We start from the raw sequence: 72,089 nt of genomic DNA on the forward strand, positions 1-72,089 counted from the left end.
GGGCGTAGTGCGGATCTGGCTGTGTCCACTAACCCACGGCAGGCGGGCAGGCAGGGCGAGGTGTAGATATGGCTGTGTCCACTGACCCACGGCAGACGGGCAGGCAGGGCGCAGTGCGGATCTGGCTGTGTCCACTCACCCACGGCAGGCGGTCAGGCAGGGCGCAGTGTGGATCTGGCCTTGTCCACTCACCCATGGCAGGCGGTCAGGCAGGGCGTAGTGCGGATCTCGCTGTGTCCACTCACCCACGGCAGACGGGCAGGCAGGGCGCAGTGCGGATCCGGCTGTGTCCACTCACCCACGGGAGATGGGCAGAGACGGTGCTGTGTGGATCTGGCTATGTCCACTGACCCACGGCAGAAGGGCAGGCAAGGCGCAGTACGGATCTGGCTGTGTCCACTCACCCACGGCAGGTGGTCAGGCAGGGTGCAGTGCGGATCTGGCTGTGTCCACTCTCCCACGGGAGACGGGCAGGCAGGGCACAGTGCGGATCTGGCTGTGTCCACTCACCCAGGGGAGACGGGCAGGCAGGGCGCAGTGCGGATCTGGCTGTGTCCACTCACCCACGGGAGACGGGCAGGCAGGGCGCAGTGCGATTTTGGCTGTGTCCACTCACCCACGGGAGACGGGCAGGCAGGGCGCAGTGCCTATCTGGCTGTGTCCACTCGCCCACGGGAGACGGGCAGGCAGGGCGCAGTGCGGATATGGCTGTGTCCACTCGCCCACGGGAGTCGGGAAGGCAGGGCGCAGTGCGGATCTGGCTGTGTCCACTCACCCACGGCAGGCGGTCAGGCAGGGCGCAGTGCGGATTTGGCTGTGTCCACTCAGCCACGGCTGACGATCAGGCAGGGCGCAGTGCGGATCTGGCTGTGTCCACTCACCCACGGCAGGCGGAGAGGCAGGGCGCAGTGTGGATCCGGCTGTGTCCACGCACCCACAGCAGGCGGTCAGCCAGGGCGCAGTGCGGATCTGGCTGTGTCCACTCACCCACGGGAGATGGGCAGGGACGGTGCTGTGTGGATCCGGCTATGTCCACTGACCCACGGCAGACGGGCAGGCAGGGCCCAGTACGGAGCTGGCTGAGTCCACTCACCCACGGCAGGCGGTCAGGCAGGGTGCAGTGATGATCTGGCTGTGTCCACTCACCTACGGGAGAAGGGCAGGCAGGGCGCAGTGCGGATCTGGCTGTGTCCACTCACCCACGGGAGACGGGCAGGCAGGGCGCAGTGCGGATATGGCTGTGTCCACTCGCCCACAGGAGACGGGCAGGCAGGGCTCATTGCGGATCTGGCTGTGTCCACTCGCCCACGAGAGACGGGCAAGCAGGGCGCAGTGCGGATCCGGCTGTGTCCACTCACCCACGGGAGATGGGCAGAGACAGTGCTGTGTGGAATTGGCTATGTCCACTGACACACGGCAGACGGGAAGGCAGGGCGCAGTACGGATCTGGCAGTGTCCACTCACCCACGGCAGACGGGCAGGCAGGGCGCAGTACGGATCTGGCTGTGTCCACTCACCCACGGCAGGCGGTCAGGCAGGGTGCAGTGCGGATCTGGCTGTGTCCACTCACCCACGGGAGATGGGCAGTCAGGGCGCAGTGCAGATCTGGCTGTGTCCACTCTCCCACGGGAGACGGGCAGGCAGGGCGCAGTGCGGATTTGGCTGTGTCCCCTCACCCACGGGAGACGGGCAGGCAGGGCGCAGTGCGGATCTGGCCGTGTCCACTCACCCACGGGAGACCGGCAGGCAGGGCGCAGTGCGGATTTGGCTGTGTCCACTCACCCACGGGAGACGGGCAGGCAGGGCGCAGTGCGGATCCGGCTGTGTCCACTCACCAACGGGAGATGGGCAGAGACGGTGCTGTGTGGATCTGGCTATGTCCACTGACCCACGGCAGACGGGCAGGCAGGGCGCAGTACAGATCTGGCTGTGTCCACTCACCCACGGCAGATGGTCAGGCAGGGCGCAGTGCGGATCTGGCTGTGTCCACTCACCCACGGCAGACGGGCAGGCAGGGCGCGGTGCGGATCTGGCTGTGTCCACTCGCCCTCGGGAGACGGGCAGGCAGGGCGCAGTGCGGATCTGGCTGTGTCAACTCGCCCACGGGAGACGGGCAGGCACGGCGCAGTGCGGATCTGGCTGTGTCCACTCGCACACGGCAGGCGGTCAGGCAGGGCGCAGTGCGGATCTGGCTGTGTCCACTCACCCACGGGAGACGGGCAGAGACGGTGCTGTGTGGATCTGGCTATGTCCACTGACCCACGGCAGGCGGATAGGCAGGGCGCAGTGCGGATATGGCTGTGTCCACTCACCCACGGCAGACTGTCAGGCAGGGGGCAGTGCGGATCTGGCTGTGTCCACTCACCCACGGGAGACGGGCAGGCAGGGCGCAGTGCGGATCGGGCTGTGTCCACTCACCCACCGGAGACGGGCAGGCAAGACGCAGTGCGGATCTGGTTGTGTCCACTCACCCACGGGAGACGGGCAGGCAGGGCGCAGTGCCGATCTGGCTGTGTCCACTCACCCACGGCAGGCGGTCAGGCAGGGCGCAGTGCGGATCTGGCTGTGTCCACTCACCCACGGGAGATGGGCAGAGACGGTGCTGTGTGGATCTGGCTATGTCCACTGACCCACGGCAGACGGGCAGGCAGGGCGCAGTACGGATCTGGCTGTGTCCACTCACCCATGGCAGGCGGTCAGGCAGGGCACAGTGCGGATCTGGCCGTGTCCACTCACCCAAGGCAGGCGGTCAGGCAGGGCGTAGTGCGGATCTGGCTGTGTCCACTCATCCACGGCAGGCGGTCAGGCCGGGCGCAGTGCGGATCTGGCTGTGTCCACGCACCCACTGCAGGCGGTCAGCCAGGGCGCAGTGCGTATCTGGCTGTGTCCACTCACCCACGGCAGGCGGTCAGGCAGGGCCAGTACGGATATGGCTGTGTCCACTCACCCACGGCAGACGGTCAGGCAGGGCGCTGTGCGGATCTGGCTGTGTCCACACACCCACGGGAGACGGGCAGGCAGGGCGCAGTGCGGATCCGGCTGTGTCCACTCACCCACGGGAGATGGGCAGAGACGGTGCTGTGTGGATCTGGCTATGTCCACTGACCCACGGCAGACGGGCAGGCAGGGCGCAGTACGGATCTGGCTGTGTCCACTCACCCACGGCAGGCGGTCAGGCAGGGCGCAGTGCGGATCTGGCCATGTCCACTCACCCACGGCAGGCGGTCAGTCAGGGCGTAGTGCGGATCTGGCTGTGTCCACTCACCCACGGCATACGGGCAGGCAAGGCGCAGTGCGGATCTTGTGTGTGCACTCACCCACGGGAGACGGGCAGAGACGGTGCTGTGTGGATCTGGCTATGTCCACTGACCCACGGCAGACGGGCGGGCAGTGCGCAGTACGGATCTGGCTGTGTCCACTCACCCACGGCAGGCGGTCAGGCAGTGTGCAGTGCGGATCTGGCTGTGTCCACTCGCCCACGGGAGACGGGCAGGCAGGGCGCAGTGCGGATCTGGCTGTGTCCACTCACCCACGGGAGACGGGAAGGCAGGGCGCAGTGCGGATCTGCCTGTGTCCACTCACCCACGGGAGACGGGCAGAGACGGTGCAGTGTGGATATGGCTATGTCCACTGACCCACGGCAGACGGGCGGGCAGGGTGCAGTACGGATCTGGCTGTGTCCACTCACCCACGGCAGGCGGTCAGGGAGGACGCAGTGCGGATATGGCTGTGTCCACTCACCCACGGCAGACGGTCAGGCAGGGGGCAGTGCGGATCTGGCTGTGTCCACTCACCCACGGGAGACGGGCAGAGACGGTGCTTTGTGGATCTGGCTATGTCCACTGACCCACGGCAGGCGGTCAGGCAGGGCGCAGTGCGGATCTGGCTGTGTCCACTCACCCACGGCAGACTGTCAGGCAGGGTGCAGTGCGGATCTGGCTGTGTCCACTCACCCACGGGAGACGGGCAGGCAGGGCGCAGTGCGGATCTGGCTGAGCCACTCACCCACGGGAGACGGGCAGGCAAGGCACAGTGCGGATCTGGCTGTGTCCACTCACCCACGGGAGATGGGCAGGCAGGGCGCAGTGTGGATCTGGCTGTGTCCACTCGCCCACGGGAGACGGGCAGGCAGGGTGCAGTGCGGATCCGGCTGTGTCCACTCACCCACGGGTGATGGGCAGAGACGGTGCTGTGTGGATCTGGCTATGTCCACTGACCCACGGCAGACGGGCAGGCAGGGCGCAGTGCGGATCTGGCTGTGTCCACTCACCCACGGCAGGCGGTCAGGCAGGGCGTAGTGCGGATCTGGCTGTGTCCACTCACCCACGGAAGACGGGCAGGCAGGGCGCAGTGCGGATCCGGCTGTGTCCACTCACCCACGGGCGATGGGCAGAGACGGTGATGTGTGGATCTGGCTATGTCCACTGACCCACGGCAGACGGGAAGGCAGCGCGCAGTACGGATCTGGCTGTGTCCACTCACCCACGGCAGGCGGTCAGGCAGGGCGCAGTGCGGATCTGGCTTTGTCCACTCACCCACGGCAGGCGGTCAGGCAGGGTGTAGTGCGGATCTGGCTGTGTCCACTCACCCACGGCAGACGGGCAGGCAGGGCGCAGTGTGGATCTGGCTGTGTCCACTCACCCACGGCAGACGGTCAGGCAGGGCGCAGTGCGGATCTGGATGTGTCCACTCACCCACGGCAGACGGGCAGGCAGGGCGCAGTGCGGATCTGGCTGTGTCCACTCATCCACGGCAGACGGGCAGGCAGGGCGCAGTACGGATCTGGCTGTGTCCACTCACCCACGGCAGGCGGTCAGGGAGGACGCAGTGCGGATATGGCTGTGTCCACTCACCCACGGCAGACGGTCAGGCAGGGGGCAGTGCGGATCTGGCTGTGTCCACTCACCCACGGGAGACGGGCAGAGACGGTGCTGTGTGGATCTGGCTATGTCCACTGACCCACGGCAGGCGGTCAGGCAGGGCGCAGTGCGGATCTGGCTGTGTCCACTCACCCACGGCCGACTTTTAGGCAGGGGGCAGTGCGGATCTGGCTGTGTCCACTCACCCACGGCAGGCGGTCAGGCAGGGCACAGTGCGGATCTGGCTGTGTCCACTCACCCACGGCAGGCGGTCAGGCAGGGCGTAGTGCGGATCTGGCTGTGTCCACTCACCCATGGCAGGCGGTCAGGCAGGGCGCAGTGCGGATCTGTCAGTGTCCACGCACCCACAGCAGGCAGTCAGCCAGGGCGCAGTGCGGATCTGGCTGTGTCCACTGACCCACGGCAGACGGGCAGGCAGGGCGCAGTACGGATCTGGCTGTGTCCACTCACCCACGGCAGGCGGTCAGGCAGGGCGCAGTGCGGATCTGGCTGTGTCCACTCACCCACGGCAGGCGGTCAGGCAGGGCGTAGTGCGGATCTGGCTGTGTCCACTCACCCACGGAAGACGGGCAGGCAGGGCGCAGTGCGGATCCGGCTGTGTCCACTCACCCACGGGCGATGGGCAGAGACGGTGATGTGTGGATCTGGCTATGTCCACTGACCCACGGCAGAGGGGCAGGCAGGGCGCAGTGCGGATCTGGCTGTGTCCACTCACCCACGGCAGGCGGTCAGGCAGGGCGCAGTGCGGATATGGCTGTGTCCACGCACCCACGGCAGGCGGTCAGCCAGGGCGCAGTGCGGATCTGGCTGTGTCCACTCACCCACGGCAGGCGGTCAGGCAGGGCGTAGTGCGGATCTGGCTGTGTCCACTCACCCACGGCAGACGGGCAGGCAGGGCGGAGTGTGGATCTGGCTGTGTCCACTCACCCACGGCAGACGGTCAAGCAGGGCGCAGTGTGGATCTGGCTGTGTCCCCTCACCCACGGCAGACGGGCAGGCAGGGCGTAGTGCGGATCTGGCTGTGTCCACTCACCCACGGCAGACGGGCAGGCAGGGCGTAGTGCGGATCTGGCTGTGTCCACTCACCCACGGCAGACGGTCAGGCAGGGCGCAGTGCGGATCTGGCTGTGTCCACTCGCCCACGGGAGACGGGCAGGCAGGGCGCATTCCGGATCTGGCTGTGTCCACTCACACACGGGAGGCGGTAAGGCAGGGCGCAGTGCGGATCTGGCTGTGTCCACTCACCCACGGCAGACGGTCAGGCAGGGCGCAGTGCGGATCTGGCTGTGTCCACTCACCCACGGCAGGTGGGCAGGCAGGGCGCAGTTCGGATCTGGCTGTGTCCACGCACCCACAGCAGTCGGTCAGCCAGGGCGCAGTTCGGATCTGGCTGTGTCCACTCACCCACGGGAGACGGGCAGGCAGGGCGCAGTGCGGATCCGGCTGTGTCCACTCACTCACGGGAGATGGGCAGAGACGGTGCTGTGTGGATCTGGCTGTGTCCACTGAACCACGGCAGACGGGCAGGCAGGGCGCAGTACTGATCTGGCTGTGTCCACTCACCCACGGCAGGCGGTCAGGCAGGGCGCAGTGCTGATCTGGCTGTGTCCACTCACCCACGGAGGCGGTCAGGCAGGGCGTAGTGCGGATCTGGTTGTGTCCACTCACCCACGGCAGGCGGTCAGGCAGGGCGTAGTGCGGATCACGCTGTGTCCACTCACCCACGGCAGACGGGCAGGCAGGGCGCAGTGTGGATCTGGCTGTGTCCACTCACCCACGGCAGACGGTCATGCAGGGCGCAGTGCGGATCTGGCTGTGTCCACTCACCCACGGAAGACGGGCAGGCAGGGCGCAGTGCGGATCTGGCTGTGTCCACTCACCCACGGCAGGCGGTCAGGCAGGGCGCACTGCGGATCTGGCTGTGTCCACTCACCCACGGCAGACGGTCAGGCAGGGCGCGGTGCGGATCTGGCTGTGTCCACTCACGCACGGCAGGCGGTCAGGCAGGGCGCAGTGCGGATATGGCTGTGTCCACTCGCCCAAGGGAGACGGGCAGGCAGGGCGCAGTGCGGATCTGGCTGTGTCCACTCACCCACGGCATACGGGCAGGCAAGGCGCAGTGCGGATCTTGTGTGTGCACTCACCCACGGGAGACGGGCAGAGACGGTGCTGTGTGGATCTGGCTATGTCCACTGACCAACGGGAGACGGGCGGGCAGGGCGCAGTACGGATCTGGCTGTGTCCACTCACCCACGGCAGGCGGTCAGGCAGTGTGCAGTGCGGATCTGGCTGTGTCCACTCACCCACGGGAGACGGGCAGGCAGGTCGTAGTGCGGATCTGGCTGTGTCCACTCACCCACGGGAGACGGGCAGGCAGGGCGCAGTGCGGATCTGGCTGTGTCCACTCGCCCACGAGAGACGGGCAAGCAGGGCGCAGTGCGGATCCGGCTGTGTCCACTCACCCACGGGAGATGGGCAGAGACGGTGCTGTGTGGATCTGGCTATGTCCACTGACCCACGGCAGACGGGAAGGCAGGGCGAGTACGGATTTGGCTGTGTCCACTCACCCACGGCAGGCGGTCAGGCAGGGCGCAGAACGGATCTGGCTGTGTCCACTCACCCACGGCAGGCGGTCAGGCAGGGTGCAGTGCTGATCTGGCTGTGTCCACTCACCCACGGGAGACGGGCATGAAGGGCACAGTGCGGATCTGGCTGTGTTCACTCACCCACGGGAGACGGGCAGGCAGGGCGCAGTGCGGATCTGGCTGTGTCCACTCACCCACGGGAGATGGGCAGGCAGGGCGCAGTGCGATTTTGGCTGTGTCCACTCACCCACGGGAGATGGGCAGGCAGGGCGCAGTGCCTATCTGGCAGTGTCCACTCGCCCACGGGAGATGGGCAGGCAGGGCGCAGTGCGGATCCGGCTGTGTCCACTCACCCACGGGTGATGGGCAGAGACGGTGCTGTGTGGATCTGGCTATGTCCACTGACCCACGGCAGGCGGTCAGGCAGGGCGCAGTACGGATCTGGCAGTGTCCACTCACCCACGGCGGACGGGCAGGCAGTGCGCAGTACGGATCTGGCTGTGTCCACTCACCCACGGCAGACGGTCAGGCAGGGGGCAGTGCGGATCTGGCTGTGTCCACTCACCCACGGGAGACGGGCATAGACGGTGCTGTGTGGATCTGGCTATGTCCACTGACCCACGGCAGGCGGTCAGGCAGGGCGCAGTGCGGATATGGCTGTGTCCACTCACCCACGGCAGACTGTCAGGCAGGGGGCAGTGCGGATCTGGCTGTGTCCACTCACCCACGGGAGACGGGCAGGCCGGGCGCAGTGCGGATCTGGCTGTGTCCACTCACCCACGGGAGACGGGCAGGCAAGGCGCAGTGCGGATCTGGCTGTGTCCACTCACACACGGCAGGCGGTCAGGCAGGGCGCAGTGCGGATCTGGCTGTGTCCACTCTCCCACGGCAGACGGTCAGGCAGGGCGCAGTACGGATCTGGCTGTGTCCACGCACCCACAGCAGGCGGTCAGCCAGGGCGCAGTGCGGATCTGGCTGTGTCCACTCTCCCACGGCAGACGGTCAGGCAGGGCGCAGTACGGATCTGGCTGTGTCCACTCACCCACGGCAGACGGGCAGGCAGGGCGCAGTGCGGATCTGGCTGTGTCCACTCACCCACGGCAGACGGTCAGGCAGGGCGCAGTGCGGATCTGGCTGTGTCCACTCACCCACGGCAGACGGGCAGGCAGGGCGCAGTGCGGATCTGGCTGTGTCCACTCGCCCACGGGAGACGGGCAGGCAGGGCGCATTGCGGATCTGGCTGTGTCCACTCACACACGGCAGGCGGTCAGGCAGGGCGCAGTGCGGATCCGGCTGTGTCCACTCACCCACGGGAGATGGTCAGAGACGGTGCTGTGTGGATTTGGCTATGTCCACTGACCCACGGCAGACGGGCAGGCAGGGCGCAGTACGGAGCTGGCTGAGTCCACTCACCCACGGCAGGCGGTCAGGCAGGGTGCAGTGTGGATCTGGCTGTGTCCATACACCCACGGGAGACGGGCAGGCAGGGCACAGTGCGGATCTGGCTGTGTCCACTCACCCACGGGAGACGGGTATGCAGGGCGCAGTGCGGATCTGGCTGTGTCCACTCACCCACGGGAGACGGGCAGGCAGGGCGCAGTGCGGATTTGGCTGTGTCCACTCGCCCACGGGAGATGGGCAGGCAGGGCGCAGTGCGGATCTGGCCGTGTCCACTCACCCACGGGAGACGGGCAGGCAGGGCGCAGTGCGAATCTGGCTGTGTCCACTCGCCCACGGGGCACGGGCAGGCAGGGCGCAGTGCGGATCCGGCTGTGTCCACTCACCCACGGGAGATGGGCAGAGACGGTGCTGTGTGGATCTGGCTATGTCCACTGACCCACGGCAGACGGGAAGGCAGGGCGCAGTACGGATCTGGCTGTGTCCACTCACCCACGGCAGGCGGTCAGGCAGGGCGCAGTACGGATCTGGCTGTGTCCACTCACCCACGGCAGGCGGTCAGGCAGGGTGCAGTGCAGATCTGGCTGTGTCCACTCACCGACGGGAGACGGGCAGGCAGGGCACAGTGCGGATCTGGCTGTGTCCACTCACCCACGGGAGACGGGCAGGCAGGGCGCAGTGCGGTTCTGGCTGTGTCCACTCACTCACGGGAGTCGGGCAGGCAGGGCGCAGTGATGAACTGGCTGTGTCCACTCACCTACGGGAGACGGGCAGGCAGGGCGCAGTGCGGATCTGGCTGTGTCCAATCACCCACGGGAGATGGGCAGGCAGGGCGCAGTGCGGACCTAGCTGTGTCCACTCACCCACGGGAGACGGGCAGCTAGGGCGCAATGCCTATCTGGCTGTGTCCACTCGCCCAAGGGAGACGGGCAGGCAGGGCGCAGTGTGGATCTGGCTGTGTCCACTCACCCACTGGAGACGGGCAGGCAGGGCGCAGTGCGGATATGGCTGTGTCCACTCACCCACGGGAGACGGGCAGGTAGGGCGCAGTGCGGATCCGGCTGTGTCCACTCACCCACGGGAGATGGGCAGAGACGGTGCTGTGTGGATCTGGCTATGTCCACTGACCCACGGCAGGCGGTCAGGCAGGGCGTAGTGGGGATCTGGCTGTGTCCACTCACCCACGGCAAACGGGAAGGCAGGGCGCAGTGTGGATCTGGCTGTGTCCTCTCACCCACGGCAGACGGTTAGGCAGGGCGCAGTGCGGATCTGGCTGTGTCCACTCACCCACAGCAGACCGGCAGGCAGGGCGCAGTGCGGATATGGCTGTGTCCACTCGCCCACGGGAGTCGGGCAGGCAGGGCGCAGTGCGCATCTGGCTGTGTCTACCCACCCACGGCAGGCGGTCAGGCAGGGCGCAGTGCGGATTTGGCTGTGTCCACTCACCCACGGCTGACGATCAGGCAGGGCGCAGTGCGGATCTGGCTGTGTCCACTCACCCACGCCAGGCGGTCAGGCAGGGCGCAGTGTGGATCCGGCTGTGTCCACGCACCCACAGAGGGCGGTCAGCCAGGGCGCAGTGCGGATCTGGCTGTGTCCACTCACCCACGGGAGACGGGCAGGGACGGTGCTGTGTGGATCTGGCTATGTCCACTGACCCACGGCAGACGGGCAGGCAGGGCCCAGTACGGAGCTGGCTGAGTCCACTCACCCACGGCAGGCGGTCAGGCAGGGTGCAGTGATGAACTGGCTGTGTCCACTCACCTACGGGAGACGGGCAGGCAGGGCGCAGTGCGGATCTGGCTGTGTCCACTCACCCACGGGAGACGGGCAGAGAGGGTGCTGCCCGGATCTGGCTATGTCCACGGACCCACGGCAGACGGGCAGGCAGGGCGCAGTGCGGAAGTGGCTGTGTCCAATCACCCACGGGAGATGGGTAGGCAAGGCGCAGTGTGGATCTGGCTGTGTCCACTCACCCACGGGAGACGGGCAGAGAGGGTGCTGTTTGATCTGGCTGTGTTCACACACCCACGGGAGACGGGTAGGCCAGGCGCAGTGTGGATATGGCTGTGTCCACTCACCCACGGGAGACGGGCAGAGAGGGTGCTGTGTTGATCTGGCTGTGTCCACACACCCACGGGAGACGGGTAGGCAAGGCGCAGTGTTGATCTGGCTGTGTCCACTCACCCACGGGAGACGGGCAGAGAGGGTGCTGTGTGGATCTGGCTATGTCCACTGTCCCACGGCAGACGGGCAGGCAGGGCGCAGTGCGGATCTGGCTGTGTCCACTTACGCACGGCAGACGGGCAGGCAGGGTGCAGTGCGGATCTGGATGTGTCCACTCACCCACGGGAGAAGGGCAGGCAAGGCGCAGTGTGGATCTGGCTGTGTCCACTCACCCACGGGAGACGGGCAAGGGGGTGCTGTATGTATCTGGCTATGTACACTGACCCACGGCAGACAAGCAGGCAGGGCGGTGTGCGGATCTGGCTGTGTCCACTCACCCACGGGAGACGGGCAGGCAGGGCACTGTGCGGATCTGGCTGTGTCCACTCACCCACGGGAGACGGGCAGGCAAGGCGCAGTGCGGATCTGGCTGTGTCCACTCACCCATGGCAGACGGGCAGAAAGGGCGCTGTGTGGATCTGGCTCTGTCCACTGACCCACGGCAGACGAGAATGCAGGGCGCAGTGCGGATCTGGCTGTGTCCAATCACCCGCGGCAGACGGGCAGGCAGGGCGCAGTGCGGATCTAGCTGTGTCCACTCACCCACGGGAGACGGGCAGGCAGGGCGCAGTTCGGATCTGGCTGTGTCAACTCACCCACGGGAGAGGGTCAGAGAGGGTGCTGTGTGGATCTGGCTATGTCCACTGACCCACGGCAGACGGGCAGGCAGGGCGCAGTGCGGATCTGGCGGTGTCCACTCACCCACGGGACACGGGCAGGCAGGGCGCAGTGTGGATCTGGCTGTGTCCACTCACCCACGGGAGACGGGCAGGCAAGGCGCAGTGTGGATCTGGCTGTGTCTACTCACGCACGGGAGACGGACAGAGAGGGTGCTGTGTGGATCTGGCCCTGTCCACTGACCCACGGCAGACCGGACGGCAGGGTGCATTCTGGATCCGGCTATGTCCACTCACCCGGGGCAGACGGGCAGGCAGGGCGCAGTGAGGATCTGGCTGTGTTCACTCACCCACGGAAGATGGGATGGCAAGGCGCAGTGTGGATGTGGCTGTGTCCACTCACCCACGGGAGACGGGCAGAGAGAGTGCTGTGTGGATCTGGCTATGTCCACTGACCCACGGCAGACGGGAAGGCAGGGCGCAGTGCGGATCTGGCTGTGTCCACTCACCCACTGGAGACGGGCAGGCAAGGTGCAGTGCGGATCTGGCTGTGTCCACTCATCCAAGGGAGACGGGCAGGCAAGGCGCAGTGCGGATCTGGCTGTGTACACTCACCCACGTGAGACGGGCAGGCAGGGCGCAGTGCGGATCTGGCTGTGTACACTCACCCACGGCAGACGGTCAGGCAGGGTGCAGTGCGGATCTGGCTGTGTCCACTCATCCACGGGAGACGGGCAGGCAAGGCGCAGTGCGGATCTGGCTGTGTCCACTCACCCACGGGAGACGGGCAGGCAGTGCGCAGTGCGGATCTGGCTGTGTCCACTCACCCACAGGAGATGGGATGGCAAGGCGCAGTGTGGATCTGGCTGTGTCCACTCACCCACGGGAGACGGGCAGTGAGGGTGCTGTGTGGATCTGGCTATGTCCACTGACCCACGGCAGACGGGAAGGCAGGGCGCAGTGCGGATCTGGCTGTGTCCACTCACACACGGCAGACGGGCCAGCAGGGCGCAGTGCGGATCTGGCTGTGTCCACTCACCCACGGGAGACGGGCAGGCAAGGCGCAGTGTGGATCTGGCTGTGTCCACTCACCCACGGGAGATGGACAGAGAGGGTGCTGTGTGGATCTGGCCCTGTCCACTGACCCACGACAGACGGGCAGGCAGGGCGCAGTGCGGATCTGGCTGTGTGCACTCACACACGGCAGACGGGCCGGCAGGGCGCAGTGCGGATCTGGCTGTGTCCACTCACCCATGGCAGACAGTCAGGCAGGGTGCATTGCGGATCTGGCTGTGTCCACTCATCCACGGGAGACGGGCAGGTAATGCGCAGTGCCGATCTGGCTGTCTCCACTCACCCACGTGAGACGGGCAGGCAGGGCGCATTGCGGATCTGGCTGTGTCCTTCATCCACGGGAGATGGGCAGGCAAGGCGCAGTGCGGATCTTGCTGTGTCCACTCACCCACAGGAGACGGGTAGGGAAGGCGCAGTGTGGATCTGGCTGTGTCCACTCACCAACGGGAGACGGGCAGAGAGGGTGCTGTGTGGATCTGGCTATGTCCACTGACCCACGGCAGACGGGCAGGAGGGCGCAGTGCGGATCTGGCTGTGTCCACTCACCCACGTAGACGGGTAGGCAAGTCGCAGTTTGGATCTGGCTGTGTCCATTCACCCACGACAGACGGGCAGAGAGGGTGCTGTGTGGATCTGGCTATGTCCACTGACCCAGGGCAGACGGGCAGGCAGGGCGCAGTGCGGATCTGGCTGTGTCCACTCACAGACGGGAGACAGGCAGGCAGGGCGCAGTGCGGATCTGGCTGTGTCCACTCACCCACGGGAGATGGCGAGGCAAGGTGCAGTGTGGATCTGGCTGTGTCCACTCACCCACGGGAGACGGGCAGAGAGGGTGCTGTGTGGATCTGACAATGTACACTGACCCACGGCAGACGAGCAGGCAGGGCGCACTGCGGATCTGGCTGTGTCCACTCACCGACTGCACACGGTCAGGAAGGGTACAGTGCGGATCTGGCTGTGTCCACTCACCCACGGGAGACGGGCAGGCAGGGCGCAGTGCGGATCTGGCTGTTTCTACTCACCCACGGCATACGATTAGGCAGGGCGCAGTGCGGATCTGGCTGTGTCCACTCACCCACGGGAGACGGGCAGGCAAGGCGTAATGTGGATCTGGCTGTGTCCACTCACCCACGTGAAACGGGCAGAGAGGGTGCTGTGTGGATCTGGCTATGTCCACTGACCCATGGCAGACGGGCAGGCAGGGCGCAGTGCGGATCTGGCTGTGTCCACTCACCCACGGCAGACGGTCAGGAAGGGCGCAGTGCGGATCTGGCTGTGTCCACTCACCCACGGGAGACGGGCAGGCAGGGCACAGTGCGGATCTGACTGTGTCCACCCACCCACGGCAGACGGGCAGGCAGGGCGCAGTGCGGATCTGGCTGTGTCCACTCACCCACGGGAGACGGGCAGGCAAGGCGCAGTGTGGAACTGGCTATGTCCACTCACCCACGGGTGACGGGCAGAAAGGGCGCTGTGTGGATCTGGCTATGTCCTCTGACCCACGGCAGACGGGCAGGCAAGTCACAGTGTGGATCTGGCTGTGTCCACTCACCCACGGGAGACGGGTAGAGAGGGTGCTGTGTGGATCTGGCTATGTAAACTGAACCACGGCAGACGGGCAGGCAGGGCGCAGTGCGGATCCGGCTGTGTCCACTCACCCACGGGAGATGGGCAGAGACGGTGCTGTGTGGATCTGGCTATGTCCACTGTCCCACGGCAGCCGGAAAGCATGGCGCAGTACGGATCTGGCTGTGTCCACTCACCCATGGCAGGCGGTCAGGCAGGGCGCAGTACGGATCTGGCTGTGTCCACTCACCCACAGCAGACGGGCAGGCAGGGCACAGTACGGATCTGGCTGTGTCCACTCACCCACGGCAGGCGGTCAGGCAGGGTGCAGTGCGGATCTGGCTGTGTCCACTCACCCACGGGAGACGGGCAAGCAGGGCGCAGTGCGGATCTGGCTGTGTCCACTCACCCACGGGAGATGGGCAGGCAGGGCGCAGTGCAGATCTGGCTGTGTCCACTCACCCACGGGAGACGGGCAGGCAGGGCGCAGTGCGGATCTGGCTGTGTCCACTCACCCACGGGAGATGGGCAGGCAGGGCGCAGTGCGGATCTGGCCGTGTCCACTCACCCACGGGAGACGGGCAGGCAGGGCGCAGTGCGGATTTGGCTGTGTCCACTCGCCCACGGGAGATGGGCAGGCAGGTCGCAGTGCGGATCTGGCCGTGTCCACTCGCCCACGGGAGACGGGCAGGCAGGGCGCAGTGCGGATCTGGCTGTGTCCACTCGCCCACGGGAGACGGGCAGGCAGGGCGCAGTGCGGATCCGGCTGTGTCCACTCACCCACGGGAGATGGGCAGAGACGGTGCTGTGTGGATCTGGCTATGTCCACTGACCCACGGCAGACGGGAAGGCAGGGCGCAGTGCGGATCCGGCTGTGTCCACTCACCCACGGGAGATGGGCAGAGACGGTGCTGTGTGGATCTGGCTATGTCCACTGACCCACGGCAGGCGGTCAGGCAGGGCGTAGTGGGGATCTGGCTGTGTCCACTCACCCACGGCAGACGGGAAGGCAGGGCGCAGTGTGGATCTGGCTGTGTCCTCTCACCCACGGCAGACGGTTAGGCAGGGGGCAGTGCGGATCTGGCTGTGTCCACTCACCCACAGCAGACCGGCAGGCAGGGCGCAGTGCGGATATGGCTGTGTCCACTCGCCCACGGGAGTCGGGCAGGCAGGGCGCAGTGCGGATCTGGCTGTGTCTACTCACCCACGGCAGACGGGCAGGCAGGGTGCAGTGCGGATGTGCCTGGGGCCAATCACCCACGGCAGACAGGCAGGCAGGGTGCAGTGCGGATCTGGCTGTGTCCACTCACCCACGGCAGACGGTCAGGCAGGGCGCAGTGCGGATCTGGCGGTGTCCACTCACCCACGGGAGACGGGCAGGCAGGGCGCAGTGTGTATCTGGCTATGTCCACTCTCCCACGGAGGACAAGCAGGCAAGGAGCAGTGTGGATCTGGCTGTGTCCACTCACCCAAGGGACACGGGCAGAGAGCGTGCTGTGTGGATCTGGCTATGTAAACTGAGCACGGCAGACGGGCAGGCAGGGCGCAGTGCGGATCTGGCTGAGTCCACTCACCCAAGGCAGACGGTCAGGCAGGGCGCAGTTCGGATCTGGATGTGTCCACTCACACACGGCAGACAGGCAGGTAGGGCGCAGTGCGGATCTGGCTGTTTCCACTCACCCATGGGAGACTGGCAGCCAAGGCGCAGTTTGGATTTGGCTGTGTCCTCTCACCCACGGGAGACGGGCAGAGAGGTTGCTGTGTGGATCTGGCTATGTCCACTGATCCATGGCAGACGGGCAGGGAGGGCGCATGCAGATCTCGCTGTGTCCACTCACCCACGGCAGACGGGCAGGTTGGCGCAATGCCGATCTGGCTGTGTCCACTCACCCTCGGGAGACGGCGAGGCAAGGTGCAGTGTGGATCTGGCTGTGTCCACTCACGCACGGGAGACGGTCAGAAGGGTGCTGTGTGGATCTGACTATGTACACTGACCCACGGCAGACGAACAGGCAGGGCGTAATGCGGATCTGGCTGTGTCCTCTCACCCACGGGAGACGGGCAGGCAGGGCGCAGTGCGGTTCTGGCTGTGTCTACTCACCCACGGCATACGATTAGGCAGGGCGCAGTGCGGATCTCGCTGTGTCCACACACCCACGGGAGACGGGCAGGCAAGGCGCAGTGTGGATCTGGCTTTGTCCACTCACCCAAGAAACACGGGCAGAGAGGGTGCTGTGTGGATCTGCCTATGTCCACTGACCCACGGCAGAGGGGCAGGCAGGGCGCAGTGCGGATCTCGCTGTGTCCAATCACCCACGGCAGACGGTCAGGCAGGGTGCAGTGCGGATCTGGCTGTGTCCACTCACCCACGGGAGACGGGCAGGAAAGGCGCACTGTTGATCTGGCTGTGACCACTCACCCACGGGAGACGGGCAGAGAGGGTGCTGTGTGGATCTGGCTATGTCCACTGACCCACGGCAGACGGTCAGGCAGGGCGCAGTGCGGATCTGGCGGTGTCCACTCACCCACGGGAGACGGGCAGGCAGGGCGCAGTGCGGATCTGGCTATGTCCACTCTCCCACGGGAGACGGGCAGGAAGGGCGCAGTGCGGATCTGGATGTGTCCACTCACACACGGCAGACAGGCAGGGAGGGCGCAGTGCGGATCTGGCTGTGTCCACTCACCAATGGGAGACTGGCAGGCAAGGCGCAGTGTGGATTTGGCTGTGTCCACTCACCCACGGGAGACGGGCAGAGAGGTTGCTGTGTGGATCTGGCTATGTCCACTGATCCACGGCAGACGGGCAGGGAGGGCGCAGTGCAGATCTCGCTGTGTCGACTCACTCACGGCAGACGGGCAGGCTGGCGCAATGCGGATCTTGCTGTGTCCACTCACCCACGGTAGACAGCGAGGCAAGGTACAGTGTGGATCTGGCTGTGTCCACTGACCCACGGGAGACGGGCAGAGAGGGTGCTGTGTGGATCTGACTATGTACACTGACCCACGGCAGACGAGCAGGCAGGGCGCAATGCGGATCTGGCTGTGTCCACTCACCTACTGCAGACGGTCAGGAAGGGCGTAGTGCGGATCTGGCTGTGTCCACTCACCCACGGGAGACTGGCAGGCAAGGCGCAGTGCGGATCTGGTTGTGTCTACTCACCCACGGCAGACGATTATGCAGGGCGCAGTGCGGCTCTGGCTGTGTCCACTCACCCACGGGAGACGGGCAGGCAAGGCGTAGTGTGGATCTGGCTGTGTCCACTCACCCACTGGAGAAAGGCAGAGAGAGTGCTGTGTGGATCTGGCTATGTACACTGACCCACGGCAGACGGGCAGGCAGGGCGCAGTGCGGATCTGAGTGTGTCCACTCACCCACGGGAGACGGGCAAAGAGGGTGCTGTGTGGATCTGCCTATGTACACTGACCCACGTCAGACGGGCAGGCAGGGCGCAGTTCGGATCTGGCTGTGTCCAATCACCCACGGCAGACGGGCAGGCAGGGCGCAGTGCGGATCTGGCTGTGTCCAATCACCCACGGCAGACGGGCAGGCAGGGCGCAGTGAGAATCTGGCTGCGTACACTCACCCACGGCAGACGGTCAGGCAGGGCGCAGTGCGGATCTGGCTGTGTCCAATCACCCACGGGAGACGGGTAGGCAAGGCGCCGTGTGGATCTGGCTGTGTCCACTCACCCACGGGAGACGGGCAGAGAGGGTGCTGTGTGGATCTGGCTATGTCCACTGACCCACGGCAGACGGGCAGGCTGGGCGCAGTGCGGATCTGGCTGTGTCCACTCACCCACGGGAGACGGGCAGGCAGGGCGCAGTTCGGATGTGGCTGTGTCCACTCACCCATGGGAGATGGGCAGGCAAGGCGCAGTGTGGATCTGGCTGTGTCCACTCACCCACGGGAGACGGGCAGAGAGGTTGCTGTGTGGATCTGGCTATGTCCAAAGACCCACGGCAGACGGGCAGGGAGGGCGCAGTGCGGATCTCGCTTTGTCCACTCACCCACGGCAGACGGGCAGGCAGGGCACAGTGCGGATCTGGCTGTGTCCACTCAGCCACGGCAGACGGGCAGGCAGGGCGCAGTGCGGATCTGGCTGTGTCCACTCACCCACGGCAGACGGTAAGGCAAGGCGCAGTGTGGATCTGGCTGTTTCCACTCACCCACGGGAGACGGGCAGAAAGGGCGCTGTGTGGATCTGGCTATGTCCACTGACCGACGGCAGACTGGCAGGCAGGGCACAGTGCGGATCTGGCTGTGTCCACACACCCACGGCAGACGGGCAGGCAGGGCGCAGTGCGGATCTGGCTGTGTCCACTCACCCACGGGAGACAGGTAGGCAAGGAGCAGTGTGGATCTGGCTGTGTCCACTCACCCACGGGAGACGGGCAGAGAGGGTGCTGTCCGGATCTGGCTATGTCCACAGACCCACGGCAGACGGGCAGGCAGGGTGCAGTGCGGATGTGCCTGGGTCCAATCACCCACGGCAGACAGGCAGGCAGGGCGCAGTGCGGATCTGGCTGTGTCCACTCACCCACGGCAGACGGTCAGGCAGGGCGCAGTGCGGATCTGGCGGTGTCCACTCACCCACGGGAGACGGGCAGGCAGGGCGCAGTGTGTATCTGGCTATGTCCACTCTCCCACGGAGGACAAGCAGGCAAGGAGCAGTGTGGATCTGGCTGTGTCCACTCACCCAAGGGACACGGGCAGAGAGCGTGCTGTGTGGATCTGGCTATGTCCACTGACCCACGGCAGAGGGGCAGGCAGGGCGCAGTGCGAATCTCGCTGTGTCCAATCACGCACGGCAGACGGTCAGGCAGGGTGCAGTGCGGATCTGGCTGTGGCCACTCACCCACAGGAGACGGGCAGGAAAGGCGCACTGTTGATCTGGCTGTGACCACTCACCCACGGGAGACGGGCAGAGAGGGTGCTGTGTGGATCTAGCTATGTCCACTGACCCACGGCAGACGGGCAGGCCGGGTACAGTGCGGATCTGGCTGTGTCCAATCACCCACGGCAGACGGGCAGGCAGGGCGCAGTGCGGATCTGGCTGTGTCCACTCACCCACGGTAGACGGTCAGGCAGGGTGCAGTGCGGATCTGGCTGTGTCCACTCACCCAAGGGAGACGGGTAGGCAAGGCACAGTGTGGATCTGGCTGTGTCCACTCACCCACCTGAGATGGGCAGAGAGGGTGCTGTGTGGATCTGGCTATGTCCACTGACGCACGGCAGACGGGCAGGCAAGGCGCAGTGCGGATCTGGCTGTGTCCACTCACCCACGGCAGACGGTCAGGAAGGGCGCAGTGCGGATCTGGCTGTGTCCACTCACCCACGGGAGACGGGCAGGCAGGGCGCAGTGCGGATCTGGCTGTGTCCACTCACCCACGGCAGACGGGCAGGCAGGGCGCAGTGCGGATCTGGCTGTGTCCACTCACCCACGGGAGACGGGCAGGCAAGGCGCAGTGTGGATCTGGCTATGTCCACTCACCCACGGGAGACGGGCAGAAAGGGCGCTGTGTGGATCTGGCTATGTCCTCTGACCCACGGCAGACGGGCAGGCAAGGCACAGTGTGGATCTGGCTGTGTCCACTCACCACGGGAGACGGGTAGAGAGGGTGCTGTGTGGATCTGGCTATGTAAACTGAACACGGCAGACGGGCAGGCAGGGCGCAGTGCGGATCTGGCTGAATCCACTCACCCAAGGCAGACGGTCAGGCAGGGCGCAGTGCGGATCTGGATGTGTCCACTCACACACGGCAGACAGGCAGGTAGGGCGCAGTGCGGATCTGGCTGTTTCCACTCACCCATGGGAGACTGGCAGGCAAGGCGCAGTTTGGATTTGGCTGTGTCCTCTCACCCACGGGAGACGGGCAGAGAGGTTGCTGTGTGGATCTGGCTATGTCCACTGATCCATGGCAGACGGGCAGGGAGGGCGCATGCAAATCTCGCTGTGTCCACTCACCCACGGCAGACGGGCAGGTTGGCGCAATGCCGATCTGGCTGTGTCCACTCACCCACGGGAGACGGCGAGGCAAGGTGCAGTGTGGATCTGGCTGTGTCCACTCACGCACGGGAGACGGTCAGAGAGGGTGCTGTGTGGATCTGACAATGTACACTGACCCACGGCAGACGAACAGGCAGGGCGTAATGCGGATCTGGCTGTGTCCTCTCACCGACGGGAGACGGGCAGGCAGGGCGCAGTGCGGTTCTGGCTGTGTCTACTCACCCACGGCATACGATTAGGCAGGGCGCAGTGCGGATCTGGCTGTGTCCACTCACCCACGGGGGACGGGCAGGCAAGGCGTAGTGTGGATCTGGCTGTGTCCACTCACCCACGGGAGACAGTCAGAGAGGGTGCTGTGTGGATCTCGCTATGTACACTGACCCACGGCAGACGGGCAGGCAGGGCGCAGTGAGGATCTGGGTGTGTCCACTGACCCACGGGAGATGGGCAAAGAGGGTGCTGTGTGGATCTGCCTATGTACACTGACCCACGTCAGACGGACAGGCAGGGCGAAGTGCGGATCTGGCTGTGTCCAATCATCCACGGCAGATGGGCAGGCAGGGCGCAGTGAGGATCTGGCTGTGTCCACACACCCACGGCAGACGGTCAGGCAGGGCGCAGTGCGGATCGGGCTGTGTCCAATCACCCACGGGAGACGGGTACGCAAGGCGCCGTGTGGATCTGGCTGTGTCCACTCACCCACGGGAGACGGGTAGAGAGGGTGCTGTGTGGATCTGGCTATGTCCACTGACCCACGGCAGACGGGCAGGCAGGGCGCAGTGCGGATCTGGCTGTGTCCACTCACCCACGGGAGACGGGCAGGCAGGGCGCAGTGCGGATCTGGCTGTGTCCACTCACCCATGGGAGATGGGCAGGCAAGGCGCAGTGTGGATCTGGCTGTATCCACTCACCCACGGGAGACGGGCAGAAAGGGCGCTGTGTGGATCTGGCTATGTCCACTGACCCACTGCAGACTGGCAGGCTGGGCACAGTGTGGATCTGGCTGTGTCCACTCACCCACGGCAGACGGGCAGGAAGGGCGCAATGCGGATCTGGCTGTGTCCACTCAACCACGGCAGACGGTCAGGCAGGGCGCAGTGCGGATCTGGCAGTGTCCACTCACCCACGGGAGACGGTCAGGCAGGGCGCAGTGCGGATCTGGCTGTGTCCACTCTCCCACTGGAGACGGGCAGGCAGGGCGCAGTGCGGATCTGGCTGTGTCCACTCACACACGGCAGACAGGCAGGCAGGGCGCAGTGCGCATCTGGCTGTGTCCACTCACCCATGGGAGACGGGCAGGCAAGGCGCAGTGTGGATCTGGCTGTGTCCACTCACCCACGGGAGACGGGCAGAGAGGTTGCTGTGTGGATCTGGCTATGTCCACTCACCCACGGCAGACGGGCAGGCAGGGCGCAGTGCGGATCTGGCTGTGTCCACTCACCCATGGCAGACGGGCAGGCAGGGCGCAGTGCGGATCTGGCTGTGTCCACTCACCCACGGCAGACGGTAAGGCAAGGCGCAATGTGGATGGCTGTGTCCACTCACCCACGGGAGACGGGCAGAAAGGGCTCTGTGTGGATCTGGCTATGTCCACTGACCGACGGCAGACTGGCAGGCAGGGCATACTGCTGATCTGGCTGTGTCCACTCACCCACGGCAGACGGGCAGGCAGGGCGCAGTGCGGATCTGGCTGTGTCCACTCACCCACGGAAGACAGGTAGGCAAGGCGCAGTGTGGATCTGGCTGTGTCCACTCACCCACGGGAGACGGGCAGAGAGGGTGCTGTCCGGATCTGGCTATGTCCACTGACCCACGGCAGACGGGCAGGCAGGGCGCAGTGCGGATGTGGCTGTGTCCAATCACCCACGGGAGACGGGTAAGCAAGGCGCAGTGTGGATCTGGCTGTGTACACTCACCCACGGGAGACGGGCAGAGAGGGTGCTGTGTGGATCTGGCTATGTCCACTGATCCACGGCAGACGGGCAGGGAGGGCGCAGTGCAGATCTCGCTGTGTCCACTCACCCACGGCAGACGGGCAGGCTGGCGCAATGCGGATCTGGCTGTGTCCACTCACCCACGGGAGACGGCGAGGCAAGGTGCAGTGTGGATCTGGCTGTGTCCACTCACCCACGGGAGACGGTCAGAGAGGGTGCTGTGTGGATCAGACAATGTACACTGATCCACGGCAGACGAGCAGGCAGGGCGCAATGCGGATCTGGCTGTGTCCACTCACCCACTGCAGACGGTCAGGAAGGGCGCAGTGCGGATCTGGCTGTGTCCTCTCACCCACGGGAGACGGACAGGCAGGGCGCAGTGCGGATCTGGCTGTGTCTACTCACCCACGGCATACGATTAGGCAGGGCGCAGTGCGGATCTGGCTGTGTCCACTTACCCACGGAAGACGGGCAGGCAAGGCGTAGTGTGGATCTGGCTGTGTCCACTCACCCACGGGAGACAGTCAGAGAGGGTGCTGGGTGTGTCCACTGACGGATCTGGGTGTGTCCACTGACCCACGGGAGATGGGCAAAGAGGGTGCTGTGTGAATCTGCCTATGTACACTGACCCACGTCAGACGGGAAGGCAGGGCGCAGTGCAGATCTGGCTTTGTCCAATCATCCATGGCAGATGGGCAGGCAGGGCGCAGTGAGGATCTGGCTGTGTCCACTCACCCACGGCAGACGGTCAGGCAGGGCGCAGTGCGGATCTGGCTGTGTCCAATCACCCACGGGAGACGGGTACGCAAGGCGCCGTGTGGATCTGGCTGTGTCCACTCACCCACGGGAGACGGGTAGAGAGGGTGCTGTGTGGATCTGGCTATGTCCACTGACCCACGGCAGACGGGCAGGCAGGGAGCAGTGCGGATCTGGCTGTGTCCACTCACTCATGGGAGATGGGCAGGCAAGGCGCAGTGTGGATCTGGCTGTGTCCACTCACCCACGGGAGACGGGCAGAAAGGGCGCTGTGTGGATCTGGCTATGTCCACTGACACACTGCAGACTGGCAGGCAGGGCACAGTGCGGATCTGGCTGTGTCCACTCACCCACGGCAGACGGGCAGGCAGGGCGCAATGCGGATCTGGCTGTGTCCACTCACCCACGGCAGACGGGCAGGCAGGGCGCAGTGCGGATCTGGCAGTGTCCACTCACCCACGGGAGACGGTCAGGCAGGGCGCAGTGCGGATCTGGCTGTGTCCACTCTCCCACTGGAGACGGGCAGGCAGGGCGCAGTGCAGATCTGGCTGTGTCCACTCACACACGGCAGACAGGCAGGCAGGGCGCAGTGCGCATCTGGCTGTGTCCACTCACCCATGGGAGACGGGCAGGCAAGGCGCAGTGTGGATCTGGCTGTGTCCACTCACCCACGGGAGACGGGCAGAGAGGTTGCTGTGTGGATCTGGCTATGTCCAATGACCCACGGCAGACGGGCAGTGAGGGCGCAGTGCGGATCTCGCTGTGTCCACTCACCCACGGCAGACGGGCAGGCAGGGCGCAGTGCGGATCTGGCTGTGTCCACTCACCCATGGCAGACGGGCAGGCAGGGCGCAGTGCGGATCTGGCTGTGTCCACTCACCCACGGCAGACGGTAAGGCAAGGCGCAATGTGGATGGCTGTGTCCACTCACCCACGGGAGACGGGCAGAAAGGGCGCTGTGTGGATCTGGCTATGTCCACTGACCGACGGCAGACTGGCAGGCAGGGCATAGTGCTGATCTGGCTGTGTCCACTCACCCACGGCAGACGGGCAGGCAGGGCGCAGTGCGGATCTGGCTGTGTCCACTCACCCACGGGAGACAGGTAGGCAAGGCGCAGTGTGGATCTGGCTCTGTCCATCACCCACGGGAGACGGGCAGAGAGGGTGCTGTCCGGATCTGGCTATGTCCACTGACCCACGGCAGACGGGCCGGCAGGGCGCAGTGCGGATGTGGCTGTGTCCAATCACCCACGGGAGACGGGTAAGCAAGGCGCAGTGTGGATCTGGCTGTGTCCACTCACCCACGGGAGACGGGCAGAGAGGGTGCTGTGTGGATCTGGCTATGTCCACTGATCCACAGCAGACGGGCAGGGAGGGCGCAGTGCAGATCTCGCTGTGTCCACTCACCCACGGCAGACGCGCAGGCTGGCGCAATGCGGATCTGGCTGTGTCCACTCACCCACGGGAGACGGCGAGGCAAGGTGCAGTGTGGATCTGGCTGTGTCCACTCACTCACGGGAGACGGTCAGAGAGGGTGCTGTGTGGATCTGACAATGTACACTGATCCACGGCAGACGAGCAGGCAGGGCGCAATGCGGATCTGGCTGTGTCCACTCACCCACTGCAGACGGTCAGGAAGGGCGCAGTACGGATCTCTCTGTGTCCTCTCACCCACGGGAGATGGGCAGGCAGGGCGCAGTGCGGATCTGGCTGTGTCTACTCACCCACGGCATACGATTAGGCAGGGCGCAGTGCGGATCTGGCTGTGTCCACTCACCCACGGGAGACGGGCAGGCAAGGCGTAGTGTGGATCTGGCTGTGTCCACTCACCCATGGGAGACGGTCAGAGAGGGTGCTGTGTGGATCTCGCTATGTACACTGACCCACGGCAGACGGGCAGGCAGGGCGCAGTGAGGATCTAGGTGTGTCCACTCACCCACGGGAGATGGGCAAAGAGGGTGCTGTGTGGATCTGCCTATGTACACTGACCCACGTCAGAAGGGCAGGCAGGGCGCAGTGCGGATCTGGCTGTGTCCAATCACCCACGGCAGACGGGCAGGAAGGGCGCAGTGCGGATCTGGCTGTGTCCAATCATCCACGGCAGATGGGCAGGCAGGGCGCAGTGAGGATCTGGCTGTGTCCACTCACCCACGGCAGACGGGCAGGCAGGGCGCCGTGCGGATCTGGCTGTGTCCACTCACCCACGGGAGACGGGCAGGCAGGGTGCAGTGCGGATCTGGCTGTGTCCACTCACCCATTGGAGATGGGCAGGCAAGGCGCAGTGTGGATCTGGCTGTGTCCACTCACGCACGGGAGACGGGCAGAAAGTGCGCTGTGTGGATCTGGCTATGTCCACTGACCCACGGCAGACTGGCAGGCAGGGCACAGTGCGGATCTGGCTGTGTCCACTCACCCTCGGCAGACGGGCAGGCAGGGCGCAATGCGGATCTGGCTGTGTCCACTCAACCACGGCAGACGGTCAGGCAGGGCGCAGTGCGGATCTGGCTGTGTCCACTCACCCACGGGAGACAGGTATGCAAGGCGCAGTTGGATCTGGCTGTGTCCACTCACCCACGGTAGACGGGCAGAGAGGGTGCTGTCCGGATCTGGCTATGTCCACTGACCCACGGCAGACGGGCATGCAGGGCGCAGTGCGGATGTGGCTGTGTCCAATCACCCACGGCAGACGGGCAGGCAGGGCACAGTGCGGATCTGGCTGTGTCCAGTAAACCACGGGAGACGGGAAGGCAAAGCGCAGTAGGATCTGGCTGTGTCCACATACCCACGGGAGACGGGCAGAGAGGGTGCTGTGTGGATCTGGCTATGTCCACTGACCAACGGCAGATGGGCAGGCTGGGCGCAGTGCGGATCTGGCGGTGTCCACTCACCCACGGGAGACGGGCAGGCAGGGCGCAGTGCGGATCTGGCTGTGTCCACTCTCCCACGGGAGACCGGCAGCCAGGGCGCAGTGCGGAACTGGCTGTGTCCACTCACACACGGCAGACAGGCAGGCAGGGCGCAGTGCGGATCTGGCTGTGTCCACTCACCCATGGGATACGGGCAGGCAAAGCGCAGTGTGGATTTCGCTGTGTCCAATGACCCACGGGAGACGGGCAGAGAAGGTGCTGTGTGGAACTGGCTCTGTCCACTGACCCACGGCAGACGGGCAGGCAGGGCGCAGTATGTCTCTGGCTGTGTCCACTCACCCACGGGAGACGGGCAGGCAGGGCGCAGTGCGGATCTGGCTGTGTCCACTCACCCACGGCAGTCGGTCAGGAAGGGCGCAGTGCGGATCTGGCTGTGTCCACTCACCCATGGGAGACGGGCAGGCAAGGCGCAGTGTGGATCTGGCTGTGTCCACTCACCCACGGGAGACGGGCAGAGAGGGTGCTGTGTGGATCTGGCTATGTCCACTGACCCACAGCAGACGGGCAGGCAGGGCGCAGTGCGGATCTGGCTGTGTCCACTCACCTGCGGCAAACGGTCAGGCAGGGCGCAGTGCGGATCTGGCTGTGTCCACTCACCCACGGGAGACGGGCAGGCAGGGCGCAGTGCGGATCTGGCTGTGTCTACTCACCCACGGCAGACGATTAGGCAGGGCGCAGTGCGGATCTGGTTGTGTCCACTCACCCACGGGAGATGGGCAGGCAAGGCGTAGTGTGGATCTCGCTGTGTCCACTCACCCACGGGAGACGTGTAGAGAGGGTGCTGTGTGGATCTGGCTATGTACACTGACCCACAGCAGACGGGCAGGCAGGGCGCAGTGCGGATCTGGGTGTGCCCACTAACCCACGGGAGACGGGCAAAGAGGGTGCTGTGTGGATCTGCCTATATACACTGACCCACGTCAGACGGGCAGGCAGGACGCAGTGCGGATCTGGCTGTGTACAATCACCCACGGCAGACGGGCAGGCAGGGCGCAGTGCGGATCTGGCTGTGTCCAATCACCCACGGCAGACGGGCAGGAAAGGCGCACTGTTGATCTGGCTGTGACCACTCACCCACGGGAGACGGGCAGAGAGGGTGCTGTGTGGATCTAGCTATGTCTACTGACCCACGGCAGACGGGCAGGCCGGGTACATTGCGGATCTGGCTGTGTCCAATCACCCACGGCAGACGGGCAGGCAGGGCGCAGTGCGGATCTGGCTGTGTCCACTCACCCACGGCAGTCGGTCAGGCAGGGTGAAGTGCGGATCTGGCTGTGTCCACTCACCCAAGGGAGACGGGTAGGCAAGGCACAGTGTGGATCTGGCTGTGTCCACTCACACATCTCAGATGGGCAGAGAGGGTACTGTGTGGATCTGGCTATGTCCACTGACCCACGGCAGATGGGCAGGCAGGGCGCAGTGCGGATCTGGCTGTGACCACTCACCCACGGCAGACGGTCAGGAAGGGCGCACTGCGGATCTGGCTGTGTCCACTCACCCACGGGAGACGGGCAGGCAGGGCACAGTGCGGATCTGGCTGTGTCCACTCACGCACGGCAGACGGGCAGGCAGGGCGCAGTGCGGATCTGGCTGTGTCCACTCACCCACGGGAGACGGGCATGCAAGGCGCAGTGTGGATCTGGCTATGTCCACTCACCCACGGGAGACGGGAAGAAAGGGCGCTGTGTGGATCTGGCTATGTCCTCTGACCCACGGCAGACGGGCAGGCAAGGCACAGTGCGTATCTGGCTGTGTCCACTCACCCACGGGAGACGGGCAGGGAGGGCGCAATACGGATCTGGCTGTGTCCACTCACCCACGGGAGACGGGCAGACAGGGCGCAGTGCGGATCTGGCTGTGTCCCGTCACCCACGGGAGACGGGCAGGAAAGGCGCAGTGCGGATCTGGCTGTGTCCACTCACCCAAGGGAGACGGACAGAGAGGGTGTTGTGTGGATCTGGCTATGTACACTGACCCACGGCAGACGGGCAGGCAGGGCGCAGTGCGGATCTGGCTGTGTCCACTTACCCATGGCACACGGGCAGGCAGGGCGCAGTGCGGATCTGGCTTGGCAAATCACCAACGGGAGACGGGCAGGCAAGGCGCAGTGTGGATCTGGCTGTGTCCACTCACCCACGGGAGACGGGTAGAGAGGATGCAGTGCGTATCTGCCTATGTCCACTAACCCACGGCAGACGGGCAGGCAGAGCGCAGTGCGGATTTGGCTGTGTCCAATCACCCACGGCAGACGGACAGGCAGGGCGCAGTGCAGATCTGGCTGTGTCCACTCACCCACGGGAGACGGTCAGGCAGGGCACAGTGCGGATCTGGCTGTGTCCACTCTCCCACGGGAGACCGGCAGGCAGGGCGCAGTGTGGTACTGGCTGTGTCCACTCACACACGGCAGACGGGCAGGCAGGGCGCAGAGCGGATCTGGCTGTGTCCACTCACCCACGGCAGACGGGCAGGCAAGGCGCAGTGCGGATCTGGCTGTGTCCTCTCACCCACGGGAGACGGGCAGAGAGGGTGCTGTGTGGATCTGGCTATGTCCACTGACACACGGCCGACGGACAGGCAGGGCGCAGTGCGGTTCTGGCTGTATCCACTGACCCACGGCAGACGGGCAGGCAGGGCGCAGTGCGGATCTGGCTTTCTCCACACACCCACGGGAGACGGGCAGGCAGAGCGCAGTACGGATCTGGCTGTGTCGACTCACCCACGGGAGACGGGCAGGCAGGGCGCAGTGTGGATCTGGCTGTGTCCACTCACCCACGGCAGATTGTAAGGCAGGGCTCAGTGCGGATCTGGCTGTGTACAATCACCCTCGGGAGACGGGCAGGCAGGGTGCAGTGCGGATCTGGCTGTGTCCACTCACCCAAGGCAGACGGGCAGGCAGGGCGCAGTGCGGATCTGGCTGTGTCCACTCACACATGGGAGACGGGCAGGCAAGGCGCAGTGCGGATCTGGCTGTGTCCAATCACCCACGGCATTCGGGTAGGCAGGGCGCAGTGCGGATCTTTCTGTGTCCACTCACCCACGGGAGGCGGGCAGAGAGTGTGCTGTGTGGATCTGGCTATGTCCACTGACACACGGCAGACGGGCAGGCAGGGCGCAGTGAGGATCTGGCTGTGTCCACTCACACACAGGAGACGGGCAGGCAAGGCGCAGTGCAGATCTGGCTGTGTCCACTCACCCACGGGAGGCGGGCAGAGAGTGTGCTGTGTGGATCTGGCTATGTCCACTGACCCACGGCAGACGGGCAGGCTGTGCGCAGTGCGGATCTGGCTGTGTCCACTCACCCACGGGAGACGGGCAGGCAAGGCGCAATGTGGATCGGGCTGTGTCCACTCACCCACGGGAGATGGGCAGAGAGGGTGCTGTGTGGATCTGGCTATGTCCACTGACCCACGGCAGAAGGGCAGGCAGGGCGCAGTGCGGATCTGGCTGTGTCCACTCACCCACGGCAGACGGGCAGGCAGGGCGCAGTGCGGATCTGGCTGTGTCCACTCACCCACGGCAGACGGGCAGGCTGGCGCAATGCGGATCTGGCTGTGTCCACTCACCCACGGGAGACGCCAGGCAAGGCGCAGTGTGGATCTGGATGTGTCCACTCACCCACGGGAGACGGGCAGAGAGGGTGCTGTGTGGATCTGGCAATATCCACTGACCCACGGCAGACGGGCAGCCAGGGCGCAGTGCGGATCTGGCTGTGTACAATCACCCACGGCAGACGGGCAGGCAGGGTGCAGTGCGGATCTGGCTGTGTCCGCTCACACAATGGAGACGGGTAGGCAAGGCGTACTGTGGATTTTGCTATGACCACTCACCCACGGGAGACGGGCAGAGAGGGTGCTGTGTGGATCTGGCAATGTTCACTGACCCACTGCAGACGGGCAGGCAGGGCGCAGTGCGGATCTGGCTGTGTCCACTCACGCACGGCAGACGGGCAGGCAGGGCGCAGTGCGGATCTGGCTGTGTCCACTCACCCACGGGAGACGGGCATGCAAGGCGCAGTGTGGATCTGGCTATGTCCACTCACCCACGGGAGACGGGAAGAAAGGGCGCTGTGTGGATCTGGCTATGTCCTCTGACCCACGGCAGACGGGCAGGCAAGGCACAGTGCGTATCTGGCTGTGTCCACTCACCCACGGGAGACGGGTAGAGAGGGTGCTGTGTGGATCTGGCTATGTAAACTGACCCACGGCAGACGGGCAGGCAGGGCGCAGTGCGGATCTGGCTGAGTCCACTCACCCTCGGCAGACGGTCTGGAAGGGCGCAGTGCGGATCTGGCAGTGTCCACTCACCCACGGGAGACGGGCAGGCAGGGCGCAGTGCGGATCTGGCTATGTCCACTATCCCACGGGAGACGGGCAGGCAGGGCACAGTGGGGATCTGGATGTGTCCACTCACACACGGCAGACGGGCAGGCTGGCGCAATGCGGATCTGGCTGTGTCCACTGACCCACGGGAGACGGCGTGGCAAGGTGCAGTGTGGATCTGGCTGTGTCCACTCACCCACGGGAGACGGGCAGAGAGCGTGCTGTGTGGATCTGACAATGTACACTGACCCACGGCAGACGAGCAGGCAGGGCGCAATGCGGATCTGGCTGTGTCCACTCACCCACTGCAGATGGTCAGGAAGGGCTCAGTGCGGATCTGGCTGTGTCCACTCACCCACGGGAGACGGGCAGGCAGGGCGCAGTGCGGATCTGGCTGTGTCTACTCACCCACGGCATACGATTAGGCAGGGCGCAGTGCGGATCTGGCTGTGTCCACTCACCCACGGGAGACGGGCAGGCAAGGCGTAGTGTGGATCTGGCTGTGTCCACTCACCCACGGGAGACGGGCAGAGAGGGTGCTGTGTGGATCTGGCTATGTACACTGACCCACGGAAGACGGGCTGGCAGGGCGCAGTGCAGATCTGGGTGTGTCCACTCACCCACGGGCGACGGGCAAAGAGGGTGCTGTGTGGATCTGCCTATGTACACTGACCCATGTCAGACGGGCAGGCAGGGCGCAGTGCGGATCTGGCTGTGTCCAATCACCCACGGCAGACGGGCAGGAAGGGCGCAGTGCGGATCTGGCTGTGTCCAATCATCCACGGCAGATGGGCAGGCAGGGCGCAGTGAGGATCTGGCTCTGTCCACTCACCCACGGCAGACGGGCAGGCAGGGCGCAGTGCGGATCTGGCTGTGTCCACTCACCCACAGGAGACGGGCAGGCAGGGCGCAGTGCGTATCTGGCTGTGTCCACTCACCCATGGGAGATGGGCAGGCAAGGCGCAGTGTGGATCTGGCTGTGTCCACTCACCCTCGGGAGACGGGCAGAAAGGGCGCTGTGTGGATCTGGCTATGTCCACTGACCCATGGCAGACTGGCAGGCAGGGCACAGTGCGGATCTGGCTGTGTCCACTCACCCACGGCAGACGGGCAGGCAGGGCGCAATGCGCATCTGGCTGTGTCCACTCACCCACGGGAGACGGGTAGGCAAGGCGCAGTGTGGATCTGGCTGTGTCCACTCACCCACGGGAGACGGGCAGAGAGGGCGCTGTGTGGTTCTGGCTATGTCCACTGACACACGGCAGACGGGCAGGCAGGGCGCAGTGCGGATCTGGCTGTTTCCACTCACCCACGGCAGACGGCAGGCAGGGCGCAGTGCGGATCTGGCTGTGTCCACTAACCCACGGGAGACGGGAAGGCAATGCGCCGTGTGGATTTGGCTGCGTCCACTCACCTACGGGAGACGGGCAGAGAGGGTGCTGTGTGGATCTGGCTATGTCCACTGACCCACGGCAGACGGGCAGGCAGGGCGCAGTGCGGATCTGGCTGTGTCCACTCACCCACGGCAGACGGTCAGGCCGGGCGCAGTGCGGATCTGGCTTTTTCCACTCACCAACGGGAGATGGGCAGGCAGAGCCCAGTGCGGATCTGGCTGTGTCGACTCACCCACGGGAGGCGGGCAGAGAGTGTGCTGTGTGGATCTGGCTATGTCAACTGACCTACGGCAGAAGGGCAGGCAGGGCGCAGTGCGGATCTGCCTATGTCCACTCGCCCACGGGAGACGGGCAGGCAAGGCGCAGTATGGATCTGGATGTGTCCACTCACCCACGGGAGACGGGCAGAGAGGGTGCTGTGTGGATCTGGCTATGTCCACTGACCCACGGCAGATGGGCAGGCAGGGCGCAGTGCGGATCTGGCTGTGTCCACTCACCCATGGGAGACGGGCAGGCAGGGCGCAGTGCGGATCTCCCTGTGTCCACTCACCCACGGGAGACGGGCAGGGAGGGCGCAATACGGATCTGGCTGTGTCCACTCACCCACGGGAGACGGGCAGACAGGGCGCAGTGCGGATCTGGCTGTGTCCCGTCACCCACGGGAGACGGGCAGGAAAGGCGCAGTGCGGATCTGGCTGTGTCCACTCACCCAAGGGAGACGGACAGAGAGGGTGCTGTGTGGATCTGGCTATGTACACTGACCCACGGCAGACGGGCAGGCAGGGCGCAGTGCGGATCTGGCTGTGTCCACTTACCCATGGCACACGGGCAGGCAGGGCGCAGTGCGGATCTGGCTTGGCAAATCACCAACGGGAGACGGGCAGGCAAGGCGCAGTGTGGATCTGGCTGTGTCCACTCACCCACGGGAGACGGGTAGAGAGGATGCAGTGCGTATCTGCCTATGTCCACTAACCCACGGCAGACGGGCAGGCAGAGCGCAGTGCGGATTTGGCTGTGTCCAATCACCCACGGCAGACGGACAGGCAGGGCGCAGTGCGGATCTGGCTGTGTCCACTCACCCACGGGAGACGGTCAGGCAGGGCACAGTGCGGATCTGGCTGTGTCCACTCTCCCACGGGAGACCGGCAGGCAGGGCGCAGTGTGGTACTGGCTGTGTCCACTCACACACGGCAGACGGGCAGGCAGGGCGCAGAGCGGATCTGGCTGTGTCCACTCACCCACGGCAGACGGGCAGGCAAGGCGCAGTGCGGATCTGGCTGTGTCCTCTCACCCACGGGAGACGGGCAGAGAGGGTGCTGTGTGGATCTGGCTATGTCCACTGTCACACGGCCGACGGACAGGCAGGGCGCAGTGCGGTTCTGGCTGTATCCACTGACCCACGGCAGACGGGCAGGCAGGGCGCAGTGCGGATCTGGCTTTCTCCACACACCCACGGGAGATGGGCAGGCAGAGCGCAGTACGGATCTGGCTGTGTCGACTCACCCACGGGAGACGGGCAGGCAGGGCGCAGTGTGGATCTGGCTGTGTCCACTCACCCACGGCAGATTGTAAGGCAGGGCTCAGTGCGGATCTGGCTGTGTACAATCACCCTCGGGAGACGGGCAGGCAGGGTGCAGTGCGGATCTGGCTGTGTCCACTCACCCAAGGCAGACGGGCAGGCAGGGCGCAGTGCGGATCTGGCTGTGTCCACTCACACATGGGAGACGGGCAGGCAAGGCGCAGTGCGGATCTGGCTGTGTCCAATCACCCACGGCATTCGGGTAGGCAGGGCGCAGTGCGGATCTTTCTGTGTCCACTCACCCACGGGAGGCGGGCAGAGAGTGTGCTGTGTGGATCTGGCTATGTCCACTGACACACGGCAGACGGGCAGGCAGGGCGCAGTGCGGATCTGGCTGTGTCCACTCACACACAGGAGACGGGCAGGCAAGGCGCAGTGCAGATCTGGCTGTGTCCACTCACCCACGGGAGGCGGGCAGAGAGTGTGCTGTGTGGATCTGGCTATGTCCACTGACCCACGGCAGACGGGCAGGCTGTGCGCAGTGCGGATCTGGCTGTGTCCACTCACCCACGGGAGACGGGCAGGCAAGGCGCAATGTGGATCGGGCTGTGTCCACTCACCCACGGGAGATGGGCAGAGAGGGTGCTGTGTGGATCTGGCTATGTCCACTGACCCACGGCAGAAGGGCAGGCAGGGCGCAGTGCGGATCTGGCTGTGTCCACTCACCCACGGCAAACGGGCAGGCAGGGCGCAGTGCGGATCTGGCTGTGTCCACTCACCCACGGCAGACGGGCAGGCTGGCGCAATGCGGATCTGGCTGTGTCCACTCACCCACGGGAGACGCCAGGCAAGGCGCAGTGTGGATCTGGATGTGTCCACTCACCCACGGGAGACGGGCAGAGAGGGTGCTGTGTGGATCTGGCAATATCCACTGACCCACGGCAGACGGGCAGCCAGGGCGCAGTGCGGATCTGGCTGTGTCCACTCACGCACGGCAGACGGGCAGGCAGGGCGCAGTGCGGATCTGGCTGTGTCCACTCACCCACGGGAGACGGGCATGCAAGGCGCAGTGTGGATCTGGCTATGTCCACTCACCCACGGGAGACGGGAAGAAAGGGCGCTGTGTGGATCTGGCTATGTCCTCTGACCCACGGCAGACGGGCAGGCAAGGCACAGTGCGTATCTGGCTGTGTCCACTCACCCACGGGAGACGGGTAGAGAGGGTGCTGTGTGGATCTGGCTATGTAAACTGACCCACGGCAGACGGGCAGGCAGGGCGCAGTGCGGATCTGGCTGAGTCCACTCACCCTCGGCAGACGGTCTGGAAGGGCGCAGTGCGGATCTGGCAGTGTCCACTCACCCACGGGAGACGGGCAGGCAGGGCGCAGTGTGGATCTGGCTATGTCCACTATCCCACGGGAGACGGGCAGGCAGGGCACAGTGGGGATCTGGATGTGTCCACTCACACACGGCAGACGGGCAGGCTGGCGCAATGCGGATCTGGCTGTGTCCACTGACCCACGGGAGACGGCGTGGCAAGGTGCAGTGTGGATCTGGCTGTGTCCACTCACCCACGGGAGACGGGCAGAGAGCGTGCTGTGTGGATCTGACAATGTACACTGACCCACGGCAGACGAGCAGGCAGGGCGCAATGCGGATCTGGCTGTGTCCACTCACCCACTGCAGATGGTCAGGAAGGGCTCAGTGCGGATCTGGCTGTGTCCACTCACCCACGGGAGACGGGCAGGCAGGGCGCAGTGCGGATCTGGCTGTGTCTACTCACCCACGGCATACGATTAGGCAGGGCGCAGTGCGGATCTGGCTGTGTCCACTCACCCACGGGAGACGGGCAGGCAAGGCGTAGTGTGGATCTGGCTGTGTCCACTCACCCACGGGAGACGGGCAGAGAGGGTGCTGTGTGGATCTGGCTATGTACACTGACCCACGGAAGACGGGCTGGCAGGGCGCAGTGCAGATCTGGGTGTGTCCACTCACCCACGGGCGACGGGCAAAGAGGGTGCTGTGTGGATCTGCCTATGTACACTGACCCACGTCAGACGGGCAGGCAGGGCGCAGTGCGAATCTGGCTGTGTCCAATCACCCACGGCAGACGGGCAGGCAGGGCGCAGTGCGGATCTGGCTGTGTCCAATCACCCACGGCAGACGGGCAAGCAGGGCGCAGTGAGGATCTGGCTGTGTCCACTCACCCGCGGCAGACGGTCAGGCAGGGCGTAGTGCGGATCTGGCTGTGTCCAATCACCCACGGGAGACAGGTAGGCAAGGCGCCGTGTGGAAATGGCTGTGTCCACTCACCCACGGGAGACGGGCAGAGAGGGTGCTGTGTGGATCTGGCTATGTCCACTGACCCACGGCAGACGGGCAGGCAGGGCGCAGCGCGTACCTGGCTGTGTCCATTCACCCACGGGAGACGGGCAGGCAGGGCGCAGTGTGGGTCTTACTGTGTCCACTCACCCATGGGAGATGGGCAGGCAAGGCGCAGTGTGGATCTGGCTGTGTCCACTCACCCACGGGAGACGGGCAGAGAGGATGCTGTTTGGTTCTGGCTATATCCACAGACCCACGGCAGACAGGCAGGGAGGGCGCAGTGCGGATCTCGTTGTGTCCACTGAACCACGGCAGACGGGCAGGCAGGGCGCAGTGCAGATCTGGCTGTGTCCACTCACTCACGGCAGATGGGCAGGCAGGGCGCAGTGCGGATCTGGCGGTGTCCACTCACCCACGGGGGACGGTCAGGCAGGGCGCAGTGCGGATCTGGCTGTGTCCACTCTCCCACGGGAGACGGGCAGGCAGGGCACAGTGAGGATCTGGCTGTGTCCACTCACACACGGCAGACAGGCAGGCAGGGCGCAGTGCGGATCTGGCTGTGTCCACTCACCCATGGGAGACGGGCAGGCAATGGGCATTGTGGATCTGGCTGTGTCCACTCACCCACGGGAGACGGGCAGAGAGGTTTCTGTGTGGATCTGGCTATGTCTAATGACCCACGGCAGACGGGCAGGGAGGGCGCAGTGCGGATCTCGCTGTGTCCACTCACCCACGGCAGACAGGCAGGCAGGGCGCAGTGCGGATCTGGCTGTGTCCACTCACCCACGGGAGACGGGCAGGCAAGGCGTAGTGTGGATCTGGCTGTGTCCACTCACCCATGGGAGACGGTCAGAGAGGGTGCTGTGTGGATCTCGCTATGTACACTGACCCACGGCAGACGGGCAGGCAGGGCGCAGTGAGGATCTGGGTGTGTCCACTCACCCACGGGAGATGGGCAAAGAGGGTGCTGTGTGGATCTGCCTATGTAGACTGACCCATGTCAGACGGGCAGGCAGGGCGCAGTGCGGATCTGGCTGTGTCCAATCACCCACGGCAGACGGGCAGGAAGGGCGCAGTGCGGATCTGGCTGTGTCCACTCACCCACGGCAGACGGGCAGGCAGGGCGCAGTGCGGATCTGGCTGTGTCCACTCACCCACAGGAGACGGGCAGGCAGGGCGCAGTGCGTATCTGGCTGTGTCCACTCACCCATGGGAGATGGGCAGGCAAGGCGCAGTGTGGATCTGGCTGTGTCCACTCACCCTCGGGAGACGGGCAGAAAGGGCGCTGTGTGGATCTGGCTATGTCCACTGACCCATGGCAGACTGGCAGGCAGGGCACAGTGCGGATCTGGCTGTGTCCACTCACCCACGGCAGACGGGCAGGCAGGGCGCAATGCGCATCTGGCTGTGTCCACTCACCCACGGGAGACGGGTAGGCAAGGCGCAGTGTGGATCTGGCTGTGTCCACTCACCCACGGGAGACGGGCAGAGAGGGCGCTGTGTGGTTCTGGCTATGTCCACTGACACACGGCAGACGGGCAGGCAGGGCGCAGTGCGGATCTGGCTGTTTCCACTCACCCACGGCAGACGGCAGGCAGGGCGCAGTGCGGATCTGGCTGTGTCCACTAACCCACGGGAGACGGGAAGGCAATGCGCCGTGTGGATTTGGCTGCGTCCACTCACCTACGGGAGACGGGCAGAGAGGGTGCTGTGTGGATCTGGCTATGTCCACTGACCCACGGCAGACGGGCAGGCAGGGCGCAGTGCGGATCTGGCTGTGTCCACTCACCCACGGCAGACGGTCAGGCCGGGCGCAGTGCGGATCTGGCTTTTTCCACTCACCAACGGGAGATGGGCAGGCAGAGCCCAGTGCGGATCTGGCTGTGTCGACTCACCCACGGGAGGCGGGCAGAGAGTGTGCTGTGTGGATCTGGCTATGTCAACTGACCTACGGCAGAAGGGCAGGCAGGGCGCAGTGCGGATCTGCCTATGTCCACTCGCCCACGGGAGACGGGCAGGCAAGGCGCAGTATGGATCTGGATGTGTCCACTCACCCACGGGAGACGGGCAGAGAGGGTGCTGTGTGGATCTGGCTATGTCCACTGACCCACGGCAGATGGGCAGGCAGGGCGCAGTGCGGATCTGGCTGTGTCCACTCACCCATGGGAGACGGGCAGGCAGGGCGCAGTGCGGATCTCCCTGTGTCCACTCACCCACGGGAGACGGGCAGGGAGGGCGCAATACGGATCTGGCTGTGTCCACTCACCCACGGGAGACGGGCAGACAGGGCGCAGTGCGGATCTGGCTGTGTCCCGTCACCCACGGGAGACGGGCAGGAAAGGCGCAGTGCGGATCTGGCTGTGTCCACTCACCCAAGGGAGACGGACAGAGAGGGTGCTGTGTGGATCTGGCTATGTACACTGACCCACGGCAGACGGGCAGGCAGGGCGCAGTGCGGATCTGGCTGTGTCCACTTACCCATGGCACACGGGCAGGCAGGGCGCAGTGCGGATCTGGCTTGGCAAATCACCAACGGGAGACGGGCAGGCAAGGCGCAGTGTGGATCTGGCTGTGTCCACTCACCCACGGGAGACGGGTAGAGAGGATGCAGTGCGTATCTGCCTATGTCCACTAACCCACGGCAGACGGGCAGGCAGAGCGCAGTGCGGATTTGGCTGTGTCCAATCACCCACGGCAGACGGACAGGCAGGGCGCAGTGCGGATCTGGCTGTGTCCACTCACCCACGGGAGACGGTCAGGCAGGGCACAGTGCGGATCTGGCTGTGTCCACTCTCCCACGGGAGACCGGCAGGCAGGGCGCAGTGTGGTACTGGCTGTGTCCACTCACACACGGCAGACGGGCAGGCAGGGCGCAGAGCGGATCTGGCTGTGTCCACTCACCCACGGCAGACGGGCAGGCAAGGCGCAGTGCGGATCTGGCTGTGTCCTCTCACCCACGGGAGACGGGCAGAGAGGGTGCTGTGTGGATCTGGCTATGTCCACTGACACACGGCCGACGGACAGGCAGGGCGCAGTGCGGTTCTGGCTGTATCCACTGACCCACGGCAGACGGGCAGGCAGGGCGCAGTGCGGATCTGGCTTTCTCCACACACCCACGGGAGACGGGCAGGCAGAGCGCAGTACGGATCTGGCTGTGTCGACTCACCCACGGGAGACGGGCAGGCAGGGCGCAGTGTGGATCTGGCTGTGTCCACTCACCCACGGCAGATTGTAAGGCAGGGCTCAGTGCGGATCTGGCTGTGTACAATCACCCTCGGGAGACGGGCAGGCAGGGTGCAGTGCGGATCTGGCTGTGTCCACTCACCCAAGGCAGACGGGCAGGCAGGGCGCAGTGCGGATCTGGCTGTGTCCACTCACACATGGGAGACGGGCAGGCAAGGCGCAGTGCGGATCTGGCTGTGTCCAATCACCCACGGCATTCGGGTAGGCAGGGCGCAGTGCGGATCTTTCTGTGTCCACTCACCCACGGGAGGCGGGCAGAGAGTGTGCTGTGTGGATCTGGCTATGTCCACTGACACACGGCAGACGGGCAGGCAGGGCGCAGTGCGGATCTGGCTGTGTCCACTCACACACAGGAGACGGGCAGGCAAGGCGCAGTGCAGATCTGGCTGTGTCCACTCACCCACGGGAGGCGGGCAGAGAGTGTGCTGTGTGGATCTGGCTATGTCCACTGACCCACGGCAGACGGGCAGGCTGTGCGCAGTGCGGATCTGGCTGTGTCCACTCACCCACGGGAGACGGGCAGGCAAGGCGCAATGTGGATCGGGCTGTGTCCACTCACCCACGGGAGATGGGCAGAGAGGGTGCTGTGTGGATCTGGCTATGTCCACTGACCCACGGCAGAAGGGCAGGCAGGGCGCAGTGCGGATCTGGCTGTGTCCACTCACCCACGGCAGACGGGCAGGCAGGGCGCAGTGCGGATCTGGCTGTGTCCACTCACCCACGGCAGACGGGCAGGCTGGCGCAATGCGGATCTGGCTGTGTCCACTCACCCACGGGAGACGCCAGGCAAGGCGCAGTGTGGATCTGGATGTGTCCACTCACCCACGGGAGACGGGCAGAGAGGGTGCTGTGTGGATCTGGCAATATCCACTGACCCACGGCAGACGGGCAGCCAGGGCGCAGTGCGGATCTGGCTGTGTACAATCACCCACGGCAGACGGGCAGGCAGGGTGCAGTGCGGATCTGGCTGTGTCCGCTCACACAATGGAGACGGGTAGGCAAGGCGTACTGTGGATTTTGCTATGACCACTCACCCACGGGAGACGGGCAGAGAGGGTGCTGTGTGGATCTGGCAATGTTCACTGACCCACTGCAGACGGGCAGGCAGGGCGCAGTGCGGATCTGGCTGTGTCCACTCACGCACGGCAGACGGGCAGGCAGGGCGCAGTGCGGATCTGGCTGTGTCCACTCACCCACGGGAGACGGGCATGCAAGGCGCAGTGTGGATCTGGCTATGTCCACTCACCCACGGGAGACGGGAAGAAAGGGCGCTGTGTGGATCTGGCTATGTCCTCTGACCCACGGCAGACGGGCAGGCAAGGCACAGTGCGTATCTGGCTGTGTCCACTCACCCACGGGAGACGGGTAGAGAGGGTGCTGTGTGGATCTGGCTATGTAAACTGACCCACGGCAGACGGGCAGGCAGGGCGCAGTGCGGATCTGGCTGAGTCCACTCACCCTCTGCAGACGGTCTGGAAGGGCGCAGTGCGGATCTGGCAGTGTCCACTCACCCACGGGAGACGGGCAGGCAGGGCGCAGTGCGGATCTGGCTATGTCCACTATCCCACGGGAGACGGGCAGGCAGGGCACAGTGGGGATCTGGATGTGTCCACTCACACACGGCAGACGGGCAGGCTGGCGCAATGCGGATCTGGCTGTGTCCACTGACCCACGGGAGACGGCGTGGCAAGGTGCAGTGTGGATCTGGCTGTGTCCACTCACCCACGGGAGACGGGCAGAGAGCGTGCTGTGTGGATCTGACAATGTACACTGACCCACGGCAGACGAGCAGGCAGGGCGCAATGCGGATCTGGCTGTGTCCACTCACCCACTGCAGATGGTCAGGAAGGGCTCAGTGCGGATCTGGCTGTGTCCACTCACCCACGGGAGACGGGCAGGCAGGGCGCAGTGCGGATCTGGCTGTGTCTACTCACCCACGGCATACGATTAGGCAGGGCGCAGTGCGGATCTGGCTGTGTCCACTCACCCACAGGAGACGGGCAGGCAGGGCGCAGTGCGTATCTGGCTGTGTCCACTCACCCATGGGAGATGGGCAGGCAAGGCGCAGTGTGGATCTGGCTGTGTCCACTCACCCTCGGGAGACGGGCAGAAAGGGCGCTGTGTGGATCTGGCTATGTCCACTGACCCATGGCAGACTGGCAGGCAGGGCACAGTGCGGATCTGGCTGTGTCCACTCACCCACGGCAGACGGGCAGGCAGGGCGCAATGCGCATCTGGCTGTGTCCACTCACCCACGGGAGACGGGTAGGCAAGGCGCAGTGTGGATCTGGCTGTGTCCACTCACCCACGGGAGACGGGCAGAGAGGGCGCTGTGTGGTTCTGGCTATGTCCACTGACACACGGCAGACGGGCAGGCAGGGCGCAGTGCGGATCTGGCTGTTTCCACTCACCCACGGCAGACGGCAGGCAGGGCGCAGTGCGGATCTGGCTGTGTCCACTAACCCACGGGAGACGGGAAGGCAATGCGCCGTGTGGATTTGGCTGCGTCCACTCACCTACGGGAGACGGGCAGAGAGGGTGCTGTGTGGATCTGGCTATGTCCACTGACCCACGGCAGACGGGCAGGCAGGGCGCAGTGCGGATCTGGCTGTGTCCACTCACCCACGGCAGACGGTCAGGCCGGGCGCAGTGCGGATCTGGCTTTTTCCACTCACCAACGGGAGATGGGCAGGCAGAGCCCAGTGCGGATCTGGCTGTGTCGACTCACCCACGGGAGGCGGGCAGAGAGTGTGCTGTGTGGATCTGGCTATGTCAACTGACCTACGGCAGAAGGGCAGGCAGGGCGCAGTGCGGATCTGCCTATGTCCACTCGCCCACGGGAGACGGGCAGGCAAGGCGCAGTATGGATCTGGATGTGTCCACTCACCCACGGGAGACGGGCAGAGAGGGTGCTGTGTGGATCTGGCTATGTCCACTGACCCACGGCAGATGGGCAGGCAGGGCGCAGTGCGGATCTGGCTGTGTCCACTCACCCATGGGAGACGGGCAGGCAGGGCGCAGTGCGGATCTCCCTGTGTCCACTCACCCACGGGAGACGGGCAGGGAGGGCGCAATACGGATCTGGCTGTGTCCACTCACCCACGGGAGACGGGCAGACAGGGCGCAGTGCGGATCTGGCTGTGTCCCGTCACCCACGGGAGACGGGCAGGAAAGGCGCAGTGCGGATCTGGCTGTGTCCACTCACCCAAGGGAGACGGACAGAGAGGGTGCTGTGTGGATCTGGCTATGTACACTGACCCACGGCAGACGGGCAGGCAGGGCGCAGTGCGGATCTGGCTGTGTCCACTTACCCATGGCACACGGGCAGGCAGGGCGCAGTGCGGATCTGGCTTGGCAAATCACCAACGGGAGACGGGCAGGCAAGGCGCAGTGTGGATCTGGCTGTGTCCACTCACCCACGGGAGACGGGTAGAGAGGATGCAGTGCGTATCTGCCTATGTCCACTAACCCACGGCAGACGGGCAGGCAGAGCGCAGTGCGGATTTGGCTGTGTCCAATCACCCACGGCAGACGGACAGGCAGGGCGCAGTGCGGATCTGGCTGTGTCCACTCACCCACGGGAGACGGTCAGGCAGGGCACAGTGCGGATCTGGCTGTGTCCACTCTCCCACGGGAGACCGGCAGGCAGGGCGCAGTGTGGTACTGGCTGTGTCCACTCACACACGGCAGACGGGCAGGCAGGGCGCAGAGCGGATCTGGCTGTGTCCACTCACCCACGGCAGACGGGCAGGCAAGGCGCAGTGCGGATCTGGCTGTGTCCTCTCACCCACGGGAGACGGGCAGAGAGGGTGCTGTGTGGATCTGGCTATGTCCACTGACACACGGCCGACGGACAGGCAGGGCGCAGTGCGGTTCTGGCTGTATCCACTGACCCACGGCAGACGGGCAGGCAGGGCGCAGTGCGGATCTGGCTTTCTCCACACACCCACGGGAGATGGGCAGGCAGAGCGCAGTACGGATCTGGCTGTGTCGACTCACCCACGGGAGACGGGCAGGCAGGGCGCAGTGTGGATCTGGCTGTGTCCACTCACCCACGGCAGATTGTAAGGCAGGGCTCAGTGCGGATCTGGCTGTGTACAATCACCCTCGGGAGACGGGCAGGCAGGGTGCAGTGCGGATCTGGCTGTGTCCACTCACCCAAGGCAGACGGGCAGGCAGGGCGCAGTGCGGATCTGGCTGTGTCCACTCACACATGGGAGACGGGCAGGCAAGGCGCAGTGCGGATCTGGCTGTGTCCAATCACCCACGGCATTCGGGTAGGCAGGGCGCAGTGCGGATCTTTCTGTGTCCACTCACCCACGGGAGGCGGGCAGAGAGTGTGCTGTGTGGATCTGGCTATGTCCACTGACACACGGCAGACGGGCAGGCAGGGCGCAGTGCGGATCTGGCTGTGTCCACTCACACACAGGAGACGGGCAGGCAAGGCGCAGTGCAGATCTGGCTGTGTCCACTCACCCACGGGAGGCGGGCAGAGAGTGTGCTGTGTGGATCTGGCAATATCCACTGACCCACGGCAGACGGGCAGCCAGGGCGCAGTGCGGATCTGGCTGTGTACAATCACCCACGGCAGACGGGCAGGCAGGGTGCAGTGCGGATCTGGCTGTGTCCGCTCACACAATGGAGACGGGTAGGCAAGGCGTACTGTGGATTTTGCTATGACCACTCACCCACGGGAGACGGGCAGAGAGGGTGCTGTGTGGATCTGGCAATGTTCACTGACCCACTGCAGACGGGCAGGCAGGGCGCAGTGCGGATCTGGCTGTGTCCACTCACGCACGGCAGACGGGCAGGCAGGGCGCAGTGCGGATCTGGCTGTGTCCACTCACCCACGGGAGACGGGCATGCAAGGCGCAGTGTGGATCTGGCTATGTCCACTCACCCACGGGAGACGGGAAGAAAGGGCGCTGTGTGGATCTGGCTATGTCCTCTGACCCACGGCAGACGGGCAGGCAAGGCACAGTGCGTATCTGGCTGTGTCCACTCACCCACGGGAGACGGGTAGAGAGGGTGCTGTGTGGATCTGGCTATGTAAACTGACCCACGGCAGACGGGCAGGCAGGGCGCAGTGCGGATCTGGCTGAGTCCACTCACCCTCGGCAGACGGTCTGGAAGGGCGCAGTGCGGATCTGGCAGTGTCCACTCACCCACGGGAGACGGGCAGGCAGGGCGCAGTGTGGATCTGGCTATGTCCACTATCCCACGGGAGACGGGCAGGCAGGGCACAGTGGGGATCTGGATGTGTCCACTCACACACGGCAGACGGGCAGGCTGGCGCAATGCGGATCTGGCTGTGTCCACTGACCCACGGGAGACGGCGTGGCAAGGTGCAGTGTGGATCTGGCTGTGTCCACTCACCCACGGGAGACGGGCAGAGAGCGTGCTGTGTGGATCTGACAATGTACACTGACCCACGGCAGACGAGCAGGCAGGGCGCAATGCGGATCTGGCTGTGTCCACTCACCCACTGCAGATGGTCAGGAAGGGCTCAGTGCGGATCTGGCTGTGTCCACTCACCCACGGGAGACGGGCAGGCAGGGCGCAGTGCGGATCTGGCTGTGTCTACTCACCCACGGCATACGATTAGGCAGGGCGCAGTGCGGATCTGGCTGTGTCCACTCACCCACGGGAGACGGGCAGGCAAGGCGTAGTGTGGATCTGGCTGTGTCCACTCACCCACGGGAGACGGGCAGAGAGGGTGCTGTGTGGATCTGGCTATGTACACTGACCCACGGAAGACGGGCTGGCAGGGCGCAGTGCAGATCTGGGTGTGTCCACTCACCCACGGGCGACGGGCAAAGAGGGTGCTGTGTGGATCTGCCTATGTACACTGACCCACGTCAGACGGGCAGGCAGGGCGCAGTGCGAATCTGGCTGTGTCCAATCACCCACGGCAGACGGGCAGGCAGGGCGCAGTGCGGATCTGGCTGTGTCCAATCACCCACGGCAGACGGGCAAGCAGGGCGCAGTGAGGATCTGGCTGTGTCCACTCACCCGCGGCAGACGGTCAGGCAGGGCGTAGTGCGGATCTGGCTGTGTCCAATCACCCACGGGAGACGGGTAGGCAAGGCGCCGTGTGGAAATGGCTGTGTCCACTCACCCACGGGAGACGGGCAGAGAGGGTGCTGTGTGGATCTGGCTATGTCCACTGACCCACGGCAGACGGGCATGCAGGGCGCAGCGCGTACCTGGCTGTGTCCATTCACCCACGGGAGACGGGCAGGCAGGGCGCAGTGTGGGTCTGACTGTGTCCACTCACCCATGGGAGATGGGCAGGCAAGGCGCAGTGTGGATCTGGCTGTGTCCACTCACCCACGGGAGACGGGCAGAGAGGATGCTGTTTGGTTCTGGCTATATCCACAGACCCACGGCAGACAGGCAGGGAGGGCGCAGTGCGGATCTCGTTGTGTCCACTGAACCACGGCAGACGGGCAGGCAGGGCGCAGTGCAGATCTGGCTGTGTCCACTCACTCACGGCAGACGGGCAGGCAGGGCGCAGTGCGGATCTGGCGGTGTCCACTCACCCACGGGGGACGGTCAGGCAGGGCGCAGTGCGGATCTGGCTGTGTCCACTCTCCCACGGGAGACGGGCAGGCAGGGCACAGTGAGGATCTGGCTGTGTCCACTCACACACGGCAGACAGGCAGGCAGGGCGCAGTGCGGATCTGGCTGTGTCCACTCACCCATGGGAGACGGGCAGGCAATGGGCATTGTGGATCTGGCTGTGTCCACTCACCCACGGGAGACGGGCAGAGAGGTTTCTGTGTGGATCTGGCTATGTCTAATGACCCACGGCAGACGGGCAGGGAGGGCGCAGTGCGGATCTCGCTGTGTCCACTCACCCACGGCAGACAGGCAGGCAGGGCGCAGTGCGGATCTGGCTGTGTCCACTCACCCACGGGAGACGGGCAGGCAAGGCGTAGTGTGGATCTGGCTGTGTCCACTCACCCATGGGAGACGGTCAGAGAGGGTGCTGTGTGGATCTCGCTATGTACACTGACCCACGGCAGACGGGCAGGCAGGGCGCAGTGAGGATCTGGGTGTGTCCACTCACCCACGGGAGATGGGCAAAGAGGGTGCTGTGTGGATCTGCCTATGTACACTGACCCATGTCAGACGGGCAGGCAGGGCGCAGTGCGGATCTGGCTGTGTCCAATCACCCACGGCAGACGGGCAGGAAGGGCGCAGTGCGGATCTGGCTGTGTCCAATCATCCAGGGCAGATGGGCAGGCAGGGCGCAGTGAGGATCTGGCTCTGTCCACTCACCCACGGCAGACGGGCAGGCAGGGCGCAGTGCGGATCTGGCTGTGTCCACTCACCCACAGGAGACGGGCAGGCAGGGCGCAGTGCGTATCTGGCTGTGTCCACTCACCCATGGGAGATGGGCAGGCAAGGCGCAGTGTGGATCTGGCTGTGTCCACTCACCCTCGGGAGACGGGCAGAAAGGGCGCTGTGTGGATCTGGCTATGTCCACTGACCCATGGCAGACTGGCAGGCAGGGCACAGTGCGGATCTGGCTGTGTCCACTCACCCACGGCAGACGGGCAGGCAGGGCGCAATGCGCATCTGGCTGTGTCCACTCACCCACGGGAGACGGGTAGGCAAGGCGCAGTGTGGATCTGGCTGTGTCCTCTCACCCACGGGAGACGGGCAGAGAGGGCGCTGTGTGGTTCTGGCTATGTCCACTGACACACGGCAGACGGGCAGGCAGGGCGCAGTGCGGATCTGGCTGTTTCCACTCACCCACGGCAGACGGCAGGCAGGGCGCAGTGCGGATCTGGCTGTGTCCACTAACCCACGGGAGACGGGAAGGCAATGCGCCGTGTGGATTTGGCTGCGTCCACTCACCTACGGGAGACGGGCAGAGAGGGTGCTGTGTGGATCTGGCTATGTCCACTGACCCACGGCAGACGGGCAGGCAGGGCGCAGTGCGGATCTGGCTGTGTCCACTCACCCACGGCAGACGGTCAGGCCGGGCGCAGTGCGGATCTGGCTTTTTCCACTCACCAACGGGAGATGGGCAGGCAGAGCCCAGTGCGGATCTGGCTGTGTCGACTCACCCACGGGAGGCGGGCAGAGAGTGTGCTGTGTGGATCTGGCTATGTCAACTGACCTACGGCAGAAGGGCAGGCAGGGCGCAGTGCGGATCTGCCTATGTCCACTCGCCCACGGGAGACGGGCAGGCAAGGCGCAGTATGGATCTGGATGTGTCCACTCACCCACGGGAGACGGGCAGAGAGGGTGCTGTGTGGATCTGGCTATGTCCACTGACCCACGGCAGATGGGCAGGCAGGGCGCAGTGCGGATCTGGCTGTGTCCACTCACCCATGGGAGACGGGCAGGCAGGGCGCAGTGCGGATCTCCCTGTGTCCACTCACCCACGGGAGACGGGCAGGGAGGGCGCAATACGGATCTGGCTGTGTCCACTCACCCACGGGAGACGGGCAGACAGGGCGCAGTGCGGATCTGGCTGTGTCCCGTCACCCACGGGAGACGGGCAGGAAAGGCGCCGTGCGGATCTGGCTGTGTCCACTCACCCAAGGGAGACGGACAGAGAGGGTGCTGTGTGGATCTGGCTATGTACACTGACCCACGGCAGACGGGCAGGCAGGGCGCAGTGCGGATCTGGCTGTGTCCACTTACCCATGGCACACGGGCAGGCAGGGCGCAGTGCGGATCTGGCTTGGCAAATCACCAACGGGAGACGGGCAGGCAAGGCGCAGTGTGGATCTGGCTGTGTCCACTCACCCACGGGAGACGGGTAGAGAGGATGCAGTGCGTATCTGGCTATGTCCACTAACCCACGGCAGACGGGCAGGCAGGGCGCAGTGCGGATTTGGCTGTGTCCAATCACCCACGGCAGACGGACAGGCAGGGCGCAGTGCGGATCTGGCTGTGTCCACTCACCCACGGGAGACGGTCAGGCAGGGCACAGTGCGGATCTGGCTGTGTCCACTCTCCCACGGGAGACCGGCAGGCAGGGCGCAGTGTGGTACTGGCTGTGTCCACTCACACACGGCAGACGGGCAGGCAGGGCGCAGAGCGGATCTGGCTGTGTCCACTCACCCACGGCAGACGGGCAGGCAAGGCGCAGTGCGGATCTGGCTGTGTCCTCTCACCCACGGGAGACGGGCAGAGAGGGTGCTGTGTGGATCTGGCTATGTCCACTGACACACGGCCGACGGACAGGCAGGGCGCAGTGCGGTTCTGGCTGTATCCACTGACCCACGGCAGACGGGCAGGCAGGGCGCAGTGCGGATCTGGCTTTCTCCACACACCCACGGGAGATGGGCAGGCAGAGCGCAGTACGGATCTGGCTGTGTCGACTCACCCACGGGAGACGGGCAGGCAGGGCGCAGTGTGGATCTGGCTGTGTCCACTCACCCACGGCAGATTGTAAGGCAGGGCTCAGTGCGGATCTGGCTGTGTACAATCACCCTCGGGAGACGGGCAGGCAGGGTGCAGTGCGGATCTGGCTGTGTCCACTCACCCAAGGCAGACGGGCAGGCAGGGCGCAGTGCGGATCTGGCTGTGTCCACTCACACATGGGAGACGGGCAGGCAAGGCGCAGTGCGGATCTGGCTGTGTCCAATCACCCACGGCATTCGGGTAGGCAGGGCGCAGTGCGGATCTTTCTGTGTCCACTCACCCACGGGAGGCGGGCAGAGAGTGTGCTGTGTGGATCTGGCTATGTCCACTGACACACGGCAGACGGGCAGGCAGGGCGCAGTGCGGATCTGGCTGTGTCCACTCACACACAGGAGACGGGCAGGCAAGGCGCAGTGTGGATCTGGCTGTGTCCACTCACCCACGGGAGACGGGCAGAGAGGGTGCTGTGTGGATCTGGCTATGTCCACTGACCCACCGCAGACGGGCAGGCAGGGCGCAGTATGGATGTGGCTGTGTCCACTCACCCACGGCAGACGGGCAGGCAGGGCGCAGTGCGGATCTGGATGTGTCCACTCACCCACGGGAGACGGGCAGGCAAGGCGCAGTGTGGATCTGGCTGTGTCAACTCACCCACGGAAGACGGGCAAGGGGGTGCTGTATGTATCTGGCTATGTACACTGACCCACGGCAGACGGGTAGGTAGGGCGGTGTGCGGATCTGGCTGTGTCCACTCACCAACGGCAGACGGTCAGGAAGGGCGCAGTGCGGATCTGGCTGTGTCCACTCACCCACTGGAGACGGGCAGACAGCGCACAGTGCGGATCTGGCTGTGTCCACTCACCCACGGCAGATGGGCAGGCAGGTCGCAGTGTGGATCTGGCTGTGTCCACTCACCCACGGGAGACGGGCAGGCAAGGCGCAGTGTGGATCTGACTGTGTCCACTCACCCACGGGAGTCGGGCAGAAAGGGCGCTGTGTGGATCTGGCTCTGTCCACTGACCCACGGCAGACGGGCAGGCAGGGCGCAGTGCGGATCTGGCTGTGTCCAATCACCCACGGCAGACGGGCAGGCAGGGCGCAGTGCGGATCTGGCTGTGTCCACTCACCCACGGCAGACGGTCAGGCAGGGAGCAGTGCGGATCTGGCTGTGTCCACTCACCCATGGGAGACGGGTAGGCAAGGCGCAGTGTGGATCTGGCTGTGTCCACTGACCCACGCAGACGGGCAGGCAGGGCGAATTGCGGATCCGGCTGTGTTAACTCACCCACGGCAGACGGGCAGGCAGGGTGCAGTGCGGATCTGGCTGTGTCTACTCACCCACGGCAGATGAATAGGCAGGGCGCAGTGCGGATCTGGCTGTGTCCACTCTCCCACGGGAGACGGGCAGGCAGCGCGCAGTGCGGATCTGGCTGTGTCCACTCACACACGGCAGACAGGTAGGCACGGCGCAGTGCGGATCTGGCTGTGTCCACTTACCCATGGGAGAGGGGCAGGCAAGGCGCAGGGAGGATCTGGCTAAGTCCACTGACCCACGGCAGACGGGCAGGCAGGGCGCAGTGCGGATCTGGCTATGTCCTCTCACCCATGGGAGACGGGCAGGCAAGGCGCAGTGTGGATCTGGCTGTGTCCACTCACCTACGGGAGACGGGCAGAGAGGTTGCTGTGTGGATCTGGCTATGTCCAATGACCCACGGCAGACGGGCAGAGAGGGCGCAGTGCGGATCTGGCTGTGTCCACTCTCCCACGGGAGACGGGCAGGCAGGGCGCAGTGCGGATCTGGCTGTGTCCACTCACACACGGCAGACAGGCAGGCAGGGCGCAGTGCGGATCTGGCTGTTTCCACTCACCCACGGGAGACGGGCAGGCAAGGCGCAGTGTGGATTTGGCTGTGTCCACTCACCCACGGGAGACGGGCAGGCAAGGCGCAGTGTGGATCTGGCTGTGTCCACTCACCCACGGGAGACGGGCCAGAGGGTGCTGTGTGGATCTGGCTTTGTCCACTGACCCACGGCAGACGGGCAGGCAGGGCGCAGTGCGGATCTGGCTGTCTCCAGTCACCCACGGCAGACGGGCAGGCAGGGCGCAGTGCAGATCTGGCTGTGTCCACTGACCCACGAGATACGGTCAGAGAGGGTGCTGTGTGGATCTGGCTATGTCCATTGACCCACGGCAGACGGGCAGGCAGGGCGCACTGTGGATCTGGCTGTGTCCACTGACCCACGGCAGACGGGCAGGCAGGGCGCAGTTCGGATATCGCTGGGTCCAATCACCCAGGGCAGACGGGCAGGCAGGATGCAGTGCGGATCTGGCTGTGTCCACTCACCCACGGCAGACAGTCAGGCAGGGCGCAGTGCGGATCTGGCGGTGTCCACTCACCCACGGGAGACGGGCAGGCAGGGCGCAGTGCGGATCTGGCTATGTCCACTCTCCCACGGGAGACGGGCAGGCAAGGCGCAGTGTGGATCTGGCTGTGTCCACTCACCCAAGGGACACGGGCAGAGAGGGTGCTGTGTGGATCTGGCTATGTGCACTGACCCACGGCAGAGGGGCAGGCAGGGCGCAGTGTGGATCTGGCTGTGTCCACTCACCCACGGGAGACGGGCAGAGAGGGTGCTGTGTGGATCTGGCTATGGACACTGACCCACGACAGACGGGCAGGCAGGGCGCAGTGCGGATCTGGCTGTGTCCACTCACCCATGGCAGACGGTCAGGCACGGCGCAGTGCGGATCTGGCGGTGTCCACTCACCCACGGGAGACGGGCAGGCAGGGCGCAGTGCGGATATGGCTGTGTCCACTCACCCACGGGAGACGGGCAGAGAGGTTGCTGTGTGGATCTGGCTATGTCCACTGATCCACGGCAGATGGGCAGGGAGGGCGCAGTGCAGATCTTGCTGTGTCCAATCACCCACGACAGACGGGCAGGCTGGCGCAATGCAGATCTGGCTGTGTCCACTCACCCACTGGAGACGGCGAGGCATGGTGCAGTGTGGATCTGGCTGTGTCCACTCATCCACGGGAGACGGGCAGAGAGGGTGCTGTGTGGATCTGACTATGTACACTGACCCAAGGCAGACGAGCAGGCAGGGCGCAATGCGGATCTGGCTGTGTCCACTCACCCACGGGAGACGGGCAGGCAGGGTGCAGTGCGGACCTGGCTGTGTCTACCTACCCACGGCAGACGATTAGGCAGGGCGCAGTGCGGATCTGGCTGTGTACACTCACCCACGGGAGACGGGCAGGCAGGGTGCAGTGCGGACCTGGCTGTGTCTACCTACCCACGGCAGACGATTAGGCAGGGCGCAGTGCGGATCTGGCTGTGTACACTCACCCACGGGAGACGGGCAGGCAAGGCGTAGTGTGGATCTGGCTGTGTCCACTCACCCACGGGAGACGGGTAGAGAGGGTGCTGTGTGGATCTGGCTATGTACACTGACCCACGGCAGACGGGTAGGCAGGGCGCAGTGCGGATCTGGGTGTGTCCACTCACCCACGGGAGACGGGCAAAGAGGGTGCTGTGTGGATCTGCCTATGTACACTGACCCACGTCAGATGGGCAGGCAGGGCGCAGTGCGGATCTGGCTGTGGCCAATAACCTACGGCAGACGGGCAGGCAGGGCGCAGTGCGGATCTGGCTGTGTCCAATCACCCACGGCAGACGGGCAGGCAGGGTGCAGTGAGGATCTGGCTGCGTCCACTCACCCACGGCAGACGGTCAGGCAGGGCGCAGTGCAGATCTGGCTGTGTCCAATCACCCACGAGAGATGGGTAGGCAAGGCGCCGTGTGGATCTGGCTGTGTCCACTCACCCACGGGAGACGGGCAGAGAGGGTGCTGCGTGGATCTGGCTATGTCCACTGACCCACGGCAGACGGGCAGGCTGGGCGCTGTGCGGATCTGGCTGTGTCCACTCACCCACGGGGGACGGGCAGGCAGGGCGCAGTGCGGATCTGGCTGTGTCCACTCACCCATGGGAGATGGGCAGGAAAGGCGCAGTGTGGATATGGCTGTGTCCACTCACCCACGGGAGACGGGCAGAGAGGGTGCTGTGTGGATCTGGCTATGTCCACTGACCCACCGCAGACGGGCAGGCAGGGCGCAGTATGGATGTGGCTGTGTCCACTCACCCACGGCAGACGGGCAGGCAGGGCGCAGTGCGGATCTGGATGTGTCCACTCACCCACGGGAGACGGGCAGGCAAGGCGCAGTGTGGATCTGGCTGTGTCAACTCACCCACGGAAGACGGGCAAGGGGGTGCTGTATGTATCTGGCTATGTACACTGACCCACGGCAGACGGGTAGGTAGGGCGGTGTGCGGATCTGGCTGTGTCCACTCACCAACGGCAGACGGTCAGGAAGGGCGCAGTGCGGATCTGGCTGTGTCCACTCTCCCACTGGAGACGGGCAGACAGCGCACAGTGCGGATCTGGCTGTGTCCACTCACCCACGGCAGATGGGCAGGCAGGTCGCAGTGTGGATCTGGCTGTGTCCACTCACCCACGGGAGACGGGCAGGCAAGGCGCAGTGTGGATCTGACTGTGTCCACTCACCCACGGGAGTCGGGCAGAAAGGGCGCTGTGTGGATCTGGCTCTGTCCACTGACCCACGGCAGACGGGAAGGCAGGGCGCAGTGCGGATCTGGCTGTGTCCAATCACCCACGGCAGACGGGCAGGCAGGGCGCAGTGCGGATCTGGCTGTGTCCACTCACCCACGGCAGACGGTCAGGCAGGGCGCAGTGCGGATCTGGCTGTGTCCACTCACCCATGGGAGACGGGTAGGCAAGGCGCAGTGTGGATCTGGCTGTGTCCACTGACCCACGCAGACGGGCAGGCAGGGCGAATTGCGGATCCGGCTGTGTTAACTCACCCACGGCAGACGGGCAGGCAGGGTGCAGTGCGGATCTGGCTGTGTCTACTCACCCACGGCAGATGAATAGGCAGGGCGCAGTGCGGATCTGGCTGTGTCCACTCACCGACGGGAGACGTGCAGGCAAGGCGCAGTGTGGATCTAGCTGTGTCCACTCACACACGGGAGACGTGCAGAGATGGTGCTGTGTGGATCTGGCTATGTACACTGACCCACGGCACACGGGCAGGCAGGGCGCAGTGCGGATCTGGTGTGTCCACTCACCCACGGGAGACGGGCAGAGAGGGTGCTGTGTGGATCTGGCTATGTTCAATGACCCACGGCAGACGGGCAGGGAGGGCGCAGTGCGGATCTCGCTGTGTCCACTCACCCACGGCAGACGGGCAGGCAGGGCGCAGTGCGGATCTGGCTGTGTCCAATCACCCACGGCAGACGGAGAGGCAGGGCGCAGTGCGGATCTGGCTGTGTCCACTCACCCACGGCAGACGGTAAGGCAAGGCGCAGTGTGGATCTGGCTGTGTCCACTCACCCACGGGAGACGGGCAGAAAGGGCGCTGTGTGGATCTGGCTATGTCCACTGACCGACAGCAGACTGGCAGGCAGGGCACAGTGCTGATCTGGCTGTGTCCACTCACCCACGGCAGACGGGCAGGCAGGGCGCAATGCGGATCTGGCTGTATCCACTCAACCACGGCAGACGGTCAGACAGGGCGCAGTGTGGATCTGGCTGTGTCCACTCACCCACGGGAGACAGGTAGGCCACGCGCAGTGTGGATCTGGCTGTGTCCACTCACCTACGGGAGACCGGCAGAGAGGGTGCTGTCCGGATCTGGCCATGTCCACTGACCCATGGCAGACGGGCAGGCATGGCGCAGTACGGATCTGGCTGTGTCCACTCACCCACAGTAGACGGGCAGGCAGGGCACAGTGCGGATCTGGATGTGACCACTCACCCACGGGAGACGGGCAGGCAAGGCGCAGTGTGGATCTGGCTGTGTCTACTCACCCACGGGAGACGGGCAAGGGGGTGCTGTATGTATCTGGCTATGTACACTGACCCACGACAGATGGGCAGGCAGGGCGGTGTGCGGATCTGGCTGTGTCCACTCACCCACGGGAGACGGGCAGGCAGGGTGCAGTGCGGATCTGGCTATGTCCACTCACCCACGGGAGACGGGCAGGCAGGGCGCAGTGCGGATCTGGCTGTGTCCACTCGCCCACGGCAGACGGGCAGGCAGGGCGCAGTGCAGATCTGGCTGTGTCCACTCACCCACAGCAGACGGTCAGGCAGGGCGCAGTGCGGATATGGCGGTGTCCACTCACCCACGGGAGACGGTCAGGCAGGGCGCAGTGCGGATCTGGCTGTGTCCACTCTCCCACGGGAGACGGGCAGGCAGGGCGCAGTGCGGATCTGGCTGTGTCCACTCACACACGGCAGACAGGCAGGCAGGGCGCAGTGCGGATCTGGCTGTTTCCACTCACCCACGGGAGACGGGCAGGCAAGGCGCAGTGTGGATCTGGCTGTGTCCACTCACCCACGGGAGACGGGCAGGCAAGGCGCAGTGTGGATCTGGCTGTGTCCACTCACCCACGGGAGACGGGCAGAGAGGGTGCTGTGTGGATCTGGCTTTGTCCACTGACCCACGGCAGACGGGCAGGCAGGGCGCAGTGCGGATCTGGCTGTCTCCAGTCACCCACGGCAGACGGGCAGGCAGGGCGCAGTGCAGATCTGGCTGTGTCCACTGACCCACGAGATACGGTCAGAGAGGGTGCTGTGTGGATCTGGCTATGTCCATTGACCCACGGCAGACGGGCAGGCAGGGCGCACTGTGGATCTGGCTGTGTCCACTCTCCCACGGCAGACGGGTAGGCAAGGCGCAGTGTGTATCTGGCTGTGTCCACTCACCCACGGGATACGGGCCTAGAGGGTGCTGTGTGGATCTGGCTATGTACACTTACCCACGGCAGACGGTCAGGCAGGGCGCAGTCGGATCTGGCTGTGTCCACTCACCCACGGCAGACGGTCAGGCAGGTCGCAGTGCGGATCTGGCTGTGTCCACTCACCCACGGCAGACAAGCAGGCAGGGCGCAGTGCGGATCTGGCTGTGTCCACTCACCCACGGGAGACGGGCAGGCAGGGCGCAGTGCGGATCTGGCTGTGTCCACTCACCCACGGGAGACGGGCAGGCAGGGCGCAGTGCGGATCTGGCTGTGTCCCCTCACCCAGGGGAGACGGGCAGGCAAGGCGCAGTGCGGATCCGGCTGTGTACACTCACCCACGGGAGATGGGCAGAGACGGTGCTGTGTGGATCTGGCTATGTCCACTGACCCACGGCAGGCGGTCAGGCAGGGCGTAGTGCGGATCTGGCTGTGTCCACTAACCCACAGCAGACGGCAGGCAGGGCGCAGTGCATATATGGCTGTGTCCACTCGCCCACGGGAGACGGGCAGGCAGGGCGCAGTGCGGATCTGGCTGTGTCTACTCACCCACGGCAGGCGGTCAGGCAGGGCGCAGTGCGGATCTGGCTGTGTCCACTCACCCACGGCTGACGGTCAGGCAGGGCGCAGTGCGGATCTGGCTGTGTCCACTCACCCACGGGAGATGGGCAGGCAGGGCGCAGTGCGGATCTGGCTGTGTCCACTCACCCACGGCAGACGGTAAGGCAAGGCGCAGTGTGGATCTGGCTGTGTCCACTCACCAACGGGAGACGGGCAGAAAGTTCGCTGTGTGGATCTGGCTATGTCCACTGACCGACGGCAGACTGACAGGCAGGGCATAGTGCTGTTCTGGCTTTGTCCACTCACCCACGGCAGACGGGCAGGCAGGGCGCAGTGCGGATCTGGCTGTGTCCACTCACGCACGGGAGACAGGTAGGCAAGGCGCAGTGTGGATCTGGCTGTGTCCACTCACCCACGGAAGACGGGCAAGGGGGTGCTGTATGTATCTGGCTATGTACACTGACCCACGGCAGACGGGTAGGTAGGGCGGTGTGCGGATCTGGCTGTGTCCACTCACCAACGGCAGACGGTCAGGAAGGGCGCAGTGCGGATCTGGCTGTGTCCACTCTCCCACTGGAGACGGGCAGACAGCGCACAGTGCGGATCTGGCTGTGTCCACTCACCCACGGCAGATGGGCAGGCAGGTCGCAGTGTGGATCTGGCTGTGTCCACTCACCCACGGGAGACGGGCAGGCAAGGCGCAGTGTGGATCTGACTGTGTCCACTCACCCACGGGAGTCGGGCAGAAAGGGCGCTGTGTGGATCTGGCTCTGTCCACTGACCCACGGCAGACGGGAAGGCAGGGCGCAGTGCGGATCTGGCTGTGTCCAATCACCCACGGCAGACGGGCAGGCAGGGCGCAGTGCGGATCTGGCTGTGTCCACTCACCCACGGCAGACGGTCAGGCAGGGCGCAGTGCGGATCTGGCTGTGTCCACTCACCCATGGGAGACGGGTAGGCAAGGCGCAGTGTGGATCTGGCTGTGTCCACTGACCCACGCAGACGGGCAGGCAGGGCGAATTGCGGATCCGGCTGTGTTAACTCACCCACGGCAGACGGGCAGGCAGGGTGCAGTGCGGATCTGGCTGTGTCTACTCACCCACGGCAGATGAATAGGCAGGGCGCAGTGCGGATCTGGCTGTGTCCACTCACCGACGGGAGACGTGCAGGCAAGGCGCAGTGTGGATCTAGCTGTGTCCACTCACACACGGGAGACGTGCAGAGATGGTGCTGTGTGGATCTGGCTATGTACACTGACCCACGGCACACGGGCAGGCAGGGCGCAGTGCGGATCTGGTGTGTCCACTCACCCACGGGAGACGGGCAGAGAGGGTGCTGTGTGGATCTGGCTATGTTCAATGACCCACGGCAGACGGGCAGGGAGGGCGCAGTGCGGATCTCGCTGTGTCCACTCACCCACGGCAGACGGGCAGGCAGGGCGCAGTGCGGATCTGGCTGTGTCCAATCACCCACGGCAGACGGAGAGGCAGGGCGCAGTGCGGATCTGGCTGTGTCCACTCACCCACGGCAGACGGTAAGGCAAGGCGCAGTGTGGATCTGGCTGTGTCCACTCACCCACGGGAGACGGGCAGAAAGGGCGCTGTGTGGATCTGGCTATGTCCACTGACCGACAGCAGACTGGCAGGCAGGGCACAGTGCTGATCTGGCTGTGTCCACTCACCCACGGGAGACGGGCCAGAGGGTGCTGTGTGGATCTGGCTTTGTCCACTGACCCACGGCAGACGGGCAGGCAGGGCGCAGTGCGGATCTGGCTGTCTCCAGTCACCCACGGCAGACGGGCAGGCAGGGCGCAGTGCAGATCTGGCTGTGTCCAATGACCCACGAGATACGGTCAGAGAGGGTGCTGTGTGGATCTGGCTATGTCCATTGACCCACGGCAGACGGGCAGGCAGGGCGCACTGTGGATCTGGCTGTGTCCACTGACCCACGGCAGACGGGCAGGCAGGGCGCAGTTCGGATATCGCTGGGTCCAATCACCCAGGGCAGACGGGCAGGCAGGATGCAGTGCGGATCTGGCTGTGTCCACTCACCCACGGCAGACAGTCAGGCAGGGCGCAGTGCGGATCTGGCGGTGTCCACTCACCCACGGGAGACGGGCAGGCAGGGCGCAGTGCGGATCTGGCTATGTCCACTCTCCCACGGGAGACGGGCAGGCAAGGCGCAGTGTGGATCTGGCTGTGTCCACTCACCCAAGGGACACGGGCAGAGAGGGTGCTGTGTGGATCTGGCTATGTGCACTGACCCACGGCAGAGGGGCAGGCAGGGCGCAGTGTGGATCTGGCTGTGTCCACTCACCCACGGGAGACGGGCAGAGAGGGTGCTGTGTGGATCTGGCTATGGACACTGACCCACGACAGACGGGCAGGCAGGGCGCAGTGCGGATCTGGCTGTGTCCACTCACCCATGGCAGACGGTCAGGCACGGCGCAGTGCGGATCTGGCGGTGTCCTCTCACCCACGGGAGACGGGCAGGCAGGGCGCAGTGCGGATATGGCTGTGTCCACTCACCCACGGGAGACGGGCAGAGAGGTTGCTGTGTGGATCTGGCTATGTCCACTGATCCACGGCAGATGGGCAGGGAGGGCGCAGTGCAGATCTTGCTGTGTCCACTCACCCACGACAGACGGGCAGGCTGGCGCAATGCAGATCTGGCTGTGTCCACTCACCCACTGGAGACGGCGAGGCATGGTGCAGTGTGGATCTGGCTGTGTCCACTCATCCACGGGAGACGGGCAGAGAGGGTGCTGTGTGGATCTGACTATGTACACTGACCCAAGGCAGACGAGCAGGCAGGGCGCAATGCGGATCTGGCTGTGTCCACTCACCCACGGGAGACGGGCAGGCAGGGTGCAGTGCGGACCTGGCTGTGTCTACCTACCCACGGCAGACGATTAGGCAGGGCGCAGTGCGGATCTGGCTGTGTACACTCACCCACGGGAGACGGGCAGGCAGGGTGCAGTGCGGACCTGGCTGTGTCTACCTACCCACGGCAGACGATTAGGCAGGGCGCAGTGCGGATCTGGCTGTGTACACTCACCCACGGGAGACGGGCAGGCAAGGCGTAGTGTGGATCTGGCTGTGTCCACTCACTCACGGGAGACGGGTAGAGAGGGTGCTGTGTGGATCTGGCTATGTACACTGACCCACGGCAGACGGGTAGGCAGGGCGCAGTGCGGATCTGGGTGTGTCCACTCACCCACGGGAGACGGGCAAAGAGGGTGCTGTGTGGATCTGCCTATGTACACTGACCCACGTCAGATGGGCAGGCAGGGCGCAGTGCGGATCTGGCTGTGGCCAATAACCTACGGCAGACGGGCAGGCAGGGCGCAGTGCGGATCTGGCTGTGTCCAATCACCCACGGCAGACGGGCAGGCAGGGTGCAGTGAGGATCTGGCTGCGTCCACTCACCCACGGCAGACGGTCAGGCAGGGCGCAGTGCAGATCTGGCTGTGTCCAATCACCCACGAGAGATGGGTAGGCAAGGCGCCGTGTGGATCTGGCTGTGTCCACTCACCCACGGGAGACGGGCAGAGAGGGTGCTGCGTGGATCTGGCTATGTCCACTGACCCACGGCAGACGGGCAGGCTGGGCGCTGTGCGGATCTGGCTGTGTCCACTCACCCACGGGGGACGGGCAGGCAGGGCGCAGTGCGGATCTGGCTGTGTCCACTCACCCATGGGAGATGGGCAGGAAAGGCGCAGTGTGGATATGGCTGTGTCCACTCACCCACGGGAGACGGGCAGAGAGGGTGCTGTGTGGATCTGGCTATGTCCACTGACCCACCGCAGACGGGCAGGCAGGGCGCAGTATGGATGTGTCTGTGTCCACTCACCCACGGCAGACGGGCAGGCAGGGCGCAGTGCGGATCTGGATGTGTCCACTCACCCACGGGAGACGGGCAGGCAAGGCGCAGTGTGGATCTGGCTGTGTCAACTCACCCACGGAAGACGGGCAAGGGGGTGCTGTATGTATCTGGCTATGTACACTGACCCACGGCAGACGGGTAGGTAGGGCGGTGTGCGGATCTGGCTGTGTCCACTCACCAACGGCAGACGGTCAGGAAGGGCGCAGTGCGGATCTGGCTGTGTCCACTCTCCCACTGGAGACGGGCAGACAGCGCACAGTGCGGATCTGGCTGTGTCCACTCACCCACGGCAGATGGGCAGGCAGGTCGCAGTGTGGATCTGGCTGTGTCCACTCACCCACGGGAGACGGGCAGGCAAGGCGCAGTGTGGATCTGACTGTGTCCACTCACCCACGGGAGTCGGGCAGAAAGGGCGCTGTGTGGATCTGGCTCTGTCCACTGACCCACGGCAGACGGGAAGGCAGGGCGCAGTGCGGATCTGGCTGTGTCCAATCACCCACGGCAGACGGGCAGGCAGGGCGCAGTGCGGATCTGGCTGTGTCCACTCACCCACGGCAGACGGTCAGGCAGGGCGCAGTGCGGATCTGGCTGTGTCCACTCACCCATGGGAGACGGGTAGGCAAGGCGCAGTGTGGATCTGGCTGTGTCCACTGACCCACGCAGACGGGCAGGCAGGGCGAATTGCGGATCCGGCTGTGTTAACTCACCCACGGCAGACGGGCAGGCAGGGTGCAGTGCGGATCTGGCTGTGTCTACTCACCCACGGCAGATGAATAGGCAGGGCGCAGTGCGGATCTGGCTGTGTCCACTCACCGACGGGAGACGTGCAGGCAAGGCGCAGTGTGGATCTAGCTGTGTCCACTCACACACGGGAGACGTGCAGAGATGGTGCTGTGTGGATCTGGCTATGTACACTGACCCACGGCACACGGGCAGGCAGGGCGCAGTGCGGATCTGGTGTGTCCACTCACCCACGGGAGACGGGCAGAGAGGGTGCTGTGTGGATCTGGCTATGTTCAATGACCCACGGCAGACGGGCAGGGAGGGCGCAGTGCGGATCTCGCTGTGTCCACTCACCCACGGCAGACGGGCAGGCAGGGCGCAGTGCGGATCTGGCTGTGTCCAATCACCCACGGCAGACGGAGAGGCAGGGCGCAGTGCGGATCTGGCTGTGTCCACTCACCCACGGCAGACGGTAAGGCAAGGCGCAGTGTGGATCTGGCTGTGTCCACTCACCCACGGGAGACGGGCAGAAAGGGCGCTGTGTGGATCTGGCTATGTCCACTGACCGACAGCAGACTGGCAGGCAGGGCACAGTGCTGATCTGGCTGTGTCCACTCACCCACGGCAGACGGGCAGGCAGGGCGCAATGCGGATCTGGCTGTATCCACTCAACCACGGCAGACGGTCAGACAGGGCGCAGTGTGGATCTGGCTGTGTCCACTCACCCACGGGAGACAGGTAGGCCACGCGCAGTGTGGATCTGGCTGTGTCCACTCACCTACGGGAGACCGGCAGAGAGGGTGCTGTCCGGATCTGGCCATGTCCACTGACCCATGGCAGACGGGCAGGCATGGCGCAGTACGGATCTGGCTGTGTCCACTCACCCACAGTAGACGGGCAGGCAGGGCACAGTGCGGATCTGGATGTGACCACTCACCCACGGGAGACGGGCAGGCAAGGCGCAGTGTGGATCTGGCTGTGTCTACTCACCCACGGGAGACGGGCAAGGGGGTGCTGTATGTATCTGGCTATGTACACTGACCCACGACAGATGGGCAGGCAGGGCGGTGTGCGGATCTGGCTGTGTCCACTCACCCACGGGAGACGGGCAGGCAGGGTGCAGTGCGGATCTGGCTATGTCCACTCACCCACGGGAGACGGGCAGGCAGGGCGCAGTGCGGATCTGGCTGTGTCCACTCGCCCACGGCAGACGGGCAGGCAGGGCGCAGTGCAGATCTGGCTGTGTCCACTCACCCACAGCAGACGGTCAGGCAGGGCGCAGTGCGGATATGGCGGTGTCCACTCACCCACGGGAGACGGTCAGGCAGGGCGCAGTGCGGATCTGGCTGTGTCCACTCTCCCACGGGAGACGGGCAGGCAGGGCGCAGTGCGGATCTGGCTGTGTCCACTCACACACGGCAGACAGGCAGGCAGGGCGCAGTGCGGATCTGGCTGTTTCCACTCACCCACGGGAGACGGGCAGGCAAGGCGCAGTGTGGATCTGGCTGTGTCCACTCACCCACGGGAGACGGGCAGGCAAGGCGCAGTGTGGATCTGGCTGTGTCCACTCACCCACGGGAGACGGGCAGAGAGGGTGCTGTGTGGATCTGGCTTTGTCCACTGACCCACGGCAGACGGGCAGGCAGGGCGCAGTGCGGATCTGGCTGTCTCCAGTCACCCACGGCAGACGGGCAGGCAGGGCGCAGTGCAGATCTGGCTGTGTCCACTGACCCACGAGATACGGTCAGAGAGGGTGCTGTGTGGATCTGGCTATGTCCATTGACCCACGGCAGACGGGCAGGCAGGGCGCACTGTGGATCTGGCTGTGTCCACTCTCCCACGGCAGACGGGCAGGCAAGGCGCAGTGTGGATCTGGCTGTGTCCACTCACCCAAGGGACACGGGCAGAGAGGGTGCTGTGTGGATCTGGCTATGTGCACTGACCCACGGCAGAGGGGCAGGCAGGGCGCAGTGTGGATCTGGCTGTGTCCACTCACCCACGGGAGACGGGCAGAGAGGGTGCTGTGTGGATCTGGCTATGGACACTGACCCACGACAGACGGGCAGGCAGGGCGCAGTGCGGATCTGGCTGTGTCCACTCACCCATGGCAGACGGTCAGGCACGGCGCAGTGCGGATCTGGCGGTGTCCTCTCACCCACGGGAGACGGGCAGGCAGGGCGCAGTGCGGATATGGCTGTGTCCACTCACCCACGGGAGACGGGCAGAGAGGTTGCTGTGTGGATCTGGCTATGTCCACTGATCCACGGCAGATGGGCAGGGAGGGCGCAGTGCAGATCTTGCTGTGTCCACTCACCCACGACAGACGGGCAGGCTGGCGCAATGCAGATCTGGCTGTGTCCACTCACCCACTGGAGACGGCGAGGCATGGTGCAGTGTGGATCTGGCTGTGTCCACTCATCCACGGGAGACGGGCAGAGAGGGTGCTGTGTGGATCTGACTATGTACACTGACCCAAGGCAGACGAGCAGGCAGGGCGCAATGCGGATCTGGCTGTGTCCACTCACCCACGGGAGACGGGCAGGCAGGGTGCAGTGCGGACCTGGCTGTGTCTACCTACCCACGGCAGACGATTAGGCAGGGCGCAGTGCGGATCTGGCTGTGTACACTCACCCACGGGAGACGGGCAGGCAGGGTGCAGTGCGGACCTGGCTGTGTCTACCTACCCACGGCAGACGATTAGGCAGGGCGCAGTGCGGATCTGGCTGTGTACACTCACCCACGGGAGACGGGCAGGCAAGGCGTAGTGTGGATCTGGCTGTGTCCACTCACCCACGGGAGACGGGTAGAGAGGGTGCTGTGTGGATCTGGCTATGTACACTGACCCACGGCAGACGGGTAGGCAGGGCGCAGTGCGGATCTGGGTGTGTCCACTCACCCACGGGAGACGGGCAAAGAGGGTGCTGTGTGGATCTGCCTATGTACACTGACCCACGTCAGATGGGCAGGCAGGGCGCAGTGCGGATCTGGCTGTGGCCAATAACCTACGGCAGACGGGCAGGCAGGGCGCAGTGCGGATCTGGCTGTGTCCAATCACCCACGGCAGACGGGCAGGCAGGGTGCAGTGAGGATCTGGCTGCGTCCACTCACCCACGGCAGACGGTCAGGCAGGGCGCAGTGCAGATCTGGCTGTGTCCAATCACCCACGAGAGATGGGTAGGCAAGGCGCCGTGTGGATCTGGCTGTGTCCACTCACCCACGGGAGACGGGCAGAGAGGGTGCTGCGTGGATCTGGCTATGTCCACTGACCCACGGCAGACGGGCAGGCTGGGCGCTGTGCGGATCTGGCTGTGTCCACTCACCCACGGGGGACGGGCAGGCAGGGCGCAGTGCGGATCTGGCTGTGTCCACTCACCCATGGGAGATGGGCAGGAAAGGCGCAGTGTGGATATGGCTGTGTCCACTCACCCACGGGAGACGGGCAGAGAGGGTGCTGTGTGGATCTGGCTATGTCCACTGACCCACCGCAGACGGGCAGGCAGGGCGCAGTATGGATGTGTCTGTGTCCACTCACCCACGGCAGACGGGCAGGCAGGGCGCAGTGCGGATCTGGATGTGTCCACTCACCCACGGGAGACGGGCAGGCAAGGCGCAGTGTGGATCTGGCTGTGTCAACTCACCCACGGAAGACGGGCAAGGGGGTGCTGTATGTATCTGGCTATGTACACTGACCCACGGCAGACGGGTAGGTAGGGCGGTGTGCGGATCTGGCTGTGTCCACTCACCAACGGCAGACGGTCAGGAAGGGCGCAGTGCGGATCTGGCTGTGTCCACTCTCCCACTGGAGACGGGCAGACAGCGCACAGTGCGGATCTGGCTGTGTCCACTCACCCACGGCAGATGGGCAGGCAGGTCGCAGTGTGGATCTGGCTGTGTCCACTCACCCACGGGAGACGGGCAGGCAAGGCGCAGTGTGGATCTGACTGTGTCCACTCACCCACGGGAGTCGGGCAGAAAGGGCGCTGTGTGGATCTGGCTCTGTCCACTGACCCACGGCAGACGGGAAGGCAGGGCGCAGTGCGGATCTGGCTGTGTCCAATCACCCACGGCAGACGGGCAGGCAGGGCGCAGTGCGGATCTGGCTGTGTCCACTCACCCACGGCAGACGGTCAGGCAGGGCGCAGTGCGGATCTGGCTGTGTCCACTCACCCATGGGAGACGGGTAGGCAAGGCGCAGTGTGGATCTGGCTGTGTCCACTGACCCACGCAGACGGGCAGGCAGGGCGAATTGCGGATCCGGCTGTGTTAACTCACCCACGGCAGACGGGCAGGCAGGGTGCAGTGCGGATCTGGCTGTGTCTACTCACCCACGGCAGATGAATAGGCAGGGCGCAGTGCGGATCTGGCTGTGTCCACTCACCGACGGGAGACGTGCAGGCAAGGCGCAGTGTGGATCTAGCTGTGTCCACTCACACACGGGAGACGTGCAGAGATGGTGCTGTGTGGATCTGGCTATGTACACTGACCCACGGCACACGGGCAGGCAGGGCGCAGTGCGGATCTGGTGTGTCCACTCACCCACGGGAGACGGGCAGAGAGGGTGCTGTGTGGATCTGGCTATGTTCAATGACCCACGGCAGACGGGCAGGGAGGGCGCAGTGCGGATCTCGCTGTGTCCACTCACCCACGGCAGACGGGCAGGCAGGGCGCAGTGCGGATCTGGCTGTGTCCAATCACCCACGGCAGACGGAGAGGCAGGGCGCAGTGCGGATCTGGCTGTGTCCACTCACCCACGGCAGACGGTAAGGCAAGGCGCAGTGTGGATCTGGCTGTGTCCACTCACCCACGGGAGACGGGCAGAAAGGGCGCTGTGTGGATCTGGCTATGTCCACTGACCGACAGCAGACTGGCAGGCAGGGCACAGTGCTGATCTGGCTGTGTCCACTCACCCACGGCAGACGGGCAGGCAGGGCGCAATGCGGATCTGGCTGTATCCACTCAACCACGGCAGACGGTCAGACAGGGCGCAGTGTGGATCTGGCTGTGTCCACTCACCCACGGGAGACAGGTAGGCCACGCGCAGTGTGGATCTGGCTGTGTCCACTCACCTACGGGAGACCGGCAGAGAGGGTGCTGTCCGGATCTGGCCATGTCCACTGACCCATGGCAGACGGGCAGGCATGGCGCAGTACGGATCTGGCTGTGTCCACTCACCCACAGTAGACGGGCAGGCAGGGCACAGTGCGGATCTGGATGTGACCACTCACCCACGGGAGACGGGCAGGCAAGGCGCAGTGTGGATCTGGCTGTGTCTACTCACCCACGGGAGACGGGCAAGGGGGTGCTGTATGTATCTGGCTATGTACACTGACCCACGACAGATGGGCAGGCAGGGCGGTGTGCGGATCTGGCTGTGTCCACTCACCCACGGGAGACGGGCAGGCAGGGTGCAGTGCGGATCTGGCTATGTCCACTCACCCACGGGAGACGGGCAGGCAGGGCGCAGTGCGGATCTGGCTGTGTCCACTCGCCCACGGCAGACGGGCAGGCAGGGCGCAGTGCAGATCTGGCTGTGTCCACTCACCCACAGCAGACGGTCAGGCAGGGCGCAGTGCGGATATGGCGGTGTCCACTCACCCACGGGAGACGGTCAGGCAGGGCGCAGTGCGGATCTGGCTGTGTCCACTCTCCCACGGGAGACGGGCAGGCAGGGCGCAGTGCGGATCTGGCTGTGTCCACTCACACACGGCAGACAGGCAGGCAGGGCGCAGTGCGGATCTGGCTGTTTCCACTCACCCACGGGAGACGGGCAGGCAAGGCGCAGTGTGGATCTGGCTGTGTCCACTCACCCACGGGAGACGGGCAGGCAAGGCGCAGTGTGGATCTGGCTGTGTCCACTCACCCACGGGAGACGGGCAGAGAGGGTGCTGTGTGGATCTGGCTTTGTCCACTGACCCACGGCAGACGGGCAGGCAGGGCGCAGTGCGGATCTGGCTGTCTCCAGTCACCCACGGCAGACGGGCAGGCAGGGCGCAGTGCAGATCTGGCTGTGTCCACTGACCCACGAGATACGGTCAGAGAGGGTGCTGTGTGGATCTGGCTATGTCCATTGACCCACGGCAGACGGGCAGGCAGGGCGCACTGTGGATCTGGCTGTGTCCACTCTCCCACGGCAGACGGGTAGGCAAGGCGCAGTGTGTATCTGGCTGTGTCCACTCACCCACGGGATACGGGCCTAGAGGGTGCTGTGTGGATCTGGCTATGTACACTTACCCACGGCAGACGGTCAGGCAGGGCGCAGTCGGATCTGGCTGTGTCCACTCACCCACGGCAGACGGTCAGGCAGGTCGCAGTGCGGATCTGGCTGTGTCCACTCACCCACGGCAGACAAGCAGGCAGGGCGCAGTGCGGATCTGGCTGTGTCCACTCACCCACGGGAGACGGGCAGGCAGGGCGCAGTGCGGATCTGGCTGTGTCCACTCACCCACGGGAGACGGGCAGGCAGGGCGCAGTGCGGATCTGGCTGTGTCCCCTCACCCAGGGGAGACGGGCAGGCAAGGCGCAGTGCGGATCCGGCTGTGTACACTCACCCACGGGAGATGGGCAGAGACGGTGCTGTGTGGATCTGGCTATGTCCACTGACCCACGGCAGGCGGTCAGGCAGGGCGTAGTGCGGATCTGGCTGTGTCCACTAACCCACAGCAGACGGCAGGCAGGGCGCAGTGCATATATGGCTGTGTCCACTCGCCCACGGGAGACGGGCAGGCAGGGCGCAGTGCGGATCTGGCTGTGTCTACTCACCCACGGCAGGCGGTCAGGCAGGGCGCAGTGCGGATCTGGCTGTGTCCACTCACCCACGGCTGACGGTCAGGCAGGGCGCAGTGCGGATCTGGCTGTGTCCACTCACCCACGGGAGATGGGCAGGCAGGGCGCAGTGCGGATCTGGCTGTGTCCACTCACCCACGGCAGACGGTAAGGCAAGGCGCAGTGTGGATCTGGCTGTGTCCACTCACCAACGGGAGACGGGCAGAAAGTTCGCTGTGTGGATCTGGCTATGTCCACTGACCGACGGCAGACTGACAGGCAGGGCATAGTGCTGTTCTGGCTTTGTCCACTCACCCACGGCAGACGGGCAGGCAGGGCGCAGTGCGGATCTGGCTGTGTCCACTCACGCACGGGAGACAGGTAGGCAAGGCGCAGTGTGGATCTGGCTGTGTCCACTCACCCACGGAAGACGGGCAAGGGGGTGCTGTATGTATCTGGCTATGTACACTGACCCACGGCAGACGGGTAGGTAGGGCGGTGTGCGGATCTGGCTGTGTCCACTCACCAACGGCAGACGGTCAGGAAGGGCGCAGTGCGGATCTGGCTGTGTCCACTCTCCCACTGGAGACGGGCAGACAGCGCACAGTGCGGATCTGGCTGTGTCCACTCACCCACGGCAGATGGGCAGGCAGGTCGCAGTGTGGATCTGGCTGTGTCCACTCACCCACGGGAGACGGGCAGGCAAGGCGCAGTGTGGATCTGACTGTGTCCACTCACCCACGGGAGTCGGGCAGAAAGGGCGCTGTGTGGATCTGGCTCTGTCCACTGACCCACGGCAGACGGGAAGGCAGGGCGCAGTGCGGATCTGGCTGTGTCCAATCACCCACGGCAGACGGGCAGGCAGGGCGCAGTGCGGATCTGGCTGTGTCCACTCACCCACGGCAGACGGTCAGGCAGGGCGCAGTGCGGATCTGGCTGTGTCCACTCACCCATGGGAGACGGGTAGGCAAGGCGCAGTGTGGATCTGGCTGTGTCCACTGACCCACGCAGACGGGCAGGCAGGGCGAATTGCGGATCCGGCTGTGTTAACTCACCCACGGCAGACGGGCAGGCAGGGTGCAGTGCGGATCTGGCTGTGTCTACTCACCCACGGCAGATGAATAGGCAGGGCGCAGTGCGGATCTGGCTGTGTCCACTCACCGACGGGAGACGTGCAGGCAAGGCGCAGTGTGGATCTAGCTGTGTCCACTCACACACGGGAGACGTGCAGAGATGGTGCTGTGTGGATCTGGCTATGTACACTGACCCACGGCACACGGGCAGGCAGGGCGCAGTGCGGATCTGGTGTGTCCACTCACCCACGGGAGACGGGCAGAGAGGGTGCTGTGTGGATCTGGCTATGTTCAATGACCCACGGCAGACGGGCAGGGAGGGCGCAGTGCGGATCTCGCTGTGTCCACTCACCCACGGCAGACGGGCAGGCAGGGCGCAGTGCGGATCTGGCTGTGTCCAATCACCCACGGCAGACGGAGAGGCAGGGCGCAGTGCGGATCTGGCTGTGTCCACTCACCCACGGCAGACGGTAAGGCAAGGCGCAGTGTGGATCTGGCTGTGTCCACTCACCCACGGGAGACGGGCAGAAAGGGCGCTGTGTGGATCTGGCTATGTCCACTGACCGACAGCAGACTGGCAGGCAGGGCACAGTGCTGATCTGGCTGTGTCCACTCACCCACGGCAGACGGGCAGGCAGGGCACAATGCGGATCTGGCTGTATCCACTCAACCACGGCAGACGGTCATACAGGGCGCAGTGTGGATCTGGCTGTGTCCACTCACCCACGGGAGACAGGTAGGCCACGCGCAGTGTGGATCTGGCTGTGTCCACTCACCTACGGGAGACCGGCAGAGAGGGTGCTCTCCGGATCTGGCCATGTCCACTGACCCATGGCAGACGGGCAGGCATGGCGCAGTACGGATCTGGCTGTGTCCACTCACCCACAGTAGACGGGCAGGCAGGGCACAGTGCGGATCTGGATGTGACCACTCACCCACGGGAGACGGGCAGGCAAGGCGCAGTGTGGATCTGGCTGTGTCTACTCACCCACGGGAGACGGGCAAGGGGGTGCTGTATGTATCTGGCTATGTACACTGACCCACGACAGATGGGCAGGCAGGGCGGTGTGCGGATCTGGCTGTGTCCACTCACCCACGGGAGACGGGCAGGCAGGGTGCAGTGCGGATCTGGCTATGTCCACTCACCCACGGGAGACGGGCAGGCAGGGCGCAGTGCGGATCTGGCTGTGTCCACTCGCCCACGGCAGACGGGCAGGCAGGGCGCAGTGCAGATCTGGCTGTGTCCACTCACCCACAGCAGACGGTCAGGCAGGGCGCAGTGCGGATATGGCGGTGTCCACTCACCCACGGGAGACGGTCAGGCAGGGCGCAGTGCGGATCTGGCTGTGTCCACTCTCCCACGGGAGACGGGCAGGCAGGGCGCAGTGCGGATCTGGCTGTGTCCACTCACACACGGCAGACAGGCAGGCAGGGCGCAGTGCGGATCTGGCTGTTTCCACTCACCCACGGGAGACGGGCAGGCAAGGCGCAGTGTGGATCTGGCTGTGTCCACTCACCCACGGGAGACGGGCAGGCAAGGCGCAGTGTGGATCTGGCTGTGTCCACTCACCCACGGGAGACGGGCAGAGAGGGTGCTGTGTGGATCTGGCTTTGTCCACTGACCCACGGCAGACGGGCAGGCAGGGCGCAGTGCGGATCTGGCTGTCTCCAGTCACCAACGGCAGACGGGCAGGCAGGGCGCAGTGCAGATCTGGCTGTGTCCACTGACCCACGAGATACAGTCAGAGAGGGTGCTGTGTGGATCTGGCTATGTCCATTGACCCACGGCAGACGGGCAGGCAGGGCGCACTGTGGATCTGGCTGTGTCCACTCTCCCACGGCAGACGGGTAGGCAAGGCGCAGTGTGTATCTGGCTGTGTCCACTCACCCACGGGATACGGGCCTAGAGGGTGCTGTGTGGATCTGGCTATGTACACTTACCCACGGCAGACGGTCAGGCAGGGCGCAGTGCGGATCTGGCTGTGTCCACTCACCCACGGCAGACGGTCAGGCAGGTCGCAGTGCGGATCTGGCGGTGTCCACTCACCCAAGGGAGACGGGCAGCCAGGGCGCAGTGCGGGTCTGGCTGTGTCCACTCTCCCACGGGAGACCGGCAGGCAGGGCGCAGTGAGGAACTGGCTGTGTCCACTCACACACGGCAGACGGGCAGGCAGGGCGCAGAGCGGATCTGGCTGTGTCCACTCACCCACGGCAGACGGGCAGGCAAGGCGCAGTGCGGATCTGGCTGTGTCCTCTCACCCACGGGAGACGGGCAGAGAGGGTGCTGTGTGGATTTGGCTATGTCCACTGACCCACGGCAGACGGGCAGGCAGGGCGCAGTGCGAATCTGGCTGTGTCCTCTCACCCACGGGAGACGGGCAGGCAAGGCGCAGTGTGGATCTGGCTGTGTCCACTCACCTACGGGAGACGGGCAGAGAGGTTGCTGTGTGGATCTGGCTATGTCCAATGACCCACGGCAGACGGGCAGGGAGGGCGCAGTGCGGATCTCGCTGTGTCCACTCACCCACGGCAGACGGGCAGGCAGGGCGCAGTGCGGATCTGGCTGTGTCCACTCACCCACGGGAGATGGGCAGGCAGGGCGCAGTGCGGATCTGGCTGTGTCCACTCACCCACAGCAGACGGTAAGGCAAGGCGCAGTGTGGATCTGGCTGTGTCCACTCACCCACGGGAGACGGGCAGAAAGGTCGCTGTGTGGATCTGGCTATGTCCACTGACCGACGGCAGACTGACAGGCAGGGCATAGTGCTGATCTGGCTGTGTCCACTCACCCACGGCAGACGGGCAGGCAGGGCGCAGTGCGGATCTGGCTGTGTCCACTCACCCACGGGAGACAGGTAGGCAAGGCGCAGTGTGGATCTGGCTGTGTCCACTCACCCACGGGAGACGGGCAGAGAGGGTGCTGTCCGGATCTGGCTATGTCCACTGACCCACGGCAGACGGGCAGGCAGGGCGCAGTGCGGATGTGGCTGTGTCCAATCACCCACGGGAGACGGGTAGGCAAGGCGCAGTGTGGATCTGGCTGTGTCCACTCACAAACGGGAGACGGGCAGAGAGGTTGCTGTGTGGATCTGGCTATGTCCACAGACCCACGGCAGACGGGCAGGGAGGGCGCAGTGCGGATCTCGCTTTGTCCACTCACCCACGGCAGACGGGCAGGCAGGGCGCAGTGCGGATCTGGCTGTGTCCACTCACCCACGGCAGACGGGCAGGCAGGGCGCAGTGCGGATCTGGCTGTGTCCACTCACCCACGGCAGACGGTAAGGCAAGGCGCAGTGTGGATCTGGCTGTATACACTCACCCACGGGAGATGGGGAGAAAGGGCGCTGTGTGGATCTGGCTATGTCCACTGACCCACGGCAGACTGGCAGGTAGGGCACAGTGCGGATCTGGCTGTGTCCAGTCACCCACGGCAGACGGGCAGGCAGGGCGCAATGCGGATCTGGCTGTGTCCACTCAACCACGGCAGACGGTCAGGCAGGGCGCGTTGCGGATCTGGCTGTGTCCACTCACCCACGGGAGACAGGTAGGCAAGGCGCAGTGTGGATCTGGCTGTGTCCACTCACCCACGGGAGACGGGCAGAGAGGGTGCTGTCCGGATCTGGCTATGTCCACTGACCCACGGCAGACTGGCAGGCAGGGCGCAGTGCGGATGTCGCTGGGTCCAATCACCCAGGGCAGACGCGCAGGCAGGGCGCAGTGCGGATCTGGCTGTGTCCACTCACCCACGGCAGACGGTCAGGCAGGGCGCAGTGCGGATCCGGCGGTGTCCACTCACCCACGGGAGACGGGCAGGCAGGGCGCAGTGCGGATCTGGCTATGTCCACTCTCCCACGGGAGACGGGCAGGCAAGGCGCAGTGTGGATCTGGCTGTGTCCACTCACCCACGGGAGATGGGCAGAGACGGTGCTGTGTGGATCTGGCTATGTCCACTGACCCACGGCAGGCGGTCAGGCAGGGCGTAGTGCGGATCTGGCTGTGTCCACTAACCCACAGCAGACGGGCAGGCAGGGCGCATTGCGGATATGGCTGTGTCCACTCGCCCACGGGAGACGGGCAGGCAGGGCGCAGTGCGGATCTGGCTGT

Source organism: Microcebus murinus, chromosome 22, assembly GCF_040939455.1.
Source record: "Microcebus murinus isolate Inina chromosome 22, M.murinus_Inina_mat1.0, whole genome shotgun sequence".
Classification (NCBI taxonomy): Eukaryota; Metazoa; Chordata; class Mammalia; order Primates; family Cheirogaleidae; genus Microcebus; species Microcebus murinus.